The sequence below is a fragment of the Pongo pygmaeus genome, chromosome 6 (genome assembly GCF_028885625.2).
Source record: "Pongo pygmaeus isolate AG05252 chromosome 6, NHGRI_mPonPyg2-v2.0_pri, whole genome shotgun sequence".
Taxonomy (NCBI): Eukaryota; Metazoa; Chordata; class Mammalia; order Primates; family Hominidae; genus Pongo; species Pongo pygmaeus.
Window position 1 is genome coordinate 31,011,582 of NC_072379.2, and position 72,089 is coordinate 31,083,670.

The 72,089-nt window shown below is 39.5% G+C and overlaps 2 pseudogenes; one reads left to right on the forward strand and one right to left on the reverse strand.

Annotated features, from left to right (window-relative positions):
• Nucleotides 1–21,812: 21,812 nt before the first annotated feature.
• Nucleotides 21,813–23,149, reverse strand: LOC129041325 (tubulin beta chain-like; annotated as a pseudogene).
• A 6,720-nt stretch (nt 23,150–29,869) lies between these two features.
• LOC129041326 (cell division control protein 42 homolog) lies at nt 29,870–30,595 on the forward strand (annotated as a pseudogene).
• Nucleotides 30,596–72,089: the final 41,494 nt, after the last annotated feature.

Genomic DNA, 72,089 nt, shown 5'->3' on the forward strand with positions numbered 1-72,089 from the left:
CATTGAGTTCTGCTTTTCCTTTATCATTTTTTTCGTTCTACTAAGTTCACATTTGGTTTGTTCTGGCTTTTTTTATTCCTTTGGGTGCATTGTTAAGTTGTTTATTTGAAGTCTTTCTAATTTTAGATGTGTTAGTTACTGTAAACTTCCCTGTTAACAGCTTTTGCATTTTTTTCACAAGTTTTGATGTGTTGTGGTTTCCATTTTCATTTGTTTAAAAAAAATTGATTTTTTTCTTAGTTTATTCATTGACTCTGGTCATTCAGCAGTATATTAGTCTGATATGGGTTCCCTTGTATTTGACTTGGTGTTTTTCTCTTGCTTTTTTTAGAATTCTCTCTTTGTCTTTGACTTTTGACATTTGACTATGATGTGCCTTAGAGAAGACCCTTTTAAATTGAATTTCTTTGGGGTCTTTTAAATATCTTTTTCTAGATGTTTATATTTCTCACAAGACACGGAAATTTTTTAGCTATTATTTCATTAAATGGATTCTCTATGCTTTTTCCCATCTTTTGTCCTTCTGAACTCCAGCATTCAAAAAAATTTTTGCCTCATCGTGTCTCATATGTCATGTAGGCTTTCTTCATTCTTTTTTTTTTTTTTTTTTTTTTTTTTTGAGACGGAGTCTCACTGTTGCCAAGCTGGAGTACAGTGGCACAATCTTGGCTCATTGCAACCTCCGCCTCCCAGGTTCAAGGGATTCTCCTGCCTCAGTCTCCCCAGTAGCTGGGAATACAGCCACGTGCCACCATGTCTGGCTAATTTTTGTATTTTTAGTAGAGACGGGGTTTCACCATGTTGGCCAGGATGGTTTTGATCTCTTGACCTCGTGATCCACCTGCCTTGGCCTCCTAAAGTGCTGGGATTACAGGCGTGAGCCACCGCACCCGGCCTCTTCATTCTTTTTCTATTTTTATTTTTCTGGTTTGGTGTAAAGATCTGTCTTCAGGTTCAGAAATTCTGTCTTCTGTTTGATGTACTCCACTGCTGAACTTCTCAGGCATTATTTATTGAATTCTCAGTTCCTGGATTTCTGTTTGCTTCTTTTTAATGCTATCTATGTCTCTGTTCAATTTCTTATTTAGATCATGAATTGTTTTCCTGATTCCTTTGCATTATCTATGTGTGTTATTTTGTGTCTCACTATGTTTCCTTAAGATCATTATTTTGAATTCATTTGTAGGCATTTTGTAGATTTCCTTTTCTTTGGGATCTGACTGAAGAATTACTGTGTTGCTTTGGAGTTGTCGGGTTTCAGTGCTTCTCTTCCTGTTTTTCATGTTTCTTGTGTTTTTATGTTTATATCTGTGCAGCCGTGGAAATAGTCACTTCTTCCATGTTCAGGGGCCGGCTTTCATAGGGAAAGACACTTTCTTGTAGATGAATCTATATTGTTGGTTGAGTATGGTGTTTGGTATTGAGTGTGTTGACTGTATGGTGAGCACATTGATGTAGTTTCCATTTGCTTATGCTTTGAAAAAAGCTGTAATAAATGTCAGCAGTGTCTATAAGTTCCTCAGTGGCTCAGGCTGCTACTTGGGGGAGACTGTGGTAAGGCCTTGATGGACATGGGGAGGTCAGCAGTCTGGTCCTCAGGCATTTTGGTGGCATGCATGGGTACTAGTACTGGCAGCACCAGGTCAAGCATGCCAGTCCTTGGTATCAGTGGGTTGCCTGGGTGGGCTGGTGCTTGGGCCTCCAGGTAGTGTGTGCTGGGATCAGACGTGGCAGTGGCATGACAGTCCTAAGGACCCTGGGTGGAACTTGTGGTACCTACAATGACAATAGCAGTGAGGGGCCAGACTCTGGGTAGCATGAATGGGCACTGGTAATGGTGACAGCAGTCTGGCTGGGCATTTTCCTGGGCCTCTGTGTGGCACATTTGGGTGGGTTTCTATAGCCACGGGTGGGGCAAGCTTGTTTATGGGTTCACTGAGTGCACCTGCAGGAGCCTTTGTCAGTGGCTGGTGGGGCAGCCCTGTCCTCAGGCCCTGGAGGGCATGTGTGGGTGCCAGTGGGGCAATGGAATTGTTCTCAGGCCCTTGACAGTGTGTATGGACACTTACAGAAATAGGGATGCCAATCCTCAGGCCCCCAGAATGCAGGTACTTGTGGTGATAGTGGTGGATGGGGCAGACTTGTCTTCAGGCCCCAGAATGCCCATAGGCCTGGGTGGGACGGGCTCCTCCTTCAGGCCCTGGACGGCATACGTAGGCACTGGCAGCAGTAGTGGCAGTGGCAAGCAAGGTGACCTTGTCTTCAGGCTCCCATAGGGCTCACACAGGCACTGCCCCTGGTGGGTTGGGCAGGCTGGCTTTCAGGATTTAGGATGGTGCACATGCGTGAGTCAGTCCTCAGGCCTCCTGAGGGTGTGCACAGGTGTGCAGCAGTGCTGCCGCTGGAGGGGACAGGGTTGCTGTTGGTGGTCGTGGCCTCAGTCAGGTGGCTCTCTGGCTCTGGGAGCACATACTTAGGATTCCTTTGTCCTAGAGTACCTTTTCTGGTGGGCCGGACCAACTATTTCCAAGGGTGTAGGGTGCTGCAAGGTTAGGGTTTTGGGGACCCAGCCACATCAGGTGTTGTGGGTCCAGCTGGTGCATGATGCCACAAGTCCTCTCTGTGAATGTTGTGAAATGTCAGCGGGGCTCCGCTGAACGTGGAGATGCAGGGGCTGTTGGGTCTTTGGGCAGGATGTAGTCTGGTAGTAGGGGGCGGTTTGGGCTCTTAAACTGATGCTGATTTAGGTGCCACAGCTTGAGTCTCAGGGTGAGTGGGACAGGCTTCCACTAACAGTCTTTTTGAAGCCCTTTCAGTGTTCATTCTTATTCTTCTCTAGGTCTTTTCAGCCTCTACCTAGCTCCTGGCCCAATGGTATCCTGCCATGTTTTAGTAGTATCTTTTAATGGCAGTAACCCATATTTAGTGTCAGTATCTGTATCAGTTATCTTTTGCCGTGTAATATACACCACCTCAAAATTCATTGTCTCAAGACAGTATCTATTTTGTTCACAATTTGCAGTTTTAGGCAAGGCTCAGTGGGGCCAGCTCACTTTCGCTGGTATCAGATGAAGTGACTTGAAACTTGAGACTAGAATCATTGAAAATATTAAAGTCCTGTTGATTTGCCTGTGTGGCAGATGAAGCTGGCTTTTGGCTGGGAAGTGAAGCTGGGGAAGTCAGCTGGAACATCTACATGAGGATTCATCATTGTGGCTCAGTCTTCCTTACATTGTGGTGGCTGGATTCTAAGAACAAGCTTCCCTAGAGAGAAAGTCAGGTGGAAGCTGTATTATAATACATTTTCTCATCCAACATTAGAAGTCACACACAGTTCTGGCCAGGTGCGGTGGCTCACGCCTGTAATCCCAGCACTTTGGGAGGCCGAGGCTGGTGGATCACGAGGTCAGGAGATCGAGACCATCCTGGTTAACATGGTGAAACCCCGTTTCTACTAAAAATACAAAAAAATTAGCTGGGCATGGTGGTGGGCGCCTGTAGTCCCAGCTACTCGGGAGGCTGAGGCAGGAGAATGGCGTGAACCCAGGAGGCGGAGCTTGCAGTGAGCCGAGATCGCACCACTGCACTCCAGCTTGGGCGACAGAGCGAGACTCTGTCTAAAAAAAAAAAAAAAAAAAAATAGTCACACCCAGTTCTGCCATATGATGTTCACTAGTAACCAATTACTAATGCCAGCTTGTATTCAGGAGAGGGAATTTCATGGGAGAAATGTCAAACAATTAGTAGTGGTGCCACTCCACTTACCTTACCTTTTAAAAATAAAATAATCATTCCATCTAAAGGAAAATTATTCTTTCCAACTCAGTAGCACTGAAATTTTAGCAAGATCTTTTGTTATCATTGTTTAGTATGCACCCTTACTTTGTGTAAACTAACAGAGGATTATAAGATTGTGCTATTGAATTCAGACATTTTTGTTCAGAAAAGTTGTATGGATCATCATGCTGCTGAACTTTTATACTAGGAGATATAATTGCTTCTTAACCCCAAGAATCATTACCCCTTGAAATGTAATTCAAATTAGCATAAAACATTTATAGTTCAGAAAAAGGCTTATAGCATTGGAATCCACATTTACAAGATTTACAAATTAGAGTCTTATTTTCAAAGTTTTATTTTTGGAGCCACGTATTGACTGAGACCTAAATAATTCAATATGATTTTCCTGAAACCTCTTTAGAAATTATGGGGAATGACAATGTAGGGGAACGAGTAGAAGTCTTTGTAGTAAGGGGTGGCATAGAGGCATTATAATAGAAAAATAAGCAAGTGTAAATGTTGTATGGCACAAATGATGATAGTAAAGAATATATTTTTGTGACTCCTAGTGGTTTTAACTTTCTTTTTGATTTTGTGAATAACTCAAGGGTCCAAATATTATGAATCTACTACAGTATATGTAACATTTTATTGCAGCTGAATTTCTTTCAAAAGTTGTTTTGGTTTTGTGTTAGACCATTCTTGGCCTTCCTCCTTCATTACCAAACTATTTTATTTTACTCATGCAGGTTGATCTTACAGAATCATGGGAAACCACATCTTCAAAATGTCTACATCTGGATGCAGAGAATGAAGTTCTTCAACAGACATTAAAGAATATAGAAGAAATAATGAAGACAATACAGAATATGAAAACAATGCAGAAGAAATATTAAAACAATACAGAAGAAATGTGAAACACTACAGAAGAACAATAGGCACTTAGCACAGGTAGTATTAAACCTCAAAAGTTATATGGAAAGAAATATGTTAGAACATGGTAAAGCTGAAAAATATAAATGAGAGATGAAAGAAAGAGCAAGACAGGAGACTGTAGAAAAATTAAGTCAATCTCTTCTTGCAGGTTGTTGTATTTACCAGTAATGTGCTTTCATTCATTTCACTGCAAATTATAATTTGGATATATACATTGTATGTGTTTTCCCTACTTCCCTTTATAGCAATTTGTTTGGTAGATTTCTAGAAGGATGGTAGTAGCTGTTTCTTCTTTTAAATATTTTAGTTCCCATCATTATTATAACTAAGTTGCTCCTCCATAATAATGATTCTTATTAGAGAATCCTTTGATTACTAAGACCAATTGGCATAAAACAAGATGAAGGAGAAATAAAACGTTTGTGATTTAGAAATTAAACCATATTCTTGGATTGTTCTTAAGTTATATTGTTCAAATATTAAAATTTAAAATTGATTCTATTATGCTTTGGAGTATCGCATTACACGAATACTACCATAAGAATGACTCAGTTTTTCTACAATTCAGATTAAGTTGTGAATTCAGTTGATACTCATGATAAATATATTAAACTTCAGCTTCTTTTTAAAAAATACCTAAACTCACTCTCTGAACCACTGACTGAAAACTAAACAAAACAAATACACAATAATTATTCAAGTTATAATTACTATTAAAATGTCTCTTTGAAATGCTTGTTTTAGACATGAGCAGCGTCTCAAGAAGAGTTAGAGCAGTTAAGAGAAGACAATATTACTTCACTAAAAAGTCAAATGAAACTCAGAATTAAAGATCTGGAAGCCAAACTCTCCAAAATGAAAACTTCACAAGCAGACTTTAATAACAGTGAATTGGTAAACTATAAGCAGCTCTATCTGGAAGAATTAAAAATTAGAGGATCTGGCCAGGCGCAGTGGCTCACGCCTGTAGTCCCAGCACTTTGGGAGGCCGAGGCAGGCGGATCATGAGGTCAGGCGTTTGAGACCAGCCTGGCCAACAGAGTGAAACCCCGTCTCTACTAAAAATACAAAAAACAGATTAGCTGGGCGTGGTGGCGGGCCCCTGTAATCCCAGCTACTTGGGGGGTTGAGGCAGGAGAATTGCTTGAAGCCGGGAGGCAGAGGTTGCTGTGAGCCGAGATCACACCACTGCAGTCCAGCCTGGGCGACAGTGCGAGACTCCGTCTCAAAAAAAAAAAAAAAATGTTAGAGGATCCTTGTCAGGTGAACTAAATAAGTAAGTCAAGACACAGAATCACTGAAAGTAAATTAAGCTCATTAATTTGCCTTCAAAACATAATTTTTAGTGAGACAGGTTTCTGAGATTCGTGGGAAGTCAAAGCTAACTAGATTAGACGGTTTTCAAAAGTGATGTTAGTAAATGAATTTACCTTTAAAATGTTAGTCCTGGACAGTTCCTGTGTCTCCCCTGTTTTGAGGTTTTATGTGGCATTTTTTCCTTAATATTCTCATGTAGTTAACCTGATCTATTAGGTTTTCAGCTAAGTATTTTTTATCTTTATAATTTAGACAGTGATACTATCATAAAATTGTTAGTAATCATTCCCCTAAATAGAAATATCAACAAATGTAATTATTTTCTGGAAGATGACAAAGCGAGAGTCAAGTACCACTATTCTGGGCGCATTCTGGCACTCAGTAAATTTACTTTCCTTGATTGTGATCTGTCTTGGATATTATCATTAGAGGGTGGCTTGAGACAACAAATCCTGTATAGTCTTTCCACTCCACATAAAGGCATGCTTCAACATTAGGTTGAAGGGAAGTATAATCCACAAAGTAGTGAAAAATAACACCTTGGTCAGCCAACCCGAGGGGGTGTGTGGAAGACAGAAAGGGCAGGCCCCACCTCTGATGCCTGGGCCACAGTGTTAGGTGCTGATTGCCTTTGGAGCTGCTTAAGTTGTCTTTGATCTCAGCTATCTCATTCTCCCCCAGGAGTTGTTGCTGTGTGATATGGTTTGGCTGTGTCCCCACCAAAATCTCTGTAGTTGCTGTAATCCCCATGTGTCATGGGAGGGACCCAGTGGGAGGTAACTGAATCATGAGAGCGGTTCCCCCAGCCCCGGCTGTTCTCCTGATAGTGAGTGAATTCCCCTGATATCTGATGGTTTTGTAGGGGGCTTTTCCCACTTTGCTTGGCACTTCTCTCTCCTACTGCCCTGTGAATCAGTGTCTTCCACCATGACTGTAAGTTTCCTGAGGCCTCCCGAGCCATGCAGAACTGTGAGTCAATTAAATTTCTCTTCTTTATAAATTACCCAGTCTTGGGTATTTCTTCATAGCAGCATGAAAACGGAGTAATAAACTCTGAATAATTCCTCAGTGGCAAACATCTAATTTTTCCCAGACAATGGGTTAAATATAAAAGGCTGGTGAAAATGATTTTTCAGAAATGTCTTTGAGGGATAGTTTTCTAAAATCTTCTCACTGGTTTACTAAATACAAGTATTTCTAGCTTTTTAAACTTTTTTTATTGTATATATTTAAGGAGTACAACATGATGTTTTGATATGTTTATATGCACAGTGAAATGGTTATTACAGTCAAGAAAATGAACATATTCATCACTTCACATAGTTACCCTTTAAATGCAAGTATTTTTAATGGCATCCCTAAGAATCTCATAAATAGAGCCATTCCAGAAAGCAGGAAGTGTTATCTGTTAAGCCATACATTATTGAAAGCCTTTTCCCTCCCCTCCCTATTTTGAATTACTTGTTTGCTATAAATCCCCCTAGAAATATACGTACTTCTTCAGAACAATTTAAAAACTATAATTGCATTGAGTAGGCATGCCCTAACACATTTTTGGAGTTAAAACATGACTTGTGGTGTATTCCACTTACTCTTATGGCAACTTTTAAAATGCTGCAAGTCATTTAGGAAAAAAATGAAATACTAAGCATTTGTCTTTTACAATCTTCACAGAAGTAATGACATGCTAGCAGACGTCAGCACCCTACTTCCTGTGGAGAAAAAGCAGACCAGATCTTTATTCACTCCTCATAATAGAAGGCCAGTCATAGAGTCACCGTATGCCAGAAATCTTAATGATAGTTTAGGTCTCAACAAAAGCCATATTCCAAGAGAAAACCTAAGGATTTCTGCCTCAAGCTGACAACATAGAGAACTGTTTGTTGAAGGTCACTTATATTATCTTTTATCCTTTGGCTTTCAAATTTCTGATATAATTCTTGCATTTTATTTGGAGAGCTGTTTGTCTTATGCGTCAAAATAGAGGTCATAATTATTTGTGTTAATAGAAAGGGGAAACAAATTTTTTTTCTTTTTTTTGAGACGAAATCTTGCTCTGTCGCCCAGGCTGGAGTGCAGTGGCGCGATCTTGGCTCACTGCAACTTCTGCCTCTAGGGTTCAAGCGATTCTCCTGCCTCAGCCTCCTGAGTAGCTGGGATTACAGGTGCCCACCACCATGCCCGACTAATTTTTTTTTGTATTTTTAGAAGAGACAGAGTTTCAACATATTAGCCAAGATAGTCTCGAACTCCTGACCTAGTGATCCGCCCTCCTTGGCCTCCCAAAGTGCTGGGATTACAGGCGTGAGCCATAGCACCCGGCCAGAAACAGAAATTTTACAGTTATATTTAAGTCCACGGAACTCTCATTTTCCAGAGATACCCATTTAACTTTATTCAATAATTGTAACTGAACTGACATGTTTTAATTTGTGTTAAAAACTCCATTTAAGTTACATTTTAGAAATGGAACGTTATTGCCTAACAGCTAAATGTATACTTTGGGATGCTTACTTTGTAGTTGATTTTAGTTTGTTTGGGGTTAATAACACCTTTAAAGTTTTCCCGTACCATCTCAAGTTTTCTACCTCAAAAATGTGAATGAATGGTATCCAAAATTTAACCACATGCAATGTTCATTATTTAAAGGAATCCAAGATAATATTTTTATGAATTGCATGAACCTACATTACTAAAAAAGATTAATTTATGTTTTTTTAAGTTAAGTTGTGTGATTTTCTTACAAGTGCATCCTTAATTGCTATTGTATTTACAACATTTTACTTCCAATTATGTGGTCAGTTTTAGAATAAGTGCAGTGTGGTGCTGAGAAGAATATATTCTGTTGATTTGGGGTGGAGAGTTCTGTAGATGTCTATTAGGTACACTTGGTCCAGAGCTGAGTTCAAGTCCTGAATATCCTTGCTAGTTTTCTGTCTCACAGATCTGTCTAATATTGACAGTGGGGTGTTAAAGTCTCCCACTATTATTGTGTGGGAGTCTAAGTCTCTTTGTAGGTCTCTAAGAACTTGCTTTGTGAATCTGGGTGCTCCTGTATTGGGTGCATATATATTTAGTTTAGTTAGCTCTTCTTGTTGCATTGATCCCTTTACCATTATGTAATGGCCTTCTTTGTCTTTTTTGATCTTTGTTGGTTTAAAGTCTGTTTTATCAGAGACTAGGATTGGAACCTCTGCTTTTTTTTTTTTTTTTTTTTGCTTTCCATTTGCTTGGTAAATATTCCTCCATCCCTTTATTTTGAGCCTATGTGTGTCTTTGCACATGAGATGGGTCTCCTGAATACAGCACACCGATGGGTCTGGACTCTTTACCCAATTTGCCAGTCTGTGTCTTTTAATTGGGGCATTTAGCCCATTTACATTTAAGGTTAATATTGTTATGTGTGAATTTGATCCTGTCATTATGATGCTAGCTGGTTATTTTGCCTGTTAGTTGATGCAGTTTCTTCATAGTGTCCATGATCTTTACAATTTGGTTTGTTTTTGCAGTGGCTGGTACCAGTTTTTCCTTTCCGTATTTAGTGCCTCCTTCAGGAGCTCTTGTAAGGCAGGCCTGGTGGTGACAAAATCTCTCAGCATTTGCTTGTCTGCAAAGGATTTTATTTCTTCTTGTTTATGAAGCTTAGTTTGGCTGAATATAAAATTCTGGGTTGAAAATTCTTTTCTTTAAGAATGTTGAATACTGGCCCCCACTTTCTTCTGGCTTAGAGGGTTTCTGCAGAGAGATCTGCTGTTAGTCTGATGGGCTTCCCTTTGTGGGTAACCCAACCTTTCTCTCTGGCTGCCCTTAACATTTTTTCCTTCATTTCAGCCTTGGCGAATCTGATGATTATGTGTCTTGGGGTTGCTCTTCTTGAGGAGTACCTTTGCAGTGTTCTCTGCGTTACCTGGATTTGAATGTTGGCCTGTCCTGTTAGGTTGGGGAAGTTCTTCTGGATAATATCCTGAAGAGTGATTTCCAACTTGGTTCCATTCTCCCCATCACTTTCAGGTACACCAGTCAAACTTAGGTTTGGTCTTTTTACATAGTCCCATATTTCTTGGAGGCTTTTGTTCATTTCTTTTCATTCTTTTTTCTCTAGTCTTGTCTTCACACTTTATTTCATTAAGTTGATCTTCTGTCTCTGATATCCTTTCTTCCACTTGATCAATTTGGCTATTGATACTTGTGTATGCTTCACGAAGTTCTTGTGCTGTGTTATTCAGCTCCATCAGGTCATTTATGTTCTTCTCTAAACTGGTTTTTCTAATTCAATTCCTCTAACCTTTTTTCAAGGTTCTTAGCTTCCTTGCATTGGGTTAGAACATGCTCCTTTAGCTCAAAGGAGTGTGTTATTACCCACCTTCTGAAGCCTACTTCTGTCAATTCATCAAACTCATTCTCTGTCCAGTTGTGTTCCCTTGCTAGTCAGGAGTTGTGATCCTTTGGAGGAGAAGAGGCGTTCCAGTTTTTGGAATTTTCAGCCTTTTTGTACTGGTTTTTCCTCATCTTCATGGATTTATCTACCTTTGGTCTTTGATGTCAGTGACCTTCAAATGGGGTTTTTGCATAGATGTCCTTTTTGTTGATGTTGATGCTATTTCTTTCTGTTTGTTAGTTTTTCTTCTAACAGTCAGGCCTCTCTGCTGCAGGTCTGCTGGAGTTTGCTGGAGGTCCACCCCAGACCCTGTTTGCCTGGGTATCACCAGTGGAGGCTGCAGAACAGCAAAGATTGCTGCCTGTTCCTTCCTCTGGAAGCTTCATCCCAGAGAAGCACCCACTAGATGCCAGCTGGAGCTCTCCTGGGGTCTATCGACCCCTATTGGGAGGCGTCTTCCTGTTTGGCCATCTTCAGAAACATTTTTTACTGTACAACTTTATGGCATTAAGTACATTCACAATATTATCACATTCACTCTTATATTCTGATTTTTCCTGTCTTTTTAAAAATTTTATTTTATTTTAAATTTCAGGATACATGTGCCGGACATGCAGGTTTGTTATGTAGGTAAACGTGTGCCATGGTTGGTTTGCTACATACACCTATCAGCTTATCACCTAGGTATTAAGCTCCACATGAATTAGCTATTGATTTTGATGCTCTCCCTCCCCCTGCTCCCCTGATAGGCCCCAGTGTATAGTGTTCTCCTCCCTGTGTCCATGTGTTCTTATTGTTCAGCTCCCACTTATAAGTGAGAACATGCGGTATTTGGTTATCTGTTCCTGTGTCAGTTTGCTGAGGATAATGACTTCCAGCTCTATCCATGTCCCTGCAAAGGACATGATCTCACTCCTTTTAATGGCTGCATAGTATTGCATGGTGTGTATTTTCATTACCAGTTAATCATTGATGGGCACTTAGGTTGATTCTATGTCATTGCTATTGTGAATAGTGCTGCAGTGAACATACACATGCATGTATCTTTTTTTTTTTTTTTTTGAGACAGAGTCTCGCCTTGTTGCCCAGGCTGGAGTGCAGTGGTGTGATCTTGGCTCACTGCAAGCTCCGCCTCCTGGGTTCACACCATTCTCCTGCCTCAGCCTCCCGAATAGCTGGGACTACAGGCGCGTGCCACCACACTCAGCTAATTTTTTTGTATTTTTAGTAGAGATGGGGTTTCACCATGTTAGCCAGGATGGTCTTGATCTCCTGACCTCGTGATCCGCCCGCCTCGGCCTCCCAAAGTGCTGGGACTACAGTTGTGAGCCACTGCGTCCAGCCACGTGCATGTATCTTTATAATAGAATGATTTATATTCCTTTGGGTACCCAGTAATGGGATTGCTGGGTCAAATGATATTTCTGGTTCTGGGTCTTTGAGGAATTGCCACATTGTCTTTCACAATGGTCAAACTAATTTACATTCCAACCAACAGTGTAAAAGTGTTCCTATTTCTCCACAGCCTTACCAGCATTTGTTGTTTATTGACTTTTTAATACTCACCATTCTGACTGGCTTGAGATGGTATCTCATTGTGGTTTTGATCTGTGCTTTTCTAATGATCAGTGATGTTGAGCTTTTTTTTCATATGTTTGTTGGCTGCATAAATGTCTTCTTTTGAAAAATGTCTGTTCGTTTCCTTTGCCCACTTTTTAATGAGGTTGTTTGTCAATTTGTTTATGTTCCTTGTGGATGCTGGATATTAGACCTTTGTCGGATGGATAGATTGCAAAAATTTTCTCCCATTCTGTAGGTTGTCTCTTCACATTGATGATACTTTTCCTGTGCAGAAGTCTTTTAGTTTAATTAGATCCCATTTGTCTATTTTTGTTTTTGTTGCAATTGCTTTTGACGTTTTCGTCATGAAATCTTTGCCCATGTCTATGTCCTGAATGGTATTGCCTAGATTTCTTCTATGGTTTTTATAGTTTGGGGTTTTACATTTAAGTCTTTAATCCATCTTGAGTTAATTTTTCTATAAGGTGTAAGGAATGGGGTCCAGTTTCAATTTTCTGCATATGGCTAGCCAGTTTTCCCAGCACAATTCATGGAATAGGGAATCCTTTTCCCATTGCTAGTTTTTAATCAGGTTTGTGGAAGATCAGATGGTTGTAGATGTGCAGTCTTGTTTCTGAGTTCTCTATTCTGTTCCATTGGTCTATGTGTCCATTTTTGTATGAGTACCATGCTGTTTTGGTTACTGTAGCCTGGTAGTGTAGTTTGAAGTCAGGTAGCGTGATGTCTACAGCTTGTTTGTTTGTTTGCTTGTTATGTTTTGTTTTTGTTTTTGTTTTTTATTAGGATCATCTTGGCTATATTGGCTTTTCTTTTTGGTTCCATATGAATTTTAAAGTGGTTTCTTCCAATTCTGTGAAGAATGACAATGGTAGTTTAATGGGAATAGCATTGAATCTATAAATTACTTTACTCAGTATGGTCATGTTCAGGATATTGCTTCTTCCTATCCATAAGCATGAAATATTTTTCCATTTGTTTGTGTCCTCTTTGATTTCCTTGAGCAGTGGTTTGTAGTTCTCTTTGAAGAGGTCCCTTGTTAGTTGTATTCCTAGGTATTTTATTCTCTTTGTAGAAATTGTGAATGGGAGTTCATTCGTGATCTGGCTCTCTGCTTCTCTATTGTTGGTGAATGCGAATGCTTGTGATATTTGCACATTGATTTTGTATCCTGAGACTTTGCTGAAGTTGCTTTTCAGCTTACAAAGTTTTTGGACTGAGACAATGGCATTTTCTAGTTATAGGATTATGTCATCTGCAGACAGAGACAGTTTGACTTCTTCTCTTCCTATTCGAATACCATTTGTTTCTTTCTTTTGCATTCATTGCTTTCTATTGCCCTGACCAGAACTTCCAATACGATATTGAATAGGAATGTTGAGAGAGGGCATCCTTTTCTTGTGCTGGTGTTCAAGGGGAATGCTTTCAGCTTTTGCCCATTCAGTATGATATTGGCTGTGGGTTTATAATAAATGGCTCTTATTATTTTAAGGTATGCTCCATTAGTACCTAGTTTATTGAGAGTTTTTAACATAAATGTTGAATTTTATTAAAGGTCTTTTCTGTATCTATTGAGATAATAATGTGGCTTTTGTCTTTAGTTCTGTTTATGTAATGAATTATGTTTACATGTATTCATTTGCATATGTTGAACCAGCCTTGCATCCCAGGGATGAAACTGACTTGTTTGTGGTGGATAAGCTTTTTGTTGTGCTGCTGGATTCGGTTTGCCAGTATTTTATTGAGGATTTTGGCATTGCTGTTTATCAGGGATATTTGCCTGAAGTTTTTGTTGTTGTTGTTGTATCTCTGCCAAGTTTTGATATCAGGATGATACTGCCTCATAGAATGAGTTAGGGAGGAGTCCCTCCTTTTCAATTTTTTAGAATAGTTTCCATAGAAATGGTACCAGCTCTTTTTTGTGCCTCTGGTAGAATTCAGCTGTTAATCCGTTTGGTTCTGGGCTTCTTTTTGTTGGTAGGCTACTTATTTCCGCCTCAATTTCAGAACTTGTTATTGTTCTATTCAGGAGTTTTATTTCTTCCTGGTTTAGTCTTGGGACAGTGTATGTCTCCAGGAATTTATCCGTTTCTTCTGAATTTTCTAGTTTATTTGCATAGATGTGTTTATAGTATTCTCTGATGGTTGCTTGTTTTCCTGTTGGCTCAGTGGTGACATCCCCTTTATGTTTTTTATTGTGCTTATTTGAGTCTTCTCTCTTTTCTTCTTTATTAATCTAGCTAGTGGTCTATTTTATTAATTTTTTCAAAACACCAGCTCCTGGATTGAATAATTTTTTAAAGGATTTTTTGTTTCCCTATCTCTTTCAGTTCTGCTCTGATCTTGGTTATTTCTTGCCTTCTGCTAGCTTTGAGGTTTGTTTGCTCTTGGTTCTCTAGTTCTTTTAATTGTGATGCTAGGGTGTCTATTTGAGATCTTTCTACCTTTCTGATGTGGGCATTTAGTTCTGTAAATTTCCCTCTTAACACTGTTTTAGCTGTGTCCCAGAGATTCTAGTATACTGTCTCTTTGTTCTCACTGGTTTCAAAGAACTTCTTGATTTCTGCCTTAATTTCATTATTTACTCCGGAGTCATTCAGGAGCAGGTTGTTTGATTTCTATGTAGTTATGTGATTTTGAGTGAGTTTCTTATGTGAGTTCTAATTTGATTGTGCTGCAGTCTGAGAGACTGTTTGTTATGATTTCAGTTCTTTTGAATTTGCTAAGGAGTGTTTTAGTTTCAATTATTTTTATCAATTTCACAATAAGTGCCATGTGGTGCCAAGAAGAATATATATTCTGTTGCTCTTGGGTGGAGAGTTCTGTAGATATCTATCAGGTTCACTTGTTTCAGAGCTGAGTTAAAGTCCTGAATATTCTTGTTAATTTTCTGTCTTGATGATCTGTCTAATACTGACATTGAGGTATTAAAGTCTCCCACTATTATTGTGTGAGAGTCTCCTTGTAGGCCTCTAATATGAATCTGGATTCTCCTGTATTGGGTACATATATATTTAGGATAGTTAGCTCCTCTTGTTGAATTGATCCTTTAACCATTATGTAATGCCCTGCTTTGTCTTTTTTTGATCTTGTTGGTTTAAAGTCTGTTACATGAGAAACTAGGATTGCAACTGCTGCTTTTCTGTTTTTTATTCGCTTTGTAAATTTTTCTCCATTTCTTTATTATGAGCCTGTGTGTGTCTTTGCATGAGATCTATCTCTTGAATACAGCACACTGATGGGTCTTGACACTTCATCTAGGTTGCCATTCTGTGTCTTTTAATTGGGGCATTTAGCCCATTTACATTTAAAGTTAATATTGTTATGTGTGAATTTGATTCTAGCTGGTAATTTTGCAGACTTGTTGATGTTATTGCTTCATAGTGTCATTGGTCCTTGTGCTTCAGTGTGTTTTTACAGTGGCTGCTACTGGTTTTTCCTTTCCATACTTAGTGCTTCCTTCAGGAGCTCTTGCAAGGCAAACCTGGTGGTGACAAATTCCCTCAGCATTTGCTTGTATGAAAAAGATTTTATTTATTCTTCACTTATGAAGCTTAGTTTGGCCAGATATGAAATTCTGGGTTGGAGATTTTTTTTCTTTAAGAATGTTGAATATTGGCCCCCCAATCTTTTTTTTTTTTTTTTGAGATGGAGTCTTGCTCTGTTGCTAGGCTAGAGTGCAGTGGCATCATCTCAGCTCACTGCAACCTGCGCCTCCTGGGTTCAAGCGATTCTCCTGCCTCAGCCTCACGAGTAGCTGGGACTACAGGCATGCACCATCATGCCCAGCTAATTTTTTGTATTTTAGTAGAGACGGGGTTTCACCATGTTGGCCAGGATGGTCTCGATCTCCTGACCTCGTGATCTGCCCGCCTTGGCCTCCCAAAGTGCTGGGATTACAGGCTTGAGCAGTTGCGCCTGGCCGGACCCCAGTCCCTTCTGGCTTGTCGGTTTCTGCTGAGAGATCTGCTGTTAGTGTGATGGGCTTCCCTTTGTAATTGACCTGGCCTTTCTCTCTGGCTGCTCTTAACGTTTTTTTCTTTATTTCAACTTTGGAGAATCTGATGATTATGTGTTTTGGGGTTGATCTTCTCATGGAGTATCTTACTGGGGTTCTTTGGATTTCCTGAATTTGAGTGTTGGCCTCATTTGCTAGGTTGGGGAAATTCTCCTGGATGATATCCTGAAGTATGTTTTACAACTTGGTTCCATTCTCCCTGTCTCTTTCAGGTATTCCAATCAGTTGTAGGTTTGGTCTTTTTACATAATCCCATAGTTCTCAGAGGTCTTGTTTGTTCCTTATCATTCTTTTTTCTCTAATCTTGTCTGCCTGTCCTATTTCAGCAAGATAGTCTTCAAGCTCTCAAATTCTTTCCTCTGCTTGGTCTATTCTATTCCATTATTGATAGTTGTGGTTGTGTTGTGGAGTTCTCATGTTGTGTTTTTCAGCTCCATCAGGTTATTTACGTTCCTCTCCAAACTGGTTATTCTGGTTAGCAGCTCCTGTAATGTTTTATCATGGTTCTTAGCATTTTTGCATTAGGTAAGAACATGCTCTTTTAGCTCAGTGAAGTTCATTATTAACCACTTTCGGAAGCTTACTTCTGTCAATTCATCCATCTCAACCTCTACCCAGTTCTGTGCCCTTGTTGGAGAGGTGTTGCAATCTTTTGGAGGAGAAGAGGCATTCTGGCTTTTTGAATTTTTAACATTTTTTTTTTGTTGATTCTTTTTCATCTTCATGGGTTTATCTAGCTTTGATCTTTGTGGCTGCTGACCTTCAGATGGAGTTTTTTGGGGGATTTTTTTGTTGATGCTATTGTTGTTGTTGCTGTTTCCTTTTAACAGTCAGGCCCCTCTTCCATAGGGCTGCTGTGGTTTGCTGGGGATCCACTCCAGACCTATTCACCTGGGTCCCTCTCACACCTGGAGGTGTCACCAGTGGAGACTGCAGAACAACAAAGATAACTACTTGCCCCTTCCTCTGGTATCTCTGGCCCAGAGATGAACCTACCTGATGTCAGTGGGAATGCTCTTGTATCAGGTGTCTGGCAACCCCTGTTGGGGGTCTCACCCAGTCAAGAGGCATGGGACCAGGGACCTGCTTAAGGGAGCGCTCTGGCTGCCGCTTGTTGGAGGGGCTACACTACACTGGGGAGAATTCCACTCATCTGTACTGCCCAGATTCTTCAGAGCCAGCAGGGGGAAATACTAAGTCTGCTGATCCATGGAGATCATGGCTGCCTCTACCTCCAGGGGCTCAGTCCCAGGGAGATCAGAATTCCATCTCTAAACCCCTGGCTGGAGTTGCTAAAATTCCTGCAGGGAGGCCCCACTCAGTAAGGAAGGATGGGTCAGGGTCTGGCCTAAAGAGGCAGTCTGGCCACAATCTGCCACAGCTGCGGTGCTGCGCTGTGGGGAATTCCTCCTGGGTCCAAACTACCCCATCTCCCCAGCACCAGCAGGGGAAAATGGCAGACTGGAGCTGCAGTGATGGCAGTCACCCCTCCCCCGAGGAAGCTCAGTCATCTTAAGTAGCAGGCAGCTGCAGTGATAATGACCACCCGTTCCCCAGGACACTGGGTAGTTTCTAGCAGTCTCCAGCTAAGTGGCCTCTGAGCATCTGCACAGCTCTGTGTTTGGAATCCAAGGCCCCAGTGACGTGGGCTCACAGGAAGGATCTCCTGATCCACAGGTTACACAGATCTGTGGAAAAAGTGTGGTTTCCCGGGCAGGGTATCATGATCACTAACCGTCTCCCTTGGCTGTGGGTGGAAGATCCCCTTGCCCCATGGGGCTCCCAGGTGCACCATTGCACCACCTTGCTTTTTCTCACTCTCCATGGGTCATGCCAGCCGCCTAGTCAGTCCCAATGAGACAACCTGGATACCTCAGTTGCTGGTGCAGGATTCACTTGCTGTTTTCATTCTTCCTGGGAGCCTCCAACTGCAGCTGTTTCTAGTCAGCCATCTTGGCCCCTCCCACTGTATTCTGATTCTTAAGAATTAAGCCTGGATTACAATCTAGAGTCACAATTTGCCATACTTTGTCACAATTTGACAGCCTCTCTATCCCTTCACCACCTATTTTGCCAAAACAACTCGTCATTCCAGGGTGCCTTCTATTGGGTTTGTTCATGTTTGTCCGTCTGCCTCTTTTGGTGGTGAAGAGGCATATGAAATCACTCCAGCAGGCTACTGTCATGCATGAGTGAAATGCAGCTGAAGATCACCCATGGGAAGTGCATGGGAGAGTGAGAATACATCATGAATCCTCAAGATGAATGATAAAAACATGCATCCAGAACACAGTGTTGCAGTAGGGAGTATGTTAAACCCAAAACCAAGGGTGTATGGTTCAAACCTAAGCCCTGCTAGATCTGGGTCTCTATCACTCCATTCCTATGTTTGACACCACGAAAGTCAATTTAGTATCCCCCTTTCACTGAGCCACCTCAGGAAGACATAGAGTAAGATGTTAACCTCCACAGTAATGGTTCTCAAAGGGCTTAGTGGCATTTCCTGAGTTAGGAAAAGTAGGGGAGTGATATTTTGCCCCAGACAGATGGAATTTCTTAAGCACACACTCCTCTCCTGTTCTCTGCAGTGTGAAAGCCTCAGCCTATTGGAGGGATTGTGAAATGAAGTTTTTAAGCCCTAGACTATACATGTCATCAGCTCTGACAAGATGAGAGTTTTCTGCATTTGAATAAAGCAACAGAATGGGGTGCATTTGAACAGATTTGCTGAAGCAAATCAATTTGGGAGCCTAGGCTAGGAGTTTTCTCTTGCTTGGTGAGCTAGGCCCCATTCCACAGAAAATCTTTCAGAGGAGAAGCATAATTTAATATTTTGGGCAAATGATCACAATGGCAAGGTTATGTGGGGAAGAGATGAGACTTGTTCTGGAAGTACCTTCTCACATTCCTCTTCCTTATGGGTCTTTCCCCCATGACTCTGGCCTGAGAGGGGGACAGGGAAGGGGTGATGGTGGGAGAACCTCTGCTTTGGTCATTTGGGGATATACACCCTTTCTCCATGAGAAAGCTTAATTTATTCTAAGAAAATTCTGTGACTTCTAAGGCCCCAGTACTTTTGTTCTACTTTAGTATAGATGCACCATAGTATATTCAATTGTTATTCTGTTTTTAAACATTTTTAGGGTTGCCAATTATTTTGTCATACACCTATTGCTGCAAGAAGTATCTTGGTTTATGTATTTTTATGTACTAGTGTTTGTAATTATTTATTTTTAATTTTATAAAATTGTGGTGAAATACACATAAAATGCACTGTCTTCAATTACAATGTTATGCAACCATAACTGCCGTCTGCATTCCTCTTTTCATCTTGTAAAACCAAAAAATTGTAAGCATTGAATAACAACGCCCCATTCTTCCAGCTCTCCTCCTTGCCCCCACCCACTGCCTGGCAACCACTATTTTTCTTTCTGTCTCTATCATTTTGACTTCTCTAAGAATTTCACAGAGTTTTTCCTGTGGTTTAAAAAAATAACAAAGACAAAAAATCCCATAAAGTTTTCCATGTGTTAAAAAATGATTCTATGACTCTTTTTAAAACGTGGCAAGGAAGACTTTATTCAGAGCCATTTTGATAGGTACAGGGATCACTCTGTGTGAGTCTTGCAATGGGGAAGAGAGATTGGGCTCTCTCCAAATTCAGCATGGGCAGTTGGAAATTGATAGCTGCCATTAAGGAGTGGGGGCTGGGTACAGTGGATGGAGAATGACAAAGAGTAAACATCAGTAGTGAAGGGGAGGCAGACTCTTGGACCCTGCCACACCGGATGAATGAATAATGCTTGTCCCCAAAATAGGGCCCAGTTTGTGGAGTAAAGTAGGTCCGTCGTGGTGATGTGAATTGTGCTTATGTGTAATTCAGGAACCTAAGGAAAGCTCTGAGGCCCTAGACCATGCATGTGGTCTTGGGCCAAAAGCAATGTTAGCTTTCTATCTAGCCATGGGGTCACTAAGGCTAGGCTACGAAGCGTATGGCCAAGTAAGCCAAAAAATACCCCATCTCTCTTGTTCTTAGAGGCTCAGAGAGGTAGTGACCAAATAGGACTTGAAATAAGAACTACCACGTCCCATACGCTTTTGGCTTTCCTATTTGACATGAAACAGCCAGTCAATTCTCTCTGCTCTCCTAGGGCAAGAGGAGGATTTCTCTCACATGGCAAAGGATGAAAAATGACCTTCATACCTGAAGTCAAATAAACAGCTGCATCTTTTACACGACTGAGAAAACAACACTCAGTGAGATCTCAGTGTTTTGAAGTCACTGATCTCAAGAAACGATACAGCATAATCGGTCAGTCTAAAGTGTTTCACCCATACATGGCACACAAGCAAAGATAAAATGACAAATAAATATATATACACACACATAAATGCCTATATTTTTGTGTATGAAGAAATAGGTACCATATATGAATATATGCATCAACACATAAATGAATAAAATTAAAAGAGGTATTTATACACACACTGTTGTAGAGTTGTCTGCCAGTTGGTGGTGGTATTTCTGCATACAAGAGAAATAAAAACATTTTTTCATAAATATATATTTAAAAATAAACAGATATTACCTGTAATTGCAGATGTATACATAATAAATGTATATGTGTATATAAAATATAAGTATAAAATACACATAGTGCAGAAAAATACACAAACACACTGAAATGCACACAGATGCACTTACATCTAAACTAGATGCCATAGATTGTCTCATCACCTACTGGCAATAAAAGAAGCCAAAAAGGCCACAGAAGTCTTTCCATGCAGGTTTCATGTGACCCTACACTAATGGCAAACACCAGGCCAGAGGCTTAAACCAGATCCAGCCCAAGCAGCATCACCCAACAGTGGGAAAACTGTCCGCTTCTAGACAACCTCTTGATCAGGATAGGTGCCCTTCTTTGGAACACCTGAGGTGGGTGCATACAATGGTATCCCAGTATGACTCTTCACTCTGTGAGGGGAAAGCTTTTCACAAAAGAGTTGGAAAGGCTAGGTCGAGACCTGAGGATGTGCTGGGATAAGATGGTATCAGGCCAGAGCAACACCAGGCCAGGGTTGAACTGCAATGCGAGACACTGAGAGCTTTTCGGAGCCAGGAAAATGGCCCCAGAAGCCAAAGGCTACACAGTCTTGAGTAATTCTATTCTGGCTGTTTCCAGCTGATTCTAGAGAACGCTACAGGGCAGTACTAAAGAATCTCTGAATTAGAGACAACTGAAAAGCCAGGTATCTGAGGCCTCCTCCACAAGTTTGAGAAGCATGAAATACAGATGTCTGGCTTGACAAACACTTCTGGATGCCAAAGTAGGTGTTAGAAAAAGGAAACTAGGTTAGAGGCAGACTGTTGGACCCTGCCACCCCAGGTGAATGAATGATGCCTGTGCTCAAACTAGAGTAGGTGAGATGAGTCCTGATGGCAGATAAGAACTGTGCATGCACAAGCCAGAAAGCTACAGAGGGCCTGGAGTTTCTAAGCCAGGCATGTAGCCCTGGTCCAGAAGCACTGCTCGGTGTCCAGCCAACCTTTGGGTCACCAAGGGTATTCTGAGAAGTGTATGGCCATGCAAGCCAAAAAACTTCTGCATCTTTTCTGTTCTTTTTTTTTTCAACAAACAAGTGTTTATTGAGTACTTACTATGTGCCAGGCACCATTCTAGACCCCCCAGAAAAAAAAAAAAAAAGATAGAGGCAGCAAACACAAATTCTGAGGGAGAGGAAAGGGGCAGTTGAGTAAGACAGCTAAGGGGAACTGAGAAGCCTGAGGTGATGGGGGGCTCTGCCTTAGGCCTCCTCTTCAGCCTCCTTACTGAAATCCTCTTCCTCTTCTGTGGTAGCATCCTGGTACTGCTGATCCTCAGTGACGAGATTGTTCATGTTGCTGTCAGCCTCAGTGAACTCCATCTCGTCCATGCCCTCGCCTGTGTATCAGCGGAGGAAGGCCTTCTGGTAGAACATGGCAGTGAACTGCTCCAAGATGCACTTGAAGAGCTACTGGATGCCAGTGCTGTTTCCGATGAAGGTGACAGCCATCTTGAGGCCATGAGGTGGATGTCACAGACAGCTGTCTTGATGTTCTTGGGGATCCATTTCACAAAGTAGCTGCTGTTCTTGTTCTGCAGGTTGAGCATCTGCTCATCGACCTCCTTCATGGACATCTGACCACTGGAGACAGCAGCCGTGGAGAGGTGTCAGCTGTGTCGGGCGTCACAAGCAGCCATCAGGTTTTTGGTATTGAAGACCTGCTGGGTGAGTTCGGGCACTGTGAGAGCTTGATACTACTGGCTTCCATGGCTGGTGAAAGGAGCAAAGCCAGGCATAAAGAAGTGGAGATATGGGAAGGGAAGGGAACCGTGTTGACTGCCAACTTGGCAGAGGTCAGCACTGAGCTGGCCAGGGAAGTGGAGGCAGGTGGTGACACCACTCATGGTGGCTAAGACAAGGTAGTTCAGATCCCAGTAGGTTGTGTGGTTAGCTTCAGAGTGCAGAAGCAGATATCCTAGAGGGCCTCATTGTCAATGCAATAGGTCTCATCAGTGTTCTCTACCAAATGATGGATGGAGAGGGTGGCACTGTAGGGCTCAACCATGGTGTCAGATATCTTGTGTGAAGGTACCACACTGAAGGTATTCATGAAGCAATCAGGGTACTCTTTTTGGATCTTGCTGATAAGGAGAGTGCAGATTCCAGAGTCTGTGTCCCAGTCAAGTGAGTGGGTCAGCTGGAAGCCCTGCAGGCAGTCACAGCTCTCCGCCTCCTCCATATCACATCCAGGACCAAATAAACCAGCTCAGCCCCCTCTGTGTAGTGGCCTTTGACCCAGTTGTTGCCTGCCCCAGACTGATCAAAAACAGAGTTGTCTGGTCTAAAGATCTGGCCAAAAGGACCTGAGTGAACAGAGTCCATGGTCCCAGGTTCTAGATCCACCAGGATGGCACGAGGAACATATTTGCCACCGGTGGCTTCATTGTAGTACACGGAGATGCGGTCCAGCTGCAGGGCGCTGTCCCTGTGGTAGGTGCCGCTGGGTCGATGCCGTGTTCATCACTGATCCCCTCCCAGAACTTGGCACCGATCTGTTTGCCACAGTGACTGGCTTGGATGTGCACAGTTTCCCTCATGCTTAAAATTTAATTTTTTTGCTCTCCTCAAGGTATGTGTGGAGCAAGAAAACATGTAATTTTTTTCTCTGCTAGTCACAGGCTGAAAGGATGGAATGCGCCCCAGAGGCTGGAGCAGTGAGGTGCAAACACGGTGGCAGGAAGGTTCTGAGGGTTTTTCTGTTCTTAAAATTTCAGAGAGACAGTGTCCAAATAGGACTTGAATGGAAGACTGCCTAATATTACCAGGTTCCATAGACATTTGGTTCCTTTGTTTGCCCTGAAACAGTCAGCCAACTTTCTCTGCTCCCTCCTGTAGGAGAAGTGAACTTTCCCCAAATGCCAAGGGAAGAGATGGCCCTGACACGTAAAGTCCAATGTACAGCCGCATCTTCCCACTTAGACGAGAAAAAGCCTCAGCCGGGACTCTGCATTTTGGAATCTGTAGTCTCAGAAAACAATGTAGCACAATCGATCAGTCTGGAATGTTTAAGCATACAGGGCACAAGTAAAACCATAACAGGAAATTAATATACACACACACATATATGCATACATTTTAAATGAAATAGGAAACATTTACAAATATATCATCAACATATAAATAAATATAAGTTAAAATATAAATATTTATACATACAACATTGTAGCACTGTCTGCCAGTTTGTGGTGGTACCTTTGCATGCAAGCAAGAAAAAATTCATATATATTATAAACAATAAAATGTAGATCTTATATGTAATAACACCTAAAAATATACATTTACACATACATAAATACGTATTTGTATAAATGTGCATGTAATAAACATAATGCAAACACACACACACAGATGCGCTTATATTTATACTACAGGCCATAGGGCTAGCTTTTCACCTACTGGCAGGGAAGGGAACCAAAAAGGCAACAGTAATCTTTCCCTGCAATTTCTATCTGACCCTACACCTATAGCAAGCACTAAGCCAGAGAATTTTAATCAGAGCAGCACAAATTCTGTCACCTTCCACTGGGAAAGTTGTTTGCTTTCACAGATATGTCAATCAGGATAGGTGCTTTTCCTTAGAACACCTAAGGTGGGTGTATACAATGCTGTCCCTGTATGTCTGGGTAGAGAAAAGTCTTTCTGCAAAGAGGAAGAAAGGCTAGATCTGAGCCTTCAGGATGCCCTGGGGTCAGTGTGAGTATTGGTGAGATAAAATGGTACTGGGCTGGAAAAACAGATAGGCTAGGGTAGGACCAGCTCTTCTAATACCCTCCAATATGTCCCATGAGGTGAGACAAGATGGTATCTCCTGTGAATGGCCCCAGAATAATAGGAAAGCTAAATATTCACCTCCAATTTTTGTCTCCCTCTGAATAAATAACATGGTTACTGGAAAACACTCTGTGTGTGGCACTGTGCAGTTTTGGGAGAGGAGCAACTTGGTCAAAGTGAAATCATTCCTCTTACGCTTTATGTGTGGCTCCTCTCGGTCTGTAGTTCAAGAAGATGTCTCAGATTCACTCCGAAGTTCTGGCATATTTACAAAGGTATTCTAAACTGTGGAAAATTGTTAGTTGAATTTCTGTGGAAGTAAGTAGAGTGAGATAGTTTCTATTCTAACGACTTGCTGACATCACCCTCTCTGGTAACAAATATCTTTAAAGGAGCAGATTTAAACACATTATTATATACCATACAGCTTGGTAAACACTTAAATTTACTGAATTAATACAGTTAACAACACATCTTTTAAGTAGCAGTCTTAGATTTATCTTTCAACATATAAACACCTCACTACATACATTACGTATGTTAGATCCACTCATTAAAATAAAAGCTTTTTGCCATAGAATGTTTCTTACCCAAAATGCAATGGTAAGAAACATCTTTAAAAAAATATGCTTGGCTGGCCATGATAGGGTGGCTCACGCCTGTAATCCCAACACTTTGGGAGACTGAGGTGGGGTGGATCATCTGAGGTCAGAAATTTGAGACCAGCCTGGCCAACATGGTGAAACCCCATCTCCACTGAAAATACAAAAATTAGCTGGGTATGGTGGCGGGCACCTATAGTCCCAGCTATAGGAGGCTGAGGCAGGAGAATTGCTTGAACCCAGGAGGCAGAGGCTGCAGCTAGCCGAGATCGCAGACCACTCCAGCCTGGGTGACAGAGTGAGACTCTGTCTCAAAAAAACAAAAGCTTACTTTACACCTATATGATAGCTTATTAAACACTTCAATTCCCCGAATTAATCCAGTTAACCACATATATTTTAAGTGACATTATCAGTTTTATCTTCTTAACATGTGCCTACAAACCTAGTGAGGTGTATGTAGTGAAATAGTAGACGTACTCTCTAACATAACACTCTTCACAAGAAAGATTTTTAAATGCATAATTTAAAAAATCTATAAATAAGCATGTTTAAGGACTTAATTACGTACTTTACAATTTGGTAAACACTTGCATTTAATTAATACTTACATTCACTGAATTAACACTATTATCAACTCATCAGTAACATTTTTAGAATCATCTTTTAAGCATGTGCTTATAAACACTTTATAGTGAGCCACATTCACTCACTGATGTAACAATTTTCAGAACAAAGCTTTTAAAATGCATGGAAAGAGGCTGGGTGCGGTGGCTCACACCTGTAATCCCAGCACTTCGGGAAGCTGGGGCGGGAAGATCACCTGAGGTCAGGAGTTCGAGACTAGCCTGGCCAATACGGTGAAACCCCGTCTCTACTAAAAGTACAAAGAAGATTAGCTAAGCCTGGTGGCACCCACCTGTAGTCCCGGCTACTCAGGAGGCTGAGGCAGGAGAATCACTTGAACCTGGGGGGCAGAGGAAGTTGCAGTGAGCCAAGATTGCACCATTGCACTCCTGCCTGGGTGGCAGAGTGAGACTCCATCTCAAAAAATATATATATAAGTAAAATAAAATGCGTGGTAAGAAAAATCTTTAAAGAACCATGTTTAAACACTTTATTACATACATTCCAGTTTGGTAATACTTGCATTCACTGAATTAACATAGTCACCAACTCATTTTATCAATGACATACTTAGATCATCTTTTAGGCATGTGTCTACTAACTATTCCCTACATAGTATTACATCCACTCACTGAAATAACACTCATCATTACAAAGCTCTTAAAATGAATAACAAAAGCATCTTTTAAAACATGTTTAAACACATTATTGCATACTTTATAATGTGGTAAGCACTTGCATTGAATGAGTTAACATAGTTACCAACTCATCTAATAAACAGCATTATTAGAATTATCTTTAATGTAAGTGTCTACAACCTCACACACATATCCATTTACTGAAAGAACACTTTTCACAACAAGGATTTTAAGAGGTATAATAAGGAACTTCTTTAAAGAAACATATTTAAACATTTGATTATATATTTGCAATTGGGTAAACACTTGAAATCACTAAATTAATACATTTACAAATTCATTTTTTCAGCAACATCTTAGAAATATCTTGTAAGTATGTGTCTACAAATACCTTACTACATATTACTCACATAACACCCTTCACAGTAAAGCTTTCAAAATTCATAAGGGCAGTGACATCACCAAAAAGGCTGAGTAGAAGCAAGCTGGTTTCCACTTCCTGACCCATAGGAAATCTTAAATGCACCAAGATTATCATCAGCAGTATCACAGAACTCAAATATGTGAATAAGATAGTTACTGAAATAATGGAGAAGTGAAAAAATCCATGCAGATATAAAAGAGTAAGACTTTTATATTTCTGACATCCTATCACAAATCTGCTGGACACCAAGTGTGCAGATAATTTTTCACCTATTAAAGCTTACTAGACAGAAAAAAAAAAAAGATGAAGAAGAAGATTAAGGAAGACAACCAGCTATCCCATCATCTTGGGATTCCAGGCAGAAGACACCCACAAGAAGTATAGCCAGTGCCTTAAGGAAGAAAAACTCCTGAGGACACCCAGAAACAAAGAGATTAGGTTGCAACTAGTATCCCCAGCCTGGGAAATTTAGCTATTTAGCCAAAGGAGATGCCAAACCACAGTGGCTGTTCAGTAACACCATGCTGTAGGAGCTATGTTTCATAGGTTCTCAGACCATAAATCCCTAGCTAGCCTTGCCACGCTTCCCTGGTATTCCCTTTAGGACCTCCCTCATCTAGCCCAAGAAGTGCTCTGAATGGTTCCTAGAGCTGAGGCAAACCTGGGATTAAGGTGCCATCTAGTGCCAAAAAGGAGGTAGTGACATAGCAAAAAGGATATTCAAAGTAAATTGCAAACAATCTGTAACAAACACACCCAACAGAAAATAAAACAAGCCAGCTAGAGAAAATTCGAATGAATAACTAATCCTTTAATGCAGAGACATAGATGTACATTCATAAGAAAAATAGCAAACAAAAAAACCATAATCTTCCTGAGTGGACAAAGCAAGAAGCCACTGGCCAACACTAACTAAACAGTGATAGATGGGCTCTCTGATCAAGAATCCAAAATAGTATTTTTTTTTTTTTTTTTTGAGACAGAGTCTTGCTCTTGTCACCCAGACTGGAGTGCAATGGCACGATCTCGGCTCACCGCAACCTCTGCCTCCCAGGTTCAAGTGATTCTCCTCCCTCAGCCTCCCGAGTAGCTGGGATTACAGGCGCCTGCCACCATACCCTGCTAACTTTTGTATTTTTTTAGTAGGGACGGGGTTTCACCATGTTAGCAAGGCTGGTCTCGAACTCCTGACCTTGTGATCTGCCCGCCTCAGCCTCCCAAAGTGCTGGGATTACAGGCGTGAGCCACTGCACCCAGCCCCAAAGTAGTATTTTTAAGGAAATTCAGTGATATACAAAATAATACAGAAAAGCAATTAAGAAATTTATCAGAGAAATTTAAGGAAAAAGATTGAAATGATTTTTTAAAAACATCAAACAGAAATCCTAAAACTAAGAAGTATATCTGCTGAACAAAAATTCATGAGAGGCTCTCAATGGCAGATGCATCAAGCAGAGAAAGAAATCAGTGAGCTTAAAGACAGGCTAATGGAAAATACACATACGAGATAAAAGAATGAAAAGTAATAAAGAATGCCTACAAGATATAGACAATCACATCGAAATAGTAAATCTAAGAATTACTGGTGTTCAAGAGGAAGCTGAGCAAAAACAAGGAATGGAAAGTTTATTCAAAGAGGCAGGGTGCAGTGGCTCATGCCTGTAATCCCAGCAATTTGGGAAGCTGAGACAGGTGGATCACTAAAGGTCAGGAGTTCCAGACCAGCCTGACCAACATGGTGAAACCTTGTCTCTACTAAAAATACAAAAATTCGCCAGGTGTGGTGGTACGCAGCTGTAACCCCAGATACTTGGGAGGCTGAGGCAAAATAATTGCTTGAACTTAGGAGTCAGAGGTTGCAGTGAGCTGAGATCATGCCACTGTACTCCAGCCTGGGTGACAGAGTGAGACTCCTTCTCAGAAAAGAAAAAGGGAAAAAAAGAAAGTCTATTCAAAGGAATAATAGAAAACTTTCCAAAACTTGAGAAAGATATAAATCTCCAAGTATAAGAAGGTCAGAGATCACCAGACAGAGTAAAGCCAAATAAGATTACCCTAGGGCATAGGATAATAAAACCCTCAAAGGCCTAAGACAAATAAAATACTAAAAGCAGCAAGGGAAAATAAGTGAATAATATAAAAGAGCTCCAATCTGACTGGCAACAGACTTCTAAATGGCAACTGTCCAACCCAGGAGAAAGTGGGAGTACATGTAAAGTGCAGAAAGACTAAAATTGTCAACTGCAAATACTGTAACCAGCAAAGCTATCCTTCAAACATGAAGGGGAGATAGTCTTTCTCAGACAAACAAAATTTAAGAGAATGCATCTCATCAGACCCATCTCACAAGAAATGCCAGAGAAAATTTCTTCAATCTGAAAGAGAGAAACACAAATGTGCAAAAAAGAAAACATCTAAAGTTATAAAACTCATTGGTAAAAATAAGCCCACAGACAAACTCAAAATTTTGTAATTGTAACTGTAGTATGCAGTCTACTTATCACTTTGGTATGATGACTAAAAGACAAATCTATCAAAAACAAAAGTATCTACAGAAACTGTTAAGAGAGAAGAAATACAAAGATACATAAAGTGACACAATGAAATTCAAAATGTGGGGAAGATGAAGTGTAGAGCTTTCTTAGTTTTTTTCTTTGTTTATATTATTTTCTTTGTGATCAAAGTCATCACTTTAAGATATTTTTGTAATCTTCATAATCACAGAGCAAAATTTTCTCATAAATACACTGAAAATAAAAAGCAACAAATTAAAACACAGTACCATAGAAAATTAACCACAAAGAAGAGACAGTGAGAAACAAAGAGAGGAGTTACAAAACAATGAAGATACAAGTCACAAAATGACAATAGTACTTATTTATCAGTACTTATTTATCAAAAGAATGAACTCATTTCTTCAACTGAAAGACATTGAGTGGATGAATGAATAAAGAAACAAGATTCATATATACACTACCTACCATGAACCAATTTCATCAATAAAGATGTATAAACTGAAAATGAAAGGATGAGAAAAAATTCCATGCGAATGGAAACCAAAAAAGAGCAGGAGTAGCAATATTTATATCATATAAAATAGACCACAAGTAAAATGTAAAAAGAGATAAAGAAGGTCACTATATAATGATAAAGGGGTCAATTTCGAACACCCCAGTGGAGAAGCTGAGGTCAACATCAGATTTGAAATATTTAAGGTGGATACAAAACTATTTCAGCAATGCAGACAATTAAGTGTGGTGTTATGGGCGATGGTGCTGTTGGTAAAACAAGTCTCCTGATATCCTACACAACAAACAAATTTCCATCGAACACACGCTGACTGTTTTTGACAACCGTGCAGTCACAGTTATGATTGGTGGAGAACCATATACTCGGGCTTTTTGATACTGCAGGGCAAGAGGATTATGACAGATTACTACTACTGAGTTATCCACAAACATATGTATGTCTAGTCTGTTTTTCAGTGGTATCTCCATCTTCATTTGAAAATGTGAAAGAAAAGTGGGTGCCTGAGATAATTTGCCACTGTCCAAAGACTCCTTTCTTGCTTGCTGGGACCCAAACTGATCTCAGAGATGACCCCTCTACTATTGAGAAACTTGCCAAGAACAAACAGAAGCCTATCACTCCAGAGACTGCTGAAAAGCTGGTCCATGACCTGAAGGCTGTCAGGTATGTGGAGTATTCTGCACTCACACAGAAAGGCCTAAAGAATGTATTTGACGAAGCAATATTGGCTGCCCTGGAGCCTCCAGAAAGAAGAGCCGCAGGTGTGTGCTGCTATGAACATCTCTCCAGAGCCCTTTCTGCACAGCTGGTGTTGGCATCATACTAAAAGCCATGTTTAAATCAAACTAAAGATTAAAAATTAAAAATTTTTTTTGCAATAATGACAAATGTCCTGCACCAACCCACATGCACTCGTGTGAGACAAGGCCCATAGCTTCCCCCTCCGAGTACTAGTTAATTTTGAGTAATTGTGTATTGTCAGAAAAGTGATTAGTACTAGTTTTTGTTTTGTAGTTTGAAAAAAAATTTTTTGTTTGTTTAAAAGCAAGACATATAGACTAATTGGAATTGTTGAAGCTGCTCCCTGGTTCCACTCTGGAGAGTAATCTGGGACATCTTAGTGTTTGGGGTTTTTTTTTCTCCTCTTTTTTTCAAGGACTGTATGTGGGGTTTTTTAGTCTTGTTTTTTTAAATTAATTAACCAGTGGATAGCCCTTAAGGGGAGGAGGATGGATTGATTCCACCTTCCACTTTCTAGATCTAGTTTAGAAAACATGTTCCCCATCTGGTGCTCTTAGGAAGGAGTATAGTAAATGCCTCATTTAATAACATACTCCTTTTTGAAAGTTGTCTTTTCTCTCCACCCTGGAGTAGATCCAGTATTTGATGAAACTCATGGAAGTGGGTGGAGCCTGTCTTGCCTCACCTCTTTTCTAGGACACAATATATGTGATTGTGACTTTCAAGGACATTTGTTTTCCATTTGCTGATTTTTGGGGGGAGTTAATTTCTAACTTCTTTCACTGATAAATGAAGAAAAGTATTGCACCTTTGAAATACACCAAATGAATTGAGTTGGTAATTAAAAAAAGTTTTTCCCTGCCAAAAAAAGGGGGTCAATTTACCAAGAAGATATAACAATTATAAATATATATTCAAAACAAGAGCACCCAAGTACATAAAGCAAACATTAATAGATCTAAACAGAGAGAAAAACTGTGATATATCAATAGTAGGGTACCTCAAGAATAATCTCTTGAGGAACAGATTATTCTGACAGAAAATCAACAACAACCACAAAATTGGAGTTAAGCTACACACTTGACCAAATGAGCCTAACTGACATTTACAGAACATGTCACTCAGTTGCTTCAGAGTACATATAATTCTCATTAGCATGTGAAACATTCTCCAGGCCTATATATTAGGCTACAAAATAATAAAAGTCAAAATTATATCAAGTTTTTTTTTAACCACAAGAGAAAAGAACTTGACAACAATAACAAGAGGAACCTTGGAAACTACACAAATGTATGGAAATTAAAAACATGCTTCTGAATATTCAGTGGTTCAGTAAAGAAATTTAAAAATTTTTGGAAACAAAAATATAAACACAATATACAAAAAAACTGAAGAATACAACAAAAGCAGTGATAAGAAGGAAGTTTATAGCAATAAGTGCCTACGTTTAAAAAAAAAGGTTTTATATAAACAACGTAACAATATATTAAAGCAACTAGAAAAGCAAAAACTAAATCCAAATTTAGTAGAAGGAAAGAAATAATAAAGATCAGAGGAAAAATCAATAAAATTGAGACTAAGAAGGTATACAAATGACCAATGAAACAAAAAGTTGAGGATTTGAACAGATAAACAAAATAGACAAATCTTTAGCTAGACTAAAAAAAGATAGAAGACCCAAAGAAATAAAATCAGAAATGAAAAAGGAGACATAATAACTGATAACACAAAAATAATTATTAGAAATTATTATGAACAACTGTATACCCACAAATTGGAAAACCTGGAAGAAGTGCGTAAATTCCTGGATGCAAGCAATCTACCAAGATTGATCCATGAAGAAATAGAAAATATGAAAAAAACAGTAAGCGTAATGAGATTTAAGGCATCATAAAAAGTCTCCCATCAACAAAAAGGCAAGGATCTGGCTTCAGAGATGAATTCTACCAAATGCTTAAAAAGGAACTGATACCAATTCTATTCACATTCTTTAAAAAATTAAAAAGAGGCCAGGGGCGGTGGCTCACACCTGTAATCCCAGCATTTTGGGAGGCTGAGGCGGGCGGATCACAAGGTCAGGAGATCGAGACCATCCTGGCTAACACAGTAAAACCCCGTCTCTACTAAAAAAAAATACAAAAAATTAGCTGGGAGTGGTGGCGGGTGCCTGTAGTCCCAGCTACTCAGGAGGCTGAGGCAGGAGAATGGCATGAACCCAGGAGGCAGAGCTTGCAGTGAGCTGAGATCGCGCCACTACACTCCAGCCTGGGCGACAGAGCGAGACTCTGTCTCAAAATATATATATAAAATAAAAAGAAGGGAATACTTCCAAACACATTCTATGAGATAGCATTTGCCTGATACTAAACCCAGATAAGGATATAACAACAACAAACTACAGGCAGGGCAATATCTTCAATGAACATAGACAAAAATGTGCTCAAAAAATACTAGAAAATCCTCACTCAATCCATACTGAAAAGATCATTCACCATGATTAAATGGGATTCATCCCAGGGATGCAAGCATGATTCAACATGAATCAATAAAATCTCATATATCACATTAACAGAACCAAAACCATATTACTATTTCAATCGATGTTTAAAAAGCATTCTTCATAGTAAAATAAATATATAGTAAATATAGTATAATTAAAATCCAACTTTATAGTAAAACATTCAACAAACTGTGTAGAGAAGAAATGTACTTCAGTGAAATAAAGACTAAATATGACAAACCCACATCTAACTGCAAACTGAGAAAAATTGAAACTTTTCTCTAAGCTTTGGAACAAAACAAGGAGGCCCACTTTCACCACTTTTATTCAGTATAATATTAGAAGTCCTATCCAGACCAATCAAGCAAAAGAAAAAGAAAGAAAGGTCATCTAAATTGGAAAGCAAGAAGTCAAATTATCCTTGTTCTCAAACAACATGATCATGTATTTAGAAAACCCTAAATATTCTACCAAAAAATGGGTTAGAACTGATAAATGAATTCAGTAAAGATAGGGATACAAAATCAACATATAAAAATCAGTAGCATTTATTATAGATGCAACAGTGAATACTCTTAAAAAGAGATAGGCTGGGCGTGGTGGCTCATGCCTATAATCCCAGCACTTTGGGAAGTCGAGGCAGGCAGATGGTTTTTAAAAATATTTTAAAGGAGTATCTTTAAACACTGTATTACATACATTGTGGTTTACTTGCCACTTACACTCACTGAATTCACATTGTTAACATCAGTTTTTAGGAAAATTATTAGAATCATATTTTAAATGTATCTACAAACACTTCATTACATACATAATATGCATTAACTAACATAACCCTCTTCACAAAAAAGCATGTAACATGTATAAGAAAAAGTTTTTATTAAGGAAGTATATTTAAACATACATAATTTAGACCTTGGTAAACATTTTTATTGACTGAATTAATACTATTAATGCAACTTAAAAGTAACATTCTTAAAATTATCTTATAAACATAGATGCCGTCACACTTCATATATTACATTGATTAATTGAAGTAACACTCTTTTTTTATTATTGTACTTTAAGTTCTGGGATACATGTGCAGAATGTGCAGGTTTGTTACATAGGTATACACGTGCCATGGTGGTTTGCTGCACCCATCAACCTGTCATCTACATTAGGTATTTCTCCTAATGCCATCCCTTGCCTTGGCCCCCACCCCCAGACAGGCCCCGGTGTGTGGTGTTCCCCTCCCTGTGTACATGTGTTCTCATTGTTCAACTCTCACTTATGAGTGAGAGCATGCAGTGTTTGATTTTCTGTTTTTGTGTTAGTTTGCTGAAAATGGTGGTTACAAAGCCTGTAAACCACATGCTACAAAATATCTTTGAAAGAAGTGTTTAGATGTCACTACAGATATTATAACTTGGTAACCACTTACAATGAGTGAATTAACACTGTTAACAATACAGCTAATAAGTAATATTGTTAGATTTATTAAATGTGTCTATAAAATCTTTACTATATACATACATGTATTCACTAATATAATACCACTTACAGTGAAGCCTTACATAGTAAAAAACATCTTTCAAACAAATAACTTTAAACACTTTATTACATACATCAGAGTATAGTGTCAAACTAAAATAATCAAAAAGTTCAGAGTCCAGTTAAAAGAGAACTTATTCAAGTATAAAGATTAAGGATCAGCCAAGCATGGTAGCTCATGCCTATAATCCCAGCACTTTGAGAGGCCAAGGCAGATGGATTTCCTAAGCTCAGAAGTTCAAGACCAGCCTGGGCAACATAGCAAGACCCTATCTTAACAAAAAATACAATAATTATCCTGGCATAGTGGCTCAGGCCTGTGGCCAGAGATACTTGGAAGACTGAGGTGGGAGGATCACTTAAGCCTGGGAGGCAGGTCATGCCACTGCACTCCAGCCTATATGACAGAGTAAGACCCTGTCTCAAAAAAAAGATTAAAGATGGCCACTCAGGAGCATAGATTCAAGTTGCCCTGAATATACATTCTGATTAACAGTCCTTACAAGTGGATTTTTTTTTAAGAAGTGGCAGGTGGCCGGGCACGGTGACTCACAAATGTAATCCCAGCACTTTGGGAGGTGAGGTAGGTGGATCGTGAAGCCAAGAGATCGAGACCATCCTAGCCAACATGGTAAAACCCCATCTCTACTAAAAATACAAAAATTAGCTGGGCGTGGTGGTGCACGCCTATAGTCCGAGCTGCTTACGAGACTGAGGCAGGAGAATAGCTTGAACCTGGGAGGCTGAGGTTGCAGTGAGCCGAGATTGCATCACTGCACTCCAGTCTGGCGACACAGTGAGACTCTCTGTCCAAAAAAAAGTAAAAGAAAAGAAAAAAAAAAGTGGCAGGCTTGGTGTGGTGGTTCATGCCTATAACCCCACTACATTGAGAGGCCAAGGTGAGAGGATTGCTTGAGGCCAGGAGTTCATAACCAGCCCTAGCAACATAGTGAGACCCCATCTCTACAAAAGTAATGATTAGGGCTAGAATCTCAAAACAAGTGTTCTACAATTTTCTTCTGAAATGTAATTTTGCTCTCCCAAGTTCCCCATTTCTACCAAAGATAAATCTTAGTAGTACCAAGTTATTTGTAAAGTAAGTTTTATAGTCTTATTATACTTGGTCTGATTATTTGCATAAAGTACAGCAAGAATAGTGATCCACCGTAAAGGCTCTCTTAAGTTGGCTTTGCTGGTACTTTTGCATAAAGAATATCAGATTAGACTTCTTTTTTTTTTTTTTTTTTTTTTTTTTGCGACGGAGTTTCACTCTTGTTGCCCAGGCTGGAGCGCAATGGTGCAATCTCGGCTCACTGCAACCTCCGCCTCCCGGGTTCAAGCGATTCTCCTGCCGCAGCCTCCCTAGTAGCTGGGATTATAGGCGCGCACCATCACACCCGGCTAATTTTTTGTATTTTTAGTAAGATGGGGTTTCACTATGGCCAGGCTGGTCTTGAACTTCTGACCTCAGGTGATCCGCCCGCCTCGGCCTCCCAGAGTGCTGGGATTATAGGCGTGAGCCACCGTGCCCAGCCTAGATTAGACTTTTAAAAGCCTCTTGGGGCTAGAAGGCCAAGCCAAGGATTCACCATCAGACTGTGCCTGCAATGCCTGTATGAATTGGGTAAACTCTTCTCAATGTCCCAGAGTATTTTGAGGTTCATGAACCTGTCAGAAGGTGACATTTTTACTTACCATAAGGTCACAAACTTTGTAAGGGAACTGTACAAAGTATTGGGCCAGTCTTTCCAAGGACCCTTTTATCAGTTTGGTGAAACCAGCCTCAACTCCTTAAAGCAATCCAGTCGTATCTGAAAATATGCCTTTCCAGTCCAAGCTTTGGTAAAATTATCAGTGTCTCCAATGTGTCCTCTTATAAAAGAAAACATATTATTGATGAACTTATGCAAATAACTACATTGTTATAAATTAAAAATACTTAGTTTCCAAATTCTGGAAAAACCGTGTAAAGAGAAATAAAATGTTTCAATTTTGCTCACAAAAGTGTGCTTCACTCTATTTTCTTGAGCTATAAATAGCCCAAAAGAAAAAAAATGGACTCTAGGAAACAAAACATCTTATTTACCAAAAACATACTCAAGTCATGTATACTAAGAGTCATTTGAGTTACTTTCTATTTTTCTGATAAGATATTTAATTTAGGCCGGGCGCGGTGGCTCACGCCTGTAATCCCAGCACTTTGGGAGGCCGAGGTGGGTGGATCACAAGGTCAGGAGATCGAGACCATCCTGGCTAACATGGTGAAACCTCGTCTCCGCTAAAAATACAAAAAATTAGCTGGGCGTGGTGGCGGGCGCCTGTGAGTCCCAGCTACTTGGGAGGCTGAGGCAGGAGAATGGCGTGAACCTGGGAGGTGGAGCTTGTAGTGAGCTGACATGGAGCCACTGCATTCCAGCCTGGGCAACAGAGCATAGACTCCGTCTCAAAAAAAAAAAAAGATATTTAATTTAAGCACTTACTTTTTATTTAAGCCAATTAATTAGAGTTCTTTCATACATTTTAGTGATAAAATACAACATACACATGACACATGTAGACATACAGACTCACAGACAGGAGATTTTATAGCTTTATTAGGTTTCTCATTTTCCAGTTTTCAAATGATTTCTCTACCCACTTTAAACTGTCAAGCCCTAAACAATTGTTAGCTAGGCAGTCCTAAATTTGCACTTCTAAAAGGATGGTTCCTTAAGTAAAAATTTACATCCCAAAGGCACACAACCTAAATCTAAGCAGCGTTATTTGTGAGACAAGAAGAACATAGTTAAAGGCTCTGTCAAAATAAAGATTGACAGGGAAAGGATCTTAAAGATAGGTAAGGTTTGCTGTCTAAACATTAAGCAAATGTCTTTCCTATCTTAAAAGTTTCTAGTGGTTTGAATGCAGGAGAAAGATGCCTTTACAAATAGAAATTTTCTTTGTAGATGTAAATTTACTTTACAAAGAGTTTCAAAATAACTAGGTAAAGTCCAGACAGTCATATTTTGGAGACCAATATAGTTAGAGAGGTGGTCTTTTCAACTTAACCTGTTTCTTGATTGAATGTTGACTTCAGGGTGGATCCCCTTAATGAATAAGGCAACAAAAGCATGCCCTATGCCTGGACTCCGCATATATGACTCTGAAAAAGCAGCTAGCCTACTTTACTTGTAAAATTATCTTTTATAAACACTGTAACCAGCTTTTTTTTTTTTAAAGTAACTTTTCTAGTAACTCATCAAAACCAATAAACCTTACCTAATGTTGTGACTTAGCCAAGGAAGGATGAACTAGAAATCTCCAAAGAGGTGAAAAGCAATCCTCTCAAGATCCACAATGAAACCAGAGGCAGCTAGAAGAAAGAAAAGTCTCACTAGCTACAAATGCAGTGTGACCTGTATTTCTTTCCAGCTGTGTTTTCTAGGATCTCAGCTTCCCAGCTGAGTGCTTATACCTGAAGACCCAAAAGCCTGGTGTGCCCCATAAATGGAAAGAGGAAATCACAAGATGTCCAAGGAAGAAAAGAGAATCAACAAATGGGTACCCCTGTGAAAGGAAAATATCTTGGTCCCCTTCAAACTGGGAACCCTTCAGGATAATCTGCCTCCCATTCTATTCAAAGTTATCCCTCTACTCACAGAGATAGACGCATATTCTGATGAGCTCCTTTGAAAAGACTTATCAGAAACTCAAAAGAATGCAACCATTTGTCTCTCATCTACCTGTGACCTGGAAGCCCCCAGGGTTGGGGGGTCCTTGCTTTCAACTGTCCCTGCCTTTCTGGAGGGAACTAATACTTCTTACATATATTGATTGATGTCCCATGTCTCCCTAAAATGTTTAAAACCAAGCTTTGCCCTGACCACCTTGGGGCACATGTTGTCAAGACCTCCTGAGACTATGTCATGGGCTCATCCTCAACCTTAGCAAAATAAACTTTCTAAATTAACTGAGACATGGCTCAGATTTTCAGGGTTCACATTTTGGTAACTGTGGGGGGATCGTGAATGGAGACGCCCCTGACTTTTGACAAATCTCCTATTGGTGCTTGGTACCAGCATGAGCTAACATTATGGCTCAAACCAAAAGGACAATTTGCTGAGGTCTGAGAGCACCCCCTCCAGAGAAGCCCTGATCTCCCAAAATTTAGTCAAGATCTAAAGTTTATTTTGCTGTACAACTCCTCTTTTTCTTGGAGTTTTACTTGCTTCCAACATAAGGAAGGCAAGTTTTTCCTGCTTCATAATGGTGAAAGGCAGGTAACTCCTTTATGGAGTTTGAGCTCACTTCCAACAGGGAAGATGAGCTTTGTTTTGTTTTGTTTTTTTCTGCTTCTAGGACGGTAGAGAGCAGTCTTCAGCCTGAGATCCATCCCTAGGTAAGTAAGTGAATTGGGGTTTGTCTTGGCCAAAGTTAAGATTAACAACCAGCTGGTCTTAATTTCTCTTTACCATTAGAGCGCTCAGTGATCAATTGTTGGGTTTCTTTGTTGTTAGGATCCTAATTCTAGTTCAGAGATGCATTCTAAAGGGTCCTCTCTGTTGCTTTTTCTCCCAAATTTAATCTTAATTTGGTTTTTCTGTGTGCATTTGCATGAGGAACTGAACTGTTGTTTTCATATGTTAATGAAACTGAGTTTTCTCAGCTGTGAAGAGAAAGGGCCTTTTTGCCCCTTCCGGCCAAAAGGCACCCCTGGGCCTCATGGGAGTGTCTGAGGGGTTGATCCCCCATGACATGCAGTGGCCCTGCAGGGCCCCCAAAAACTTAATTTTAAAAATGGCTCATCCAGGAAACACATACAAGGGCTGATCACCTGGCATTTTGAGCCCTCTCTGAGGTTACAGACCTTTGGAGAGAGAAACTTGAGGCACATAAAAGGGTGGAAACGGCTCAGTGGTGACACACTGTAGAGTGCTGCCAACAAGCAGCACGTATCAATCCACCACACAAAAACCCTAGACCACAGCTCAGTTCCTCCTTTTTTTTTTAAGAAAAAAAAAGCAAGAAACAAGAGTGAGGAGAAAACAAGGAGAATGACCTCCTTTTGAGCACTCTATAGATTTAATAGCACCTCTGTTTGCCAAAGTTTATGGAAATAATATGGTCTTTGTGCACATTTACATTAAGGAAAAATAGCCCTAAAGTCAACCTGCAAACTAGAGCGTTCCTAAGTCCCCCTTTTCTCTATTTCTTCTTTTCTGCCGCTCTAAATCTGCTGTTATTTTTCTATTAAGATAAAAACCACTGTTTAGATCCAACAAGTTTTGTTGCAAGCCGGTAAATTTGTATTTATCTCATGGCTAAAAGTTCTGAAGTAAAAGCTATAGTATCTTTGTGTGTGTGTGTGTGTGTGTGTGTGTGTGTGTGTGTATTTTAAAGGACTTTATAATTTCTATAATCCAACCTTTTTTTCTATTTTATAATATAAATGTTGCTATTTGACTTTCACCTGAGTTGCTTCCTTTAATATGCAAATTTAAGGCTATTTAGCTGACAATTGCCCAGGGTTGTAAAACAGGTTATCAAGAATCTAAAACTCTAATACAGGAAAAAAAGTTTTTTATGAATCTGTAATAACATTAACATGCCTAACGTATATATTTATGTGTTGTGTACACAATGTTTCACTACTAAAAATATATAAAAGAGCTCTAATTGGCTTACAAAAAATAAAAGCACTTAAATCAGATACTAAAAAAGAAAATGCTTTTCCAACTTCATGTAACTTAATTAAAATCTTTAATAAATAAGGTAGCTGTAAAATTATCGGTAAAGTAATATTAGAAATGTCTTAAGAATTGCAAGCATACATTTTTGTTTGCATTTATTAATCAGGCAATTTCATACTTATCCCAGTGAAATACTATGAGGTGTCAAAAATGTGGCATAGGGGTTACAAAACTATAAACCTGGCCCAAAAGAGAATGATCTTTGCTTGTGTAATTTCTTTTTTTTTTTTTTTTCGAGATAGAGTCTCACTCTGTTGCCCAGGCTGGAGTGCAGTGGTGCGATCTTGGCTCACTGCAACCTCTGCCTCCTGGGTTCAAGTAGTTCTCCTGCCTCAGCCTCCCAAGTAGCTGGGACTACAGGTGCCCGCCACCACACCTGGCTAATTTTTTGTATTTTTAGTAGAGATGGGGTTTCACCGTGTTAGCCAGGATGACCTTGATTGCTTGTGTAATTTTTAATAAATAAGATATCAATATAGGTTTAATGAAAATAGCTGCATCTTAAATTTAGTAAGATTACCATAACTTCTAATCTTGTGGCTTTAGGCAGTCTAGTCCACAGGCAATAAGGAGGTGTGTTTTGGGAAAGGACTGTCTCCATCTTTGTTTGAAAGCTATAAACTAAGTTCCTCCCAAAGTTAGTTCAGCCGATGCCCAGGAATGAACAAGGACAGCTTGAAGGTTAAGAGCAAGATGGAGTCAGTTAGGTCAAATCTTTTTTCACTGTCTCAGTTATAATTTTGCAATGGTGGTTTCATAACTTTGAATCATGACTATTACAGTTTTCATAATCTACATAAACAATTAAAATTAAATAATTATGTAAACGTAATGGGATAAATACTTGCAGCCAAACCAGTCATAATTTGGAATATAAAGCTATATTGAATTAATTAATAGATATTTCATTATTTGGGTATTTCCCAATAAATATATACTGTAGGAAAACATTCTTGCAAAAAAAAAAGTGCATCCTTTTAAAAAAATGTGAACAAGTTTTGTCTAATTCAAAGCTCATTTAAAGGTTATGTATAAAACAAAAGGAACCAGAAAAAAAAGAAATGTAAAGAAAGTTATAAAAATAAAGAACTGTTTTGTGGTAAGAAAGCTTTAAGAGATAATTTTATATGAAAAACAATCTTGTATGGTAAATTTAGTCCTAAAATAAAATGACTGGTTGTTTAAGAAGGAGAAATGTTCAGGACAAACCAGAAAGTCCAAGCATGTCATGAACAGTTGGTGCAAGTCACAATAAGAGGATTTATATTAAAAAAAAAAACAAAAAAACTTTGGGGCCGGGTGCAGTGGCTCACGCCCGTAATCCCAGCACTTTGGGAGGCCGAGGCAGGCGGATCACGAGGTCAGGAGATCGAGACCATCCTGGCTAACATGGTGAAACCCTGTCTCTACTAAAAATACAAAAACAAAATTAGCCGGGCGTGGTGGTGGGTGCCTGTAGTCCCAGCTAGTTGGGAGGCTGAGGCAGGAGAAGGGCGTGAACCCAGGAAGCAGAGCTTGCAGTGAGCCTTGATAGAGCCACTGCACTCCAGCCTAGGCAACAGAGTGATACTCTGTTTCAAAAAAAAAAAAACTTTGGTATGATCAAATTGTCATATTTAAGTTTTGGTTTGCTTAGAAAAAGAATTGACAGAAAAATATTTTTTAATAAAGGTTATTACATCCATGTATTGTATGTGCTTTTAAAGTCCTTGTGACTTTAAGTTACAGGGCTTTGATTCCTAGGTCTAAAAGGGACATCAAGTCCTGCTAAATCTTAAACATCGACACCAATCAAAGCCTCATCTTCAGGCCCCATAGATGATGCCAATCAAAATAAACTGCATTCCTGAGACACAGGGCAAGAAATTAAAGCTATTCAACTCCTCAAGGCCCAGGGACTATTGCAGAAGAGGTCGGCATGTAAGATTGTAAGGGTCAATTTTAAAAGATAAAATAAGTTCAGTTTCTCTATAAATTAATTATTAATTTCAAAGGCACACTGATACAAGACCAACATATGGGCCCCTGTGTGGGATTAACAAGGTTTTTCTGAGGCACTAACCAACTCCTTAATAAAGGTTATAAAAAGCTTATGGGGCCAGGCATGGTGGCTCATGCCTGTAATCCCAGCACTTTGGGAGGCCAAGGCGGGTGGATCATGAGGTCAGGAGTTTGAGACCAGCCTGACCAACATGGTGAAAACTCATCTCTACTAGAAATACAAAAATTAGCCAGGCGTAGTGGCATGCTCCTATAATCCCAGCTACTCAGGAGGCTGAGGCAGGAGAATCGCTTGAACGTGGGAGACAGAGGTTGCAGTGAACCAGGATCATGCCACTGCACTCCAGCCTGGGTGACAGAACAAGACTCCGTCTCAAAAAAAAAGGCTTATGGAAGCTATATCTTACGGTCAAGATTAAATTTTTTTTTTTTTTTTGAGATGGAGTCTTGCTCTGTCGCCCAGACTGGAGTGCAGTGGCATGATCTTGGCTCACTGCAAGCTCTGCTTCCTGAGTTCATGCCATTCTCCTGCCTCAGCCTCCTGAGTAGCTGGGACTACAGGTGCCCGTGACCACACCTGGCTAATTTTTTGTATTCTTAGTAGAGACGAGGTTTCACTGTGTTAGCCAGGATGGTCTCAATCTCCTGACCTCGTGATCCGCCTGCTTCAGCCTCCCAAAGTGCTGGTATTACAGGTGTGAGCCATCGCGCCTGGCCAAGATTAAAATTTTATACATTGTTTACAAAATTTTGAAAAACAAATTTAACTGGATTGTTGTTATTATTAGGGCTTGTTTGGAAAATTAAGTCTCCTCTCTCAAAGAATAAAGGTTTTCACCTTTAAATCACTTTGGTTAAATAAATGACTTATTTTACAAAGAGCTGTGGTCCTGTTTTGTGATATCAAGTGTTTAAAACCTTTGATATTTGACAAAATGTCCAACATCAACTTATAAATTATGTCTTTTTCTGACCTAATTAATCCTTTAAGATATTGGATTCCCTAAATTCCAAAAAATAACATAGTTTGGCTTATTTGGTACAAAAATTATACAGGAAGCATTGTCAAATATGAAATGGTGTTGGGTTTTCTTTGGGCTTTATTTGTATAACTATGTTATTGGTATCTGTTCCAAAATTATGGGAAACTCATAATTCTGATATCTTAGTGTACATTATCAGTAATTATAATAATTGTTATGTTAAAATTATTGTGTGCCACAGAGGTAACAAATTTCCTCATCAATTGTGTCTTTGACTATGGCTGCCCTAAAACTTTTGTCATCCGTGAACAATTGTTGTCTTGTTTTGGTCCTCTTTAGAAGATGGTTTTATAATCAACTATAAAATTCTAACAGGTGCTCTTGAATGCAAGTTTCTGATAACTTTGGAGAATGTGAAATCAGAATAGAGGAAAAACTTTCAGGACTCATGGAATGCTAAAACGTTCATGAGTATCAAGCAGAACAGGAATTAACTGCATGGACTGAACTAATCTTGACTTTTTGCTTAAAATATTTGCTGACCCTTTGCTTTGTTTTTCAGTGTCTTAAAACTTTTCTTTTGAGCTATTGACATCTTTTAACAATTCAGTATACTCCTATGAACAAAATTTGGAGCATATTTCTTTCTGTCTACCTGATTTCTCCAGAATTTGGAAACGATTTGTGAGTATTTTTAACTTATGGCAATACAGTTATTTGCATAAGTGCAGTAAGAATCTGTTTTCATTTGTAACAGGACACAATTGGAGAAACTGGTTATTCTACCAAGGCCTTCACTGAAATGATGTGCTTTCCTTTAAGGAATCAAACTTGACTTATGGAGACAATAAAGATGCATATTCTGTTGGGCTCCTTTGGATAGACATATCAGAAACTCAGAAGAATGCAACCATTTTTCTCTCACCTACCTGTGACCTGGAAGCCTCTGGGGTAGGGGGCTTGCTTTGAGTTGTCCCCACTTTCTGGACACAAATAATGTACTTCTTACATATATTGATTAACACCTCATGTCTCCTTAAAATGTATAAAAAAGCAAGCTGTGGCTGGGCACGGTGGCTTACACCTGTAATCCCAACACTTTGGGAGGTTGAGGCGGTCAGATCACTTGAGGTCAGGAGTTTTAATACCAGCCTGTTTCAGTAGAAACAGGGTTTCACCTAAAAATACAAAAATTATCTGGGCGTGGTTGCACAAGTCTGTAATCTCAGCTACTTGGGAGGCTGAGGCAGGAGAATCACTTGAACCCGGGAGGTGGAGGTTGCAGTGAGCCCAGACCACACCACTGTACTCCAGCCTGGGTGACAAAGTGAGACTCCATCTCAAAGAAAAAAAAAAAAAGCCACAAGCTGTGTCCCCACCACCTTGGGCACATGTCAGGACTTCCTCAAACTGTGTCACGGGCACATCTTCAACCTTGGCAAAATAAACTTTCTAAATTAACTGAGACCTGTCGCAGATTTCCTGTGTTCATCCCCCAAAGGGTAAAGAGTCATACAAATAATACAAGACAAGAAGCATTGATCCCCTGACCAGGAATCGAACCCTGGCTGAAGTCGTAAAAGCACAGCATCTTTGCCGCTGTACCATGGGGTGGTGTGTAAACTCAACAGGGATCCAAAGGAGGCAGTTTGAGCTTTTAAAGGACTTTTTTAGATTAGATTTTTGCTCTTTAATTTTGTCAAAAGAATTTCTAAGGCTAGCCATGACACTATTATGTCTTTCTTTTGATTTGATCTCCCTAAATACAATAAGGTGATTGTTTAGAATGAGATGTCTAAAATCTTGTCTTAATTTAGGAGTCATTCTAATTTAAAGGATCCATTTCTTGGTCACTGATATTAGAATTTCCAATGGTGTATTTAGTCCAATAGCAACTTAATACCCTATTCTCACCAAGAAAGTACACCAGAGTCACTACATCCAAGATGAGTCACACAAGTCCTTTTTTCATATTAATAGGAATTTTGCAAGGAAAAAGAGATGAACAGTGATTTTTCCTTGTCCATTTGATTGGATTCCACAGAGAGACTGGGAACCTGACTGCTGAGAAATTCTTACCCTTTCTGCTGGCTTGTCGGGTTCTGGGTTTTACTCACTGTGAATTCAAGCAGAGCAGCTTTGGCATCCTGCTCACAGTGCCAAGCTGTAGCAGCCAAGAGATGCATCCCCTTACCCTCTGAAGTTTATGCTGAAAAAACCAACTGACAAAATATCAATAATCTTCTGTTATCCTTTTGCAAAAAAAATTACTTTTTTAGAACCTTCTTGTTAGAAGCTTCTAAGTACATTGAAAATAGCTCTCTTGGTTATTCTGTTTTATTTTAGCCAGCTTTTTCTAACTGAACATACCAACAAATCAGTTCAGGCATTTCAAAGGTACCCTATTTTGGCCATTGTAACTTGGGTTCTCCATGAGTTATGCAGGTGAGTTTTTTCTAATATATACATGAAGAGCCACTATTATCTGTGAATCCAGCTGGAGTTTTTAAAGGTGAATCACTCCTTTAGAAATATGTTTCCCTGTAATTTTGATTTTCCTTTTGAATGACCAAAAACGCCTAGTGGGAGGAATTTTGGTCATTCAAGAAGAGTTTTGATTTGTCAATTGAACTGGTTACAGATAGTTAGGCATGAGTGGGGCAGGAGAAGGCTCTTTTCCCCCTACCCAGTAGAAATGTCATGTGATGGTTCAACAATCATCACACTGCCTCTCTAAAAGTGATAACTCAGCAGATGGTGCCAGGGAGAGTCAATCTCTTGATGATCCACAGCTGTTAACTTTAAAGTATTAATTGAATGCAGATGCCAGGGAGAAGCAACTTCCTAGGCATGTGCATTAAGAGACAAAATGGTGAAGACAGTATGACCTTCTGGGGAAGCTCCACCAGAAAAGGGATGAAGGCCTCAGATGAGCATGCGTACAACTTCGTAAACACACTGCGCATGCTCAATTCCCAAGGGTAAGGAGGGCACTGCATGCGGCAGCCTACCTTAAGGGAAGAATCACAGGAAAGAGGTGAGCCTATAAAGTCATAGGATCAAGGATAAACACAGCACTTGTTCTTCAAGTCACCTGCTTGGGTCTCTTTCAAGTGTTCCTTCTTTCCTTTCCTGTTCTAAAAGCCTTTTTAAATAAACTTCCACTCCTCTGAAACTCACCTCAGTCTCTTCTGCCTTATGCCCCTCAGTTGAATTCTTTCTTTTGCTCAGTCTCCTCTGCCTTATGCCCCTCAGTTGAATTCTTGCTTTTGAGGAGGCAAGAATTGAATTGCTGCAGACCTGTATGGATTCGCTGCCAATAACTTGGACACCTTCCACTAGTAACAAACCGAGTTTCAAAATCTGGCCAGTTTTAAAGATTACTTTTTGGGTTTTGTTTTGTTTGTTTGTTTGCTTTTGTTCTTGTTTGCATGTTTGTTTTTGGTTAAGCTACAAAGATTTCACTTTCTCCTTTGGAAAAAATGTGTTTTCTCCTTGACCAAATTTTAAACAAAAGATTGCAAGCTCTAACAAGTAAGGCAAACAAAACCTTAACCTCAGAGAAAAGTGAAAATTACAAATCTTCAGTCCACAGAATCTCTAGAGAATAATAAACAAAACTTCTACCTTAAAGCCTTAAAATAGATCTTCAATTTCAGCCCCATCAAGTGTGGAATTGGATTTGAATAAAGTCTGGATCTCAACCCAAAAATCAGAGAGGCTCACACTCCAAGAAGAGACTCCTTAAAAGAGACCAGTGGAGGCTCAGCAAGGCAGGGTAAATCAAAATGTGTTTGTGCTGGTACCAAGGTCTTGATTGCTGGTGAAATGGAGGAATCTCTGGAAGTTCACTTTGGACCCTTTTGTGGTTACCAAAATGTTAACCTAAAATAATCAAGAATGTTTATTTTATTCAAGTTGTTTTTTCAAGAGAGTTTATTCAAGCACAGAGCTTAAGGATAGCTACCCTGGAGTACAGATTCAAGTTGATTGAATGATTTCAAATTCAAATCATAATTTGTATGATATAAATTACACACTCCAATTAGCAATAGTTACAAGGGAATTTTTGAGGAAAAAAGAAGAGGCAGCTCCCAAATTTTTAAATTTATTTTTATTTATTTATTTTTTTTTTTTTGAAACAGAGCCTCTCTCTGTCACCCAGGCTGGAGTGCAGTGGTGTGATCTCGGTTCACTGTAACCTCTGCCTCCCGGGTTCCGGTGATTCTTCTGCTTCAGCCTCCCAAGTAGCTGGGACTGCAGGCACACGCCACCACACCTGGCTAATTTTTGTATTATTAGTAGAGATGGGGTTTCACCATATTGGTAAGGCTGGTCTCGAACTCCTGACTTCATGATCCGCCCATCTTGGCCTCCCAAAGTGCTGGGATTACAGGTGTGAGCCACCATGCCTGGCCAGCCTCCAAATTGTTTACCAAAAATAACATAATTTATTGATTGGCTGTACATTGTTCTTTGTATCAAAAATTTCGGGAACATGAGTATAATGGGTGGGTCAGCTAGTAAGGAACAAAAATGACTTTAAACAGTTGTCCCTGGGCATGGGTGTTAGGGGTAGAACTGAAGCCCCATACTCATGTCTCTCTGGGCCTAGTAAATTTTGCATAGCTCAGACTGTTCTGAGCTATTCTTTTTCTTTTCTCCATAGTAACAACTTAAAATCACAGAATTAACAGTAACAAATAAGCTTAAGAGTAACAGTCTTAGAATCCGGTTTCAAACGTGTCTACAACCACTTCATGCAAATTTTATTTTATTTTATAATTTCATCTCATTTCAGAGTTGGAGGTACATGTGCAAGTTTGTTACATGGGTAACATGTTTGTTACATGGTGTGATGCTGAGGTTTAGAGCATGAATGATCCCATCACCCAGGTAGTGAGCATAGTATCCAGTAGGTAGATTTTTAGCCTTTGCCCCCAACCAAGTAACCCCCAGTGTCTGTTATTCCCATCTTGTCCATGTGTACCCAATGTTTACCTTCCATGTATAAGAGAGGATATGTCGTATTTGATTTTCTGTTCCTGGATTGGTTCGGATAATGGCTCCAGCTGTATCCATCTTGCTGCACAATACATGAGTATTAGTCTGTTTTCACGCTGGTATGAAGAAATACCTGAGACTGGGTAATTTATAAAGAAAAGAGATTTAATTGACTCATAGTTCCAAATGGCTGGGGAGGACTCAGGAAACTTACAATTATAGCAAAGGCACCTCTTCACAGGGTGGCAGGAGAGAGAATGAGTGCCAAGCTAAGAGGGAAGCCCTTTATAAAACAATCAGATCTCATGAGAACTTAGTATCACAAGAACAGCATGGAGGGAAACTGCCCTCATGCTTTAATTACTTTCCACTGGGTCCCTCCCATGACGTGGGGATTATGGGATTACAGCTCAAAATGAGATTTGGGTGGGGACACAAAAAACCATATCATTCTTCCCCTGGCCCCTCCCAATCTCATGTCCTCACATTTCAAAACACAATCATGCCCTTTCCAACAGTACCCCAAGGTCTTAGCTCATTCCAGCATTAACCCAAAAGTGCAAGTCCAAAGTCTCATCTGAGACAAGGCAAGTCCCTTCCACCTACGAGCCTGTAAAATTAAAAGCAAGCTAGTTACATCCTAGATAAAACGGAGGTACAGGCATTGGGTACATAAACCTGTTCCAAATAAGAGAAAGTGACCAAAATAAAGGGGCTACAGGACCCTTGCAAGCCCAAAATCCAATAGGGCAGTCAAAGCTTAAAATACCAAAATAATCTCTTTTGACTCCATGTCTCATGTCCATGTCATGCTGATGCACGAGGTGGGCTCCCACAGCCTTGGCAGCTCCACTCCCAGGGCTTTGGAGTTTACAGCCTCTCTCCTGGCTGCTTTCATGGGCTGATGTTGAGTGCCTGTGGCTTTTCCAGGCACATGGTGCAAGCTGACAATGTATTTACCATTTTGGGGTCTGGAGGATGGTGGCCCTCTTCTCACACCTTCACTAGGCAGTGCTCCACTGGGGACTCTGATGGGGCTACCAGCCCCACACTTACCTTCTTCACTGCCCTAGCAGAGGTTCTCCATGAAGGCTCTGCCCCTGCAGCAGGCTTCTGCCTGAACATCCAGAGATTTCCATACATCCTCTGAAATCTAGGTGGAGGTTCCCAAACCTCAATTCTTGTTTTCTTTGCACCCACAGGACAAACACCACATAGAAGCTGTCAAGGCTTTGGGGCTTGCACCCTCTGAAGCAATGGCCTGAGCTGTACTTTGGCCCCTTTTAGCCATGGCTAGAGCTGAAGCAGCTGGGACACAGAGCCCCATGTCCCAAGGCTGCATGGAGCAGGGGGGCCCTAGGTCCCTACAAAACCATTTTTCCCTCCTAGGCCTCCAGGCCTGTGATGGGAGGGGCTGCTTTGAAGGTTTCTGACATGCCCTGGAGACAGTTTTCCTCATTGTCTTGGTATTAACATTTAAATCCTCATTACTATGCAAATTTCTGCAGGTGGCTTGAATTTCTCCCCAGAAAATGGGGCTTTCTTTTCTATGGCATTGTCAGGCTGCAAATTTTCCAAACTTTTATGCTCTGCTTCCTCTTGAATGCTTTGCCCCTTAGAAATTTCTTCCACTAGACACCCTAAATTATCTCTCTCAAATTCAAATTTCCACAGATCTCTAGGGCAGGGACAAAATGCCACCAGTCACAGAGTCAGCTTTACTCCAGTTCCCAACAAGTTCCTCATCTCCATCTGAGACCACCTCAGCCTGGACTTCATTGTCCGTATCACTATCCACACTTTTGTCAAAGCCATTCAACAAGTCTCTAGGAAGTTCCAAACTTTCCCACATCTTCTTGTCTTCTGACCCCTCCAATTCACTAGGAAGTTCCAAACTTTCCCACATTTTCCTGTCTTTTTCTGAGCCCTCTAAACTATTCCAACTTCTGCCTGTTACCCAATTCCAAAGTCGCTTCCACATTTTCAGGTATCTTTACTGCAGCACCACACTTTCTGTGGTGTCAATTTACTGTATTAGACCATTTTCATGCTGCTATGAAGAAATACCTGAGATTGAGTAATTTTTAAAGAAAAGAGGTTTAATTGACTCATAGTTTCTCATGGCTGGTGAGGCCTCAGGAAACTTACAGTAATGGCAGAGGCACCTCTTCACGGGGTGGCTGTAGAGAGAATGAGTGCCAAGTGAAGAGGAAAGCCCCTTATAAAACCATCAGATCTCATGAGAACTCACTGTCATGAGAACAGCATGGAGGAAAACCTGCCCCCATGATTCAGTTACCTCCCACTGGGTCCCTCCTGTGACATGTGGGGATTATGGGATTACAATTCAAGATGAGATTTGGATGGGGACACAAAGCCAAACCATATCAACATGATTTTGTTCTTTTTTCTGGCTGCATAGTATTCCAGAGTATATTTATATCACATTTTCCTTATCCAGTCCACCATTGTTGAGCACCTAGATTGATTCCATGTCTTCACTATTGTGAATACTGCTGCAATAAACACACAAGTACAGGTGTCTTTTTGGTAGAATAATTTTATTTCCTTAGAGTGTATACCCAGTTATGGGATTGCTGGGTCAGATGGTAGTTCTGTTTTATGTTCTTCATGTGAAAAAATTATCAACATCACTAATTATCAGAGAAATGTGAATTAAAACCCCAATGAGATATCATCTTACCCTTGTCAGAATGGCTACTATTAAAAGAGAAAAAATAACAGGTGTTTGTGAGAATGCAGAGAAAAGGAAATTCTTACATACTTCTGATGGGAATGTAAATTAGTACAACTTCTATGAAAAACAGTATGGCAATTTCTCAAATAAATGAAAATAAAATTACCATTTACTATAGCAATCTTACTACTAGGTATCCACCTCTTAATTTAAAAAAATAAAAAAGATTTTTTATTTGTACAGGTATTTTTTACAGGTTTTTTTAAGACCTGTACTTGTATCAAAAATATACAATACAGGTACCTTTTCGATAGAGGTTAGGTTGATGCCTTATCTTTGCTATTGTGAATAGTGTTGCAATAAATTTATGGCAAAGATATGAAGTCAACCTAAGTGTACAAGTACAGGTATCAAAAACCTGTACTTGTGTATTTATCACACTATTCACAATAGCAAATATAGGGAATCAGCCTAAGTGTTCATAAACAAGATAAATCAATAAAGAAAATGTGGTATATTTATACAATGGTATACTATACAGCCATAAGAAAGAATGAAATCATGTCTTTTGCAGTAACATAGGTGGAAAAAGAGGCCATTATCTTAAGTGAAACAATCCAGGCACAAAAAGACAAACACCATATGATCACCTTATATAAGGGATAGAAATAAGTTGATTTCATAAAAGTATAGAGTTGAATAGTGGTTACTAGATCCTTGGAAGGATGGAGGAAGGACTAGAACAGGTTAGTCAACTGGCAAAAGGTTAGACAGGAATAATAAGTTCTGGTGTTCTGTTTCACAGTAGGATGACTAAAAACAATTTAGTGTATATTTCAAGAAAGGATTATTTTGAATGTTATCACCAAAAAGAAGTGATAATTGTTGAAAGTGATAGATATAGTAACTACCCTGATTTGATCATTATACAACGTATTCATGCACTGAAACGTCACATTGTACTCCATAAATATGTATAATTTTTATATTATTATAAATAATTATTTAATTAAAAACAGAACTACCATATGATTCAGCCATCCCACTACTAGGTCTATATCAAAAGGAAATTAAATCGCATGTCAAAGAGACACCTGCACTCCCATATTTATTGCAGCACTGTTCACAAGGGCAAAGATATGGAATCAACCCAAGTGTCAATAAATGGAGGAACAAATTTTCAAAATGCAGTCTATGTGCATAATGTAATACCATTTAGTTACAAAAAATAATGAGACCCTTCCATTTTGACAACATGAGTAAACCTAGAGAACGTTATGTCAAATGGTATAAGACAGGCACAGAAAAACGAATACCACGTTATATCACTTACATGTGGAATCTAAAAAAGTTGATCTCATAAAAGTAGAAAGTAGAATGGTAGTTACTAGAAGCTGGAGTGTTTAGTGGGGAAGAGAGGATAGGAAGATGTTGGTAAAAAGATATACAATTACAGTTAGATAAAAGGAATAAATTTCAAGAGATCTATTGTACAGCAAGGTGACTACAGTTTAGTTAATGATGATATATTGTATTCTTTCATTTGTTTTTTTTGAGACAGGTTCTCACTCTGTCACCCAGGCTGGAGTGCAGTGGCTCAATCACAGCTCACTGAAGCCTCAGCCTCCTGGGCTCAAGTGATCCTCCCACCACAGCCTCATGAGTTGCTGGGATTACAGATATGTGCCACCATGCCCAAATAATTTTAAAAAATTTTTTTGTAGAGATGGAGTCTAGGTTGCCCTTGAACTCCTGGCCTCAAGGGATCTCCTGCCTTGGCCTCCCAAAGTGCAAGGATTATAGGCATGGGTTGCCCTGCCCAGCCAATATATTATATTTTTGAAAAAATGTAAAGAGAGCTAGTGTTATATGTTCTTACCACAAAAATAATAACTATGTTAGATGATGCATTTAATTAGCTAGATTTGGGCGGGCACAGTGGCTTACGCCTGTAATCCCAGCACTTTGGGAGGCTGAGGCAGGCGAATCACCTGAGGTCAGGAGTTTGAGACCAGCCTGGCCAACATGATGAAACCCGTCTCCACTAAAAATACCAAAATTAGCTGGGCATAGTGGTGCATGTCTGTAATCCCAGCTACTCAGGAGGCTGAGGCACAAGAATTGCTTGAATCCAGGAGGCGGAGGTTGCAGTGAGCCAAGATTAGGTCATTGCACTCCAGCCTGGGCAACAGAGCTACACTCTCTCAAAATTCATAATAATCATAATCATAAGCTAGATATACCCATTTCACAATATATATGTACTCCAAAACAATATTGTACATGATAAAAACATACAATGTCATCTGTCAATTAAAAATTGTCAGTTAAAAATAAATATTTTTGGCCGGGCATGGTGGCTCACACCTGTGATCTCAGCACTTTGGGAGGCCAAGGCGGGTGGATCACAAGGTCAGAAGATTGAGACCATCCTGGCTAACATGGTGAAACCCCGTCTCTACTAAAAATACAAAAAAAATTAGCTGGGCGTGGTGGCGGGCGTCTGTAGTCCCAGCCACTCAGGAGGCTGAGGCAGGAGAATGGCGTGAACCCAGGAGGCGGAGCTTGCTGTGAGCTGAGATCGCGCCACTGCACTCCAGCCTGGGCGACAGAGCAAGAGTCTGTCTCAAAAAAACTAAAAAATAAAAACATAAATATCTGTCAATTAAAAATAAATAAATATATGTTCATTAAAATAAGCATTTATCTGTCAATTAAAATAAAAAAAATATTTTCACCAACCTGATGCTAAAAAGAAAAAAAAAGTCAATAAATAAGTAAAACTTTTCTAGATAAGCTGCACACTAGCACTCTTAGAAACATCTTTTATACATGTGTCCTAACAGAATGCATTACAATAGTTAAGAGTAGTTAACATATCCCTTCCCTGAATTCACACCATTCTGAATTACTTGCACAACTTACCAAATTAGACATGTGTTTAATATATGTGTTTTAAGTCTACTAGATGGAGTTTGAGTGATGAACACTTCTGTTTACTGAAATAAAACTGTTGTAAATCAAGCATATAACTCATACCCTTAGAAACAGTTCTGGTAAGTGTGTCTTAAAATAATGTATTAAATGAACTTAAGAATGGTGAACACTTCTAATCAATGAAAAAAAATTGTTTTGAGTCATGCAGGCAAGGACTTGTGTTAGAAACTTATTTTGTACCTGTGTCATACCACAGTAGTATTAAGTGCCTCAAACACATCTTTAAGCTGAAATTACACAGTTCTTAATCATGTGCACAACCAGCACTCCTAGAAGAAAGTTTACATGTGTCATAATGGAACGTAATAGATTGAGTTTTGAGTGTTGAGCGCTTCTTTTCAGTGACCATGTTGTTCTGAATCACTACACAGCTAGAAACTTAGAAACATCTTTTGTATACTTACCTTAAAAGAGTATTAGATAGACATAAAAGTGAACACTTCCATAAAATAAAAATATTCTGAATTGTATACAACTAATACTCTTAGAGATATATTTTATACATTTGTCATAAGAGTGTATTATGATATAAAAATGGTAAATATTCCCATTCACTGAAGCAACGCTGTTCTCAGTCATACATGCAACACTCCTAGTAAAGTCCTTTACATATGAGTGTTACTATTTTATGTGGAGTTAAGAGTGATTAACACATTCATTGAAATAACACTTTCAGAATCACATGTGCAACTAGAACTCATGAGAGTACTTTTCATGTATGTGATTTAACATATATAATAAATTTTAAGATTTAAGAGTGGTGAATACATTGAAATCAAAGTGTGCTGAATCACTTGTGCAACTCGCATTCTTAGAAATATAGTTTGTGGATATGCCTTAACAGAGCACATTTATACAGAATTGATGAGCATTTCATTCCCTAAAATAACAGTGTCCTGAATCAGTCATGCAACTAGCAGTCTTAGAAATGTATTTTGCACATGTGCCTAGCAGAGTATATTAGATGACATAAAAGTGGAGAGACCTTCCATTCACACAAAATAACATTGTCCTGAATAATATATAAAATAGGATTCTTAGAAACATCTCATGTCTTCACAGAGTGTATTAAATACAGTTGAGTGATGAAAACATCTATCCATTGAATTAACATTGTTTTTAATCATTTACACAAGTAGTACTCTTACAGATAGCTTTTACACATGAATCTTAAATAGAGTGTGTTAGATGGAGTCAACAGAGTTGAATACGTTCATTCATTGGATTGATACTGTTCTGAACCATGCCCACAATGAGTACTCTCAGAAATGCCTTTATACATGTGTCTGCCACGATGTATTAGAACAAGATGAGCAGCAAACTAAACCATTCACTGAAATGACACTTTCATCTATCATGCATAAATTAGCAATCTTAGAAACATCTTTCATACATGTGTCTTAATGGGGAATTTCAGATGGAGTTAAGAGTGGTGAACACTTTCATTCACTCAAAATTGTTCTGATTCGTGCATCTAACAATTATAGAAACATCTTGTATACATGTGTTTTGGCAAGGTATAAAAAATGAAGTTAAGAGTGGTAATAACACTGTTCTCAAACACCACACAAATAGCTCCTTTACAAACATATTTTGTACATGTGTCTCACTACAGTGTATTAAATGGAGTTGAGCAGTGAACACTTTCATTGAAATAATACTGGAGCACAAGTGAAGCTAGCACTCATAAAGATCTTCTTTATATGTGCTCTATGAAAGTGTATTACATGGGCATAAAAGTGGTGAACGCTTCCATTAACTGAAATACTGATGGGAGTAGCAAGCACAACTATCAATTGTAGAAACATTTTTACACACTTGTCTTAAAGGAGTATACACATATTAGGTGAAGTTAAGAATGAAGAACTTCCATTAACTGAAATAATACTTTTTTGGGTCACATACATGAACTCTTGGAAACGTCTTTTATACATGCGACCTAAGAGATTTTATAAATGGTGTTACAAGTGGTGAACTGCTCCATTCACTGAAATCACACTGTTTGAATCAACGGTGCAACTTGCATTCTGAGAATATAATTTATACTTATGTTTGAACAAAGTATACAAATGGAGTTAAAAATGACGAAATAATAAGAAAAAAAAAACCTGTGTGAATCATGGAAACAACCAGCACTCCTAGAAACACCTTTTATATATGTGCATTAACAGTGTTGGCCACTGAAGGGCTAAACTCTGTTCACTGAAATAATGATGTTCTGAATCACATGTGCAACTTCCATCCTAAAAAACATCTTTTGTAGGTGTCTTCTTAGAGTGCATTAAGTGAAGTTAAGAGGGCTGAAAACTTTCGTTCACTGAAATAAGATTGTTTTGAATCACATGCACAACTACCACTCCTAGAAACTTTTTTCAGCCAGGCATGGTGGCTCACTACTGTAATTCCAACACTTTGGGAGGCTGATGTGGGAGGATCACTTGAGCCCAGGAGTTCGAGGCCAGCTGGGCAATATAGTGAGACCCTGTCTCTATGAAAAATAAATAATGTGAAGAAACTTTTTTATACATGTTGATTGATTAAATGTAATAAATGTTGAATTAAAAATATTGAACACTTCCATTTGCTGAAATACTGTTGTGAATTGAGCTTGCAAAAATCACTCTTACAAACATATTTCATACATGGATCTTAACAGAGTGTATTAGAATTGTGGGTAAACACTCCATTCACTGAAATAACACTGTTCTGAAAGATACACTCAACTAGCACTTTTTAGAAACATCTTTTATTATATGGTGTTAAGAGTGTTGAACACACCCAGTGACTGAAATAACACTGTTCTCAATCACCTGTGCAACTTACATTCTTAGAAATAGCTTCTATACGTTGTTTTAAGAGTGTTTTAGATGAAGTTAAGAGTAGTGCACCCTTCCATTTACTAAAATAATAGTATTTTCAGTTATAGTTGCAACTGGTACTATTAGAACAGTTTTTACATATGTCTTAACACAGTGTGTTAGATGGAGTGATGAGTGGTGAACATTTCCATTCACTGTTGTGAATCATGTAAACAAGTACCCGTCTGAGAAACAACTGTCATAGAGGTGTCTTAGACAAAGGCACCAAGAAGACACAATGGGGAAAGTTTAGTCTCTTTCATATCTAGTGTTGGGAAAACTGGATATCCACATGCAAAAGGATGAAATCGGACCCTTATCTTACACCAAGAGCAAAAGTCAACTCAAAACAGATTGAAGACCTAAACATAAGACTTGAATCTGTAAAACACCTAGGAGAAAACATAGGAAATAAGCTGATACATATTGGCCTTGGCAGTGATTTTTCTGATAGGACAGGCAATGAAAGCAAGAACAAACAAATAGGACTACATCACACTGAAAAGCTTCTACAGAGCAAAGGAAACAATCGATAAAATGAAAAGGCAATCTACAGATCAGGAGAAAATATTTGTGAACCACATATCTGATAACAGGTTACTATCCAAAATATTTAAGAAAATCAATAGCAAAAAGAAAAAAACAAAAACCCAATTAAAAAATAGGCAAAGTACCTGAATGAACAAATATTTCCCAAAAGAAGACATAAAAAGTGGCCAACAGGTATATGAAAAGGTGTTCAACATCACTAATCATCAGGCAAATGCAAAGCCTATTATCAAAAAGTCAATAGATAACAAATTGGCAAGGGTATAGAGAAACAAAAACCCTTTTGCACTGTTAATGAGAATGTAAATTGGTGTAGCCATTATGGAAAACAATACAAAGATTGCTGAAGAAAATTAAACTACCGTATGACCCAGCAATCTCTCTTCTGGGTATATACACAGAGGAAATGAAACCAACACCTTGTAGAGATATCTGCACTCCAATGTTCATTTCAGAATTATTCATAATAGCCCAGATATGTAAATAATCTAATTGCCAAGAAATAAATAGGTGAAAAATTGTGGAGGTTGTATGTATATCTGTATACAAAATTGAATATTATTCAGCCTTAGAAAAGGAGATCCTGCCATTTTTGACAACACGGATAAACCTAAAGGACATTATACTGAGTGAAATAAGCTAGGCACAGAAAGAAAAACACTACATAATCTCTCTTGCATGTGGAATCTAAAAAAAAATAATAAAAGTTGAATACACAGAAGCAGAGTGTAGTACTGTGATTATCAGAGGCAGGAAAGGGGAAAGGGAAATGGGGAGATTAAGTTAAAAGGTATAAAGTAACAGTTATGTGGGATGAATAAATCTACAGATGTAAAATACAGCATGAGGACTACAGTTAATAATATTGTTTACTGGAAATTTGTGAAGAGAGTAGATTATGTGTGCTCTTAACCACAAAAAATGGTAACCACGTGAAATCATGGATATGTTAATAGACTTGACTGCGGTAATCATTTCACTGTGTATATGTATATCAAAACGTATTGTCCACTTTGAATATATACAATAAAAATATGTTTCAAAAATAAAATGTAAGTGCTATACAATAGAATGTATTAGATGGAGAGTGGTGCACACTTCCATTCACCAGAATAACTGTTGAATCACGTATGCAACTGACACTGTTAGACATATCTTTTATACATGTGTCATAACTGTTTCCAAGATTGAGTTAAGAACAGTGAACATCATTGTTCTGAATCACTGGACAACTTACATTCTTACAAATGAGGTAGAGCAACAGGACTTGTTTTCTGAACACTGGTAATGACCCTACTGATTAAAACAGGATGCAGTAAAAAAAAAAAAAAAAAGAAAAGAGAGAGAGAGAGAGAAAACCGGTACCTGGTGACAAAAGTGACCACTCATTGCCCTCACCCCTCATTAGCATGGGCAACAACCCAGAACTTACTCTATATGGTTCTGGGTACTCCCCTGTCCCTTTTCTAAAAAATTCTGAATAACCTGCCCCTTAATTAGCATCTAATTAAGAGTAGGTATAAATATAGCTAGCCGCCAGCCCATGGGGGCTGTGGCTGTGGCTGCTGCTCTGGGCTGCTCTGCCTATGAGAGGTCACTTTGCTGTACACTATTGCTCTAATACATTTGCTTTCTTTCATTGTTAGTGTGCTCTTGAATTCTTTCCTGAGCAAAGCCAAGGACCTTCCCAGGCTAAGCCCTAATTTTGGGGTGCACCTGCATCAGAAACCTCTTTTATACATATGTCAAGAGAATACATTGCATGGGCCGGGTGCTGTGGCTCACGCCTGTAATCCCAGCACTTTGGGAGGCCAGGGCGGGTGGATCACGAGGTCAGGAGATTGAGACCATCCTGGCTAACACGGCGAAACCACGTCTCTACTAAAAATACAAAAAATTAGCTGGGCGTGGTGGCGGGCGCCTGTGGTCCCAGCTACTTGGGAGGCTGAGGCAGGAGAATGGCATGAACCTGGGAGGTGGAGCTTGCAGTGAGCTGAGATTGCACCAATGCACTCCAGCCTGGACGACAGAGGGAGACTCCCTCTCAAAAAAAAAAAAAGAAAAAGAAAAAGAAAAAAGGGAATACGTTGCATAGAGTGCTGAAAATTTCTATTCACTAAAGTAACACCGTTCTGAATCACCTGAACTACTTGCATTCTCTTAAACATCTTTTATATATCTGTTTATTAGAAGAATAAACTTTATGAGAGATGTCAAGCCAGAATCACCCACATAAGCTATTTCCTAATTCTTCATCCACAGAGTCTTGGAGGAAACTGAGGACGAGAGAAGTTCTAATGCTTGCCAAGTGGATTCACCTAAGGAGAATCAAGTTTCTTACAGGAAGACAGAGGCAAGGAAATATTTACTAGCAAAGTGAAACAGACTCTCCTGTCCTGGCATAGAGAAAAGACTTTCCATTAGGAGTGGAGAGAAAATTCAATCTAGCTGTGAATCTCCTCTTTACATGTTCATGGGAAATAAAATCTGTTTTGCCCTGGGACAGCCCTCCCCACACCCTGGAGTGAATTTCCAAAATTAGGGCAGGACATTTTCCTTATGATAGCTATTGAAAAATTACCCAGGAATGGGGTGCCTCTGCTCCCTCCCAGCCAAGGGTACAAAGATATTTTCTCAGACTGAAGGCCCTAGGGCCTATTGCTCAACATCTCATGTCAGTGTCAGTATTAGATGCTGCAGGAGAATGAGCTTAAGTCTAGCCCACTCCACTTTTCTTCCAAATTCCTCCAGTTGCTCTCCCTAAATTCATTTCCTGTCTCCCTCACCACTGAGAGCTTAGATTCCTAAAGAAAAATGTGTGCAAGGCTGGGGGAACAGTATCTACCAGTTCTTGGAAACATGTTTTATTCTACATAAACATAAAGGTCAACTATAACCCCCAGAGTAAAGGGACTCAGACTCAGAAAATAAACACTTTGTTCCCTTTCTAGTATGTTAACAGCTTTGGATTGTTGACTGCCCCCAAAGGTCACCAGAACTAAGTTTATTAAACTTAATGCTGTAAGACAGAACTCCACCTTAACCTATTATGAGGAGTGGAAAGCCAGGAGAAGACATTTATTCATAGTGTTTTAGGGTCTGAGTTGTGTGATTTTGTGATGGGTATTTCAAGACTGAAATTTATTGGTACAGCAAAGCCAGGGTCATGAAATTAGTCTTATAAATAAGCTGTTTGGGGTGGTAGGTAAGCTGTTTTAGTCGATTTACAATATTATTTCTGAAAGCAGTGATTCCTAGAGCAAATAGCCAAGTTATTTTTACTTGTTTTCAGTATTGTTTAAGCCGGGAAAGTATGCCTAGTCTCAGAATTGTTTAACATAAAGACACAGAATTACGTTGGTTTCAATCCTCATGACATCAAGGGAAAAAAACCCAAATTAATATCTCAGAAAATCATCCTGCCACTGAAGTATTAGCAAAAGTCCTTCCCATTCCATCTAGCCTTTCCATAAATGAAACTGCTACCACTTTCAGCTTCAAATTTCTACAAATACATTTCTACAAAATGAACATGCTAAGGCCTTTTAGTCAATATACTGAAGTCAATAGAAACTGTTTCAATGATTCTCTAAAATATTATACTAAAGAGAAAAAACTATGTTTGAAGCAGAAACCAGATAGATATTTAACTTCTTCCAGCTGTGGTTTCCTTAGTTAGTCAAAATAATATTATCATTATTGTGGGCATTAAAGACATAATGCGTATGTATTCAGAATAATTTTGGGTGATTTTAAAGTAATGTATTTTTTACTTCAGAAATTATTAGTTCCAAATCATTCCCACAACTCACAGATATTAAGTGATATCAGAAAGAGAGTTTCTTCTATAATGAAACAAAAAATCCCTCATCCATTATGACGGCTCTCCAAGGAGGCTTACTGCCCCATGGTAAAAGAAGTTATGACATGAAAGAAGAAAATGAATCCCATATTTTCTAGAATAAGGGGTTATAAAGAGGTCAGAATGAGAGCTAAGAGGTTAGGCACCAGGGTTCTCATTTATCTTCTTCTATTGTGGTTGTTAAAGATTCTAGAAACATCCTGATGAGAATGGGAGAGTTCAAGAACTCCAGGGCTAATGGCTGTCTTTCTTGGGTGCACGAGTGACAAAGATTTCCTCCTTGACCAAACTTTAGTTCGGCTCCTCTGAGCCTTCTTAACTAAGCCTCTACTTTGGTCTGTCTTTAATAAGAATCCTGCTAATTCAGTTTGGTGAGAATCCTTCACCCTTGATATATGATCAAGTTCTTCACTTCTCACCCTTAATGTCTAAATCCTTAGCCTGCCTTTAGCAAGAATCCCTCTGCCCTCTCCTCTTAGTAATTTTGCATCCACTGATGCCTTCATTGTGCTTGTTGGCTGTAACTTCCAACTCCTGTCTTTATTGTATTTGGAGTTGAGCTCAATTTCTCTTCTTTATTGCTAAGTCATGACCCCTCTTAACAATAGTTTTGAATAAATCTCCCTTACCATTTTTAACAGTGTCTGAATAATTTTTCTTGAATATGAAGGGCACAAAAAGCTAAGAAAATTCTAGACGCAGCCATTTCTGCAATAGTGTGGAATAATGATGGACCAGCAGCAGTAGAAAGTGTTCAACCTCATGAGCCTAAAGAGAGTTTCCCATTCCTGTGGCTTGTGTGTGGTATACTGGGGTTCCAGAAGCTCTCACTTGTCCTTTTAAGGACACAGGAAGAAACATACATACCCCATAGTAACCAGTCCAGGGCCACCATGGACCAGTCACTCTATAGCAGAGATGGTAATGGTTCAGAAATCTTGGCTCAGATTTAAGAGACCAACATATCCCATCCCCCCTGAAATGAAAGGACAGGAATTGCTTTGTTTATGTGCATATGTTTTGTTCATGTCTGTATCTCCAACTTTTTTTTTGTTTTTAATACAATTTATTTAATTGTAGGTTTATATAATTATATAATGGCCAGATTTAACAATTGGCTTGCACAATTCCTGAAATTTTAACAATCACTTCTTATGAACCTGAATAGACCAGCTCCAGCACAGCAATAGTAGTGATTTGAACCAGGGGATGTGAACTATACATGCCCTAAGAAGTAGGATATCGCCCCTATATTCTGATAATTAATAGGGCTTTGTATTCTTTTGACATCTCAGACAGAACTGCAGTAAGTACCATGATCTATAGCTCTGGTTGTATATAAAAATCTCAGCCAGCCCAGGTTACAAACAATTGTTTAGCTAACATAATAGTATCTTTCATCGTGAAGTATCTTTTTAACCTCAAGATTTAGTATTAGGCACATAAGCATTTAAGAAAATCTGAATCATGGAATTAATAATTTTTATTAAAAAAATCTATATTTTGACCTAACATTGTAACTATATGTCAGTACTTCATATATATTAATGTATTAGTACTATAATCCAAATTGAAGCCTGAAATTTTAGTAGCTGATAGAGATTTAGAATTTTAAGCTGAAATATTATGACATTTATATTTAATATTATAATATATAAGAACTTAAATTTCTCATATCTATAAGCTCAGTTTACTCAATTTATAAAAATGCTTATCTACTTGGGAATATTTGTTATATTAGACAATTGCAAAACAGTATTTTAAAAGGAAGTCAAATATATTATAAATCCAATATAAAATATTAGAGTTTAATTAAGTTTTAAACTGAGATCATATAGTAAAGTCCCCTTAAAATCTTTTATTGAAATACAAAAATAGAATATGAATTTTTAAAACTAAATTTAGAAGTACAAAGAAGGCCAGGCAGGGTGACTCATGCCTATAATTCCAGTACTTTGGGAGGCCGAGGTGGGAGAATTACTTGAGCCCAGGAGTTCATAACCAGCCTGTGCAACGTAACAAGACCCTGTCTCTAAAACATACCCCATCCCCCCTTGAATTGAAAGGGAAAGAATTTTAAAATTTAGCTTGGCATGGTGGTGCATACCTGTAGTCCCAGCTATTTGGGAGTCTGAGGTGGGAGGATCACTTGAGCCAGGGAGGTCAAGGCTGCAGTGAAACATGGTTGGGCCACTGCACTCAGCCTGGGTGACCAAGCAAGGCCCAGTCTCACAAAAAAAAAAAAAAAAAAAGTACAAAAATCCTAGATATTTAAGTATACTGAATGTCAAGTTTTTAAAACCAAACGCACTTCTGAGCATACAAGTCAATCTCGGCCGGGCACAGTGGCTCATGCCTGTAATCCCAGCACTTTGGGAGGCCGAGGAGGGTGGATCATGAGGTCAGGCATTCAAGACCAGTCTGGCCAACATGGTGAAACCCCATCTCTACTAAAAATACAAAAATTAGCCAGGCGTGGTGGCACGTGCCTGTAGTCCCAGCTACTCAGGAGGCTAAGGCAGAAGAATCCGGGAGGCAGAGGTCGCAGTGAGCCAAGATCGCACCACTGCACTCCAGCCTGGGCGACAGAACAAGACTACGTCTTGGAAAAAAAAAAATGTCAATCTCAAAAAGCATCTCATTGGCAAACTGTTTTCCTGGGTATTTGTGTTTGAAAATGAATGTCAATATAACATTCTGATACAAGCATGTAATTTTATTCCAGTAATATGCTTTTGAGAACACAATGTGAGTAGAAATGAAAGGCAAAGGTGGAATTCATAAAGTATAAGGCAAACCTTCTTTAGAGCTGAGATTGGATACAGCAAGATAATAGACATCTGGATGAAGTACAGCAAGTTTTAGAGAGGGTTTTAAAACATTTTCAAGTAATTGTCATCACTTAGTCATTGGAAGCTTTCAGATAAAAATTAAAATTTCCAACATTTTATGAAAAATTTCATGATCAGACAATACTGAATTTGCATTTCTATGTATTGACAATCAGTTGGAGATGAGAAACGCTGGCCTCCAGAAAAGAGGCCGCCCTCTCTATGCACTTCACCTTGCTACTTCACTTAGTTGGTGTCTCAGACATTTGAATGTGAACTCAGTTCATAGAGTCAGATGAAACTTTCAGGAGACATGTCTATTTTCAAATTCTGTTTACAAAAGCTGGTTTTATTACTTTTTTAAAGTTTTTTGCTTTTTTATTTCAGGTATTAAGTCCTTTTTTAATTTCAACTTTTATTGTAGATTAAAGGGTACATGTGCAGGTTTGTTGCATGGGTAGATTATGTGACACTGAGGTTTGGGGTCCCAATGATTGTGTCTCCCAGGCCATAAGCACAGTACTCAACAGGTGGTTCTTCAGCACATGCTTCCCTCCCTCCTTCCCTCATCTAGTGATCCCTAGTGTCTATTGTTACCACCTTTACGATCGTGTCTTCAGTGTTTAGCTCCCATCTGTAAGTGAGAACATGTGTTATTTGGTTTTCTGTTCTTGTGTTAGGTCACTTAGGATAATGGCCGCCAGCTCCATCCGTGTTGCTGCAAAGGGCATGATTCCATTCCTTTTTATGGCTGTGTAGTATTCCATGGTGTATATGTACCACATATCCTTTATCCAGTCCACTGTTGATGGACACTTAGGTTGTTTCTACGTGCTTGCTATTGTGAATAGTGCTGCAATGAACATACAGGTGCATTTGTCTTGATGATAGAATGAATTATTTTCCTTTGGGTATATACCCAGTAGTGGGATTGCAGCATTGCATGGTGGTTCTGTTTTAAGGTATTTGGGAAATCTCCAAACGGCTTTGCACAGTGGCTGAACTAGCTTGCATTTCCACCAAAAGTAGATAAGCATTCTCTTTTTCTCTGCAGCCTCACCGACAGCTGTTTATTTTTTGACTTTTTAAATAATTTCCATTCTAACTGGTGTGAGATAGTACCTCATCTTGGTTTTGATTTGTATGTCTCTGATGATTAGTAATGTTGAGCATGTTTTTATGTTTGTTTTGGCCATGTGTATGTCTCCTTTTGAAAAGTGTTCATGTCCTTTGCTCATTCCTTAATTGTTTTCTTTTTTCTTGTTGATTTAAGTTCCTTGTAAATTCTGGCTATTAGACCTTAGATGCATAGTTTGCAAGTATTTTCTCCCATTTTGTAGGCTGTCTGTTTACTCTGTTGGTAATTTCTTTTGCTGTGCAAAAGCTCTTTAGTTTAATTAGCTCCCAATTATCAATTTTTGGTTTTGTTGTAATTGCTCTGGGGGACTTAGCATAAATTATTTGCCAAAGCCTATGTCTAGAAGGGTATTTCCTAGGTTTTCTTCTAGGATTTTTATAGTTTGTAATCTTAGATTTAAATCTTTAATCCATCTTGAGTTCATTTTTGCATATGGTGAGAGGTAGGGGTCCAGTTTTATTTTTCTGCATATGGCTAGGCAGATATTCCACCACCATTCTTTGAATAGAGACTCCTTTCCCTGCTGCTTATTTGTGTTGATTTTGTCAGATGGTTGTAGGTGTGCAGGTTGATTTCTGGGTTCTCCATTCTGTTCCACTGTCTGTTTTTTGATTACAGTAGCTGTATACTGTAGTAGAGTTTGAATTCAAGCAATATGATGCCTATGGCTTTTTTTTCTTTTTTCTTATAATTGCTTTGGCTATTAGGGCTCTGTTTTTGGTTCCAAATGAATTTTAGAATAGGTTTTCCTTATTCTGTGAAAAATGATGTTGGTATTTTAATAAGAATTGCATTGACCTTGTAAATTGCTTTGGGCAGTGTGGCCATTTTAACTATATTGATCATTCTAATCCATGAGCATGGAACATTTTTCCATTTATTTATTTGTATAGTCTCTGATTTCTTTCAGCAGTGCTTTGTAGTTCTCCTTGTAGAGATCTTTCACTTCCCTGGTTAGATGAATTCATAGGTATTTCATTTCCTTTGTGGCTATTGTAAATGGGATTGTGTTCTTGATTTGGTTCTCAGGCAGAATGTTATTGATGTATAAAAATGCTATCGATTTTTGTACATTGATTTTGTACCCTGAAACTTTACTGAATTTGTTTATCAGTTCCAGGGGCCTTTTGGCAGAGTCTTTAGGGTTTTCTTGGTGTAGAATAATATTGGCAAAGAGAGAGTTTGGACTCCTTCTTTTCCTATTCATATGCATTTTCTTTCTTTCTCTTGCCTGATTTATCTGACCAGGACTTCCAATACTATGTTGAATAGGAGTGGTGAGAGTGGGAAGCCTTGTCTTGTTCCAGTTCTCAAAGGGAATGATTCCAGCTTTTGCCCATTCAGTATGACGTTGGCTGTGGGTTTGTCATAGATGGCTCTTATAATTTTGAGGTATATTCCTTCAATATTATATGTTGAACTCTCAGCATAATATGTTGAGGGTTTTTATCATGAAGGGATGTTGGATTTTATCAAAGGCTTTTTTCTGCATGTATTGAGATGATCTTACGGTTTTTGTCTTTAGTTCTGCTTAGTGATGAATCACATTTGTTGATTTGCATATTTTGAACCAACCTTGTATCCTAGAAATAAAGTATGCTTGATCATTGTGGTTTAACTTTTTGATGTGCTGCTGGATTTGGTTTGCTAGTATTTTGTTGAGGATTTTTGCATCTATGTTTATCAAGGATATTGGCCTGAAGTTTTTTGTTTTCATTGTGTCTCTGCCAGATTTTTGTATTAGGATGATGCTGGCTTCTTAGAATGAGTTAAGGAGAAGCCCCGCCTCCTCGATTTTCTGGAAAAGTTTCAATAGAATTGGTATCAGTTCTTCTTTGTACATCTGGTAGAATTCGGATGTGTGGGGCCGGCTGCAGTGGCTGACGCCTGTGAGCAATTTGGGAGGCCGAGGCAGGTGGATCACTTCAGGTCAGGAGTTGAAGACCAGCCTGACCAACATAGTGAAACCCCCATCTCCACTGAAAATACAAAAATAATTAGCTGGGTGTAGTGGCACTTGCCTGTAATCCCAGGTACTTGGGAAGCTGATGCAGGAGAATCACTTGAACCCAGGAGGCGGAAGTTGCAGTGAATCGAGATCACGCCATTGCACTCCAGCCTGGGCGACAAGAGCGAAAATCTTTCTCAAAAAAAAAAAAAAAAAAGAATTCAGATGTAAATCCACCTGGTCCAGAGCTCTTTTTGGTTGGTAGGATTTTTATTGCTGATTCAATTTCCAAACTTGTTATTGGTCTATTCAAGTTTTCACTTTCTTCCTGAAAGAATCTTGGGAGGTTATGTGTTTCTAGGAACTTACCGGTTTCCTCTAGATTTCCTAATTTGTGTGCATAAATGTGTTCATAATAGTCTCTGAGAATCTTTTGTATTTCTGTGGGATCGGTAATAATGTCGTCTTTGTCATTTCTTATTGTGCTTATTTGGATTATCTCATTTTTTTCTTTGTTAATCTTGCTAACAACCATCGATCTTATTTATTCTTTTGAAGAACCAACTCTTGGTTTCATTTATCTTTTGTATGGACTTTTGGGTCAAAATTTCATTCCGTTCTTCTCTGATTTTAATCGTTTGTTTTATTCTACCAGCTCTGGGTTGGATTTTTCATTTTATCTAGTTCCTCCAGTTGCACCATTAGGTCATTCATTTCAGATCTTTATAACCTCTTGTTAAAGGCATTTAGCCCTATAATTTTTTAAAGACAGATTCTCACTCTGTCACCCAGGCTGAAGTGCAGTAGAGTGATCTCAGCTCACTGCAGCCTCCGCCTCCCAGGTTCAAGCGATTCTCCTGCCATAGCCTCCTGAGTAGCTGGGACTACAGGCACGTGCCACTGCACCTGGCTAATTTTTTGTATTTTTAGTAGAGACGGGGTTTCACCATGTTAGCCAGGATGGCATGTAGTCAATCTTAGAATAGTACGAATGAGACATATGTATATTCTATGGTTGTTAGATGGAGTACTCTGTAGACATCTATTAGGTTCAACTGGCCACATGTCGAGTTTAAGTCCAGATTTTCTTTGTTAGTTTTCAGCCTTGATGATCTAACACTGTCAGTGGGGTGTTAAGGTCCCCCACTATTATTGTGTGACTGTCTAAGTCTTTTGTAAGTCAAGAAAAATTTGTTTTATGAGTCTGGGTGCTCCTATATTGGGTACGTATATGTTTAGAATAGTCAGGTCTTCTTGTTGAATTAAACCTTTTATCATCATGTACTGCTCTTCTTTATCCTTCCTGATTGTTGTTGGTTTAAAATCTGTTTTATCTGCTATAAAAATAATGACTTCTGCTCTTTTTTGTTTTCTATTTGCTTGGTAGATCTACTCTATCCTTTTACTTTGAACCTGTGAGTATCTTTACGTGAGAGATGGGTGTCTTGAAGACAGCAGACTATCGGGGCTTGTCTTTTTGTCCAACTTGACATGCTATCCCTTTTAAGTCAGGCATTTAGACCATTTACATTCTGGGTTAGTATTGATATATGAGATTTTGATCCTGTCATTATGTTGTTGGCTGTTTATTTTGTAGACTTAGTTGTGTGGTGGCTTTACATTCTCTGTAGGCTACGTCCTTGAGTGTGTTTTTGAAGGAGCATGTTTCAGTTCTTTGTTTTCATGTTTAGCACTCCTTTAAGTACTTGCTTATCTGAGAAGTATTTTATTTCTCCTTCACTTATGAAGCTTAGTTTGGTGGGACACAATATTCTTTCTTGGAAATTATTTTCTTTAAGAATGCTGAAAATAAACCTTGATTCTTCTCTGTCTTGTAAAGTTTCTGTTGCAACGTCTACTGCTAGCCTGATGGGGTTCCCTTTATAGATGACCTGACCTTTCTCTCTAGCTGCCTTTAAGATTTTTTTCTTTTACTTTGACTTTGGTGAATCTGATGACTATGTGCCTTGGGGATGTTCATCTTGTGTAGTGTCTGTAGGGTTGTCTGTATTTTTTGAATTTGTATGTTCCCCTCTCTAGCAAGTTTGGGAAATTTTTCATGGACTATGTCTTCAGATATATTCTCCAAGTTACTTCTCTTTTGGGAATGCCAATGAAATGTAGGTTTGGTCTTTTTACATAATCCTATATTTCTCAAAAGATTTTATTCACTTTTTAATTCTTTTTTAAAAAATTTTGTGGGGCTGGGCATGGTGGCTCACTCCTGTAATCCCAGTACTTTGGGAGGCTGAGGTGGGTGGATCACCTGAGGTCAGGAGTCTGAGACCAGCCTAACCAAGATGGTGAAACCTCATCTCTACTAAAATTACAACAATTAGGGGGGCATGGTGGCGGGTGCCTGTAATCCCAGCCACTCAGGAGACTGAGGCAGGATAATTGCTTGAACCTGGGAGGCGGAGGTTGCAGTGAGCCGAGATTGTGCCATTGCACTCCAGCCTGGGCAACAGAGCAAGACTTTGTCTCAAAAAAAAAAAAAAATGCTGGGCGTGAGCCATCACGCCTGTAATCCCAGCACTTTGGGAGGCCAAGGCAGGTGGATCACAAGGTCAGGAGATCGAGACCATCCTAGCTAACATGGTGAAACTCCGTCTCTACTAAAAATACAGAAAATTAGCTGGGCGTGGTGGCGGGCGCCTGTAGTCCCAGCTACTCGGGAGGCTGAGGCAGGAGAATGGTGGGAACCCGGGAGGCAGAGCTTGCAGTAAGCCGAGATCGTACCACCGCACTCCAGCCTGTGCAACAGAGCAAGACTCCATCTCAAAAGAAAAAAAAATTTGTCTGACTGAGTTGATTTGAAGAGCTAGACCTCAAGCTCTGAAATTCTTTCTTCAGTTTGATCTATTCTGCTACTGATGCTTCTAATTTTATTGTAGAATTCTTAAAGTGAATCTTTTAGTTTCAGAAGTTCAGTTCGGTTCTTTCTTTTTTTTTTTTTTTTGAGACAGAGTCTTGCTCTGTTGCCCAGGCTGGAGTGCAGTGATACAATCTTCGGCTCACTGCAACCTCCATCTCCCGGGTTCAAGTGATTCTCCTGCCTCAGCCTCCCGAGTAGCTGAGATTACAGACGTGTGCCACCACGCCCGGCTAATTTTTGTATTTTAGTAGAGATGGGGTTTCATCATGTTGGCCAGGCTGGTCTCAAACTCCTGACCTCAAGTAATCCACTCGCCTCGGCCTCCCAAAGTGCTGGGATTACAGGCATGAGCCATCACACCCGGCTGGTTCTTTCTTAAAATGGCTGTTTAATCTTTCAGCTCCTGGATTGTTTTACTGGGTTCCTTGGATTCAACTTTCTCTTCGATCCCATCGAGCTTCCTTGCCATCCAGATCTTGTATTTTATTTCCATCATTTCAGTCATCTCAATCTGGCTAAGAACCATTTCTGGGGGACTAGTGTGTTTGTTTGTAGGTAAGGGGGCACACTGGCTTTTTGAGTTGCCTGAGTTTTTGCATCGATTCTTTTTCATGTGTAAGGGTTAGTGTTCCTTTAACTGTGATGTAAGTTGAGTACAGTCAGTTGGCTTCATTTTAGGGTGTTTTCAGAGGGTCAGGAGTATGTACAGAATGTTTATTTGTTGCTTAATCTTTGCCTTAGTTTTCACAGGTGCTGTGTACTGGCAAAATATTTTTGTGTTGTACTTTCCGCTGTGATCCAGTAGGTGGCACTTAAAAGTGTTAGGCAGCAGACAGGCAGATAGGCTTTTCTCAGCTGCACAGCTCTTTTGTGTTTTCCTCAAGTTAGCATAGTGCTCTGTAGGGGGTGGGGGAGAAATGACCCCCTCACCTTGTCCACTCCTGAGCCTTGGAAGAGCCCCCTCTGATCACTGACTCCATGCCTGTATTTCTTTTATTAGGTGTTCTTGTCCATGGGGCTTCCTCATGCAGGGGCCACAGTTGGCAAACAGGTCACATCCTTTCTGGAATGGCTGTACAGAGGGAGGCACAACCCACTCCTCCACTGACCTGTGAACTTGGGCATCTCATTTCTTTTAGTGATGCAAGAGTGAGGATTCCCCCACTGCTTGGGCACCACCCAAGCCAGCAAGAACTGCTTGGCTAGGAGTTGCAGGGATGAGTGGAGTCACCTAATCTGCTGTCCAACTGCTTCTCGGGGGAACATGGAGTTGCCCCCACCTGCAGAGTTCATATAAAAGCAGGACTGCTGGGCTGGAAGCTCTAGCAGGTGTGGGCTGCTGGCTGTGAGCAGTGGCAGTGGGTGGAGTCACTTACCATGTCATTAAAGTGTTTCCTAGGGGAACAAGAGACTGTGCTTGTCAGCAGAGTTCAGACAGAAGTGTTATCACGGGGCTGGAAGCTCTAGCAAGTATGGCCTGCCTGGCTACAAGTGGTGGAGATCGGGTGAAGTTGCCTATCCTGTTGTTTGGGTGTTTCCTAGAGGAACAGGAGGCTGCACCTGTTGGTAAAGTGAAAACAGAAGCAGGACCATTGGGCCAGAGGCTGGTGCTGAGCTTTGTCTAGTGATTTGGGATGGAGCAATCTTACTGCTCTCAGGTACCATGACTGCAGCCTCTGTTGGGGCTATGGCACTGGTGTTGGTCTGTCCCAGGGTCCAAGGCTTCCAGCTGTCCCTAGGGACTTGAGAGTTGCCTCCACAAAACTCTGGGTGGCTCTCTGCATTGGCTTAGAGGTGCAGGGGGTGGGTCAAAGGGATTCTCCTGTTCCAAGGCTTGCACAGGTCCCTGTGAAGACTGTAAATCCCCCAGGGGCTCTCAATCACTTACCCTTTCCCTATGTTTGGGAGCTTCTTCTAGCTCCATGCTGACCACAGATGGGCTGCCCAGCTTCACCCCTCTCTCCTCTCTGTGTCCCCTTGCTGCCTTGATGGATGCTCATGTGGTTTCTCGGGGGATCACATTGCAAGATCAGTGTTCACTAGCCATTTTGTTTCCTCTCCATGACAGCAGTGCACATGATCTGCTTCTAGTCTGCCATTTTGACTTAACCCTGTACCCCCGATTATAAAATTGATCC